Source organism: Ixodes scapularis, unplaced genomic scaffold (assembly GCF_016920785.2).
Source record: "Ixodes scapularis isolate PalLabHiFi unplaced genomic scaffold, ASM1692078v2 PGA_scaffold1__304_contigs__length_218370807, whole genome shotgun sequence".
Lineage (NCBI taxonomy): Eukaryota > Metazoa > Arthropoda > Arachnida > Ixodida > Ixodidae > Ixodes > Ixodes scapularis.
In genome coordinates this window covers 215,229,458-215,296,902 of record NW_024609846.1, presented here as the reverse complement: position 1 = coordinate 215,296,902, position 67,445 = coordinate 215,229,458, and the positions used below count along the sequence as shown (strand labels likewise).

Below are 67,445 nucleotides of genomic sequence, written 5' to 3'. Positions count from 1 at the left end.
ACGGCGGACTTGTTCAGCGACTATTAGCCCCGAGAGCGAACACAAGCGTCGCTGCGGTCGCCGCGCCCTGATTGGGTGAGGTGTACCGTGACGTCGGGGGGAGGACTCCGCTCCGCGATCTCGCATCGGCTCGCTTCCCAGCACCGGTTTCCTGGTTTGGCGTTGTGTGCCGCAAGCTCTTCGAGGAGCTGGACTTTGTTTACCCGGTGTACAAGACGTTGAGTTAGGCCAATATTGACGTGCTTCCGTACATTTTATAAGCCTGCTTCGTCCCTTTTACCTTTAAAATTGGGTTACAAATCCCGAAAGCTATCGGCGGTGGCGATTCCGCCGATGAGCCTCCCCGTCCGTTCACACGACACAAGGCAATCTTGCGAAGGGTCGGTGAAGCGGTGGCGCAAGTGTTTCAGACGCTGGAATTCTGTTCTTTGCATGTTCATGATTTAGGATGATATGACAACCCGCTTTCAAGGCATTTGAAGTGGCTTTTATATCATGGGCCTTTGGGTGGTCGGCAAATTAGCTCGCGACCCCGACTTTGCGCTGCCACTCTGCATGCGCTGGTTCGCAGATGTTTTAATGGCCCTGCGTCTGATGATCTTTGAAGTGCTCGTGGAACAGGGTTGTTTTACATATATGTAGCTTCTTCGTAAATTAATTATAAGGTTTTTACACGTATTCACGTATATTTCTTAGAAAATGCACAATTACTGGAAATTAGTTTGTATGGTAGCAGCAAAAACGGCCGAATTGCCCCCAGTTGGCTGTATGATATGCATTGAACTGCCCAAAATGTGCACAGCAAATAGTGCTGTAATTCGGAATGTCTATAATTTTTTAATGAGATTCCTTATTCCAGACTTGCGTATTCGGAAGATGCACCGTTTAGTCTGAATTGTCATTTCCAATTAAAAGAGACACTGCTGCAGGTCCCCAAAAGCTTCCTCAGCCTTCAAACTCCCTACAGCAGGACTTTCTGACAACAGAGGAAAACAGGAGTAAAAGCAAGCATTCGAACGTCTGTCCAGTGGTAGATGCAGCACTAGTAGCAGAAAATGTGAAACCTGTGAAGGGCGACAGTCTGCGTGAGAAAAGCTTCTGGTATTTTAGCTTCAGGACAATTTGATTTTAGTAAAATCTAAATTTTAGGGCTTGAGGAACTAATAACGAGCTAGACACCTTCGCTTACGTTTGTTATACATTACTTGAGGGTTTATATAAACAAGTCCACAGATACCACCCGTGTAGTCCATTGAAATATTATCCGAATCTAAAAAAAGTCAAATGCAACCAATGTATACATAATAAATGTTCCTCGTTTTTCTTACTTTTCCCCTGCACTTGAGTTGTCTTACATGTGATTCTCTCCCCATGGCCCAGACTTTATTTAGCATGTTGCTCAAGCAGCATGCAGCTTTTCTGCTTCGGCTATCTTGTTTAAAAACAGAGATACAAAAGAAATAGTATACATAACCTGCCAATTCATTCAGACCATCAGCAGCATTTATTGCGCGAGACGTAAATCTATAGTGATGCTCCTGCAATTCTGGCCATATTTTTTTTATTTTCATATTCCAGCTGTGATTCATGCGTTGCCTGCCCTGTCGACCATGCTTAAAATGTTGGTTGAAGTTTCGCCTGTAGCTACAGGTCATACTTTAATAAAGGCACGTATAAAAATTTACACTTCCTACGAAAAACACGCCGAAAAAAATTAAATAGAAACGAGCGCGCCGACATCTAGCGTCGCCACAGCCTCCACAGGGCAAGTGGGGCGAGTCGGGGAAATATTTTCTCCTCGCCGTGACGTCACGCCGGTTCGCCGTAAGGGGGCGTTACGCGAACTTCTCGGGGCTAATACCAAATGTCGTTTGCGAGCGCCTCTGACCCTGGCGAGTTTGTTGGTCTCGTTTTTTACTGGAAAAAAGCACCACTTTGAAATTTCACAAGGTCAAATTCACCACTAAAATACATGTTTAATAAATATCTAAGATTAATACGTGCAGCCACCTATTTCTGAGCGAGCCTCGTCATTGATGTCACCCCACTTCAGGCTACAGCTGTGTATGACTAGGTCCTGAAGAAAAAACACAAAATTGGCCACACCTGTTTTCGTTTTTTTTTTTATTTCTTTTTAGTTTAGCGCCTGCAGACAATGTTCCAAACTTATTTTTTGTTTACTCGATACATACACGAGGACAGCACATCAAGATGATTGTTTCCTCTTTCTTAATATACCACAAGACCAGCAGATGCGGTCGTGGTAGCGATAGATCTGCTCCCATTTCACTTTGTGGGTGTGCACGTAGCAACAAACTGTGCAGCTTAGCCACTTTACGTTAATGATCTATATATATTTGAAAACTGTGGGTTATTTCAATGTTTACAACAGCCAAAAAGCAGACAGGCACTTTGCGTAACAACGCGAGACCGTCATAAAAGTAAACAAAAAAGTCTGCCAGTGAATCGCACTATCCCAGAAACGCCAACTCCGAGGCGCTCGCTCTGCGTGGCACATAAGCGACGCGACAGCATACCTAAGCAATCTGCTGACTTTTATTCACACACCAATAAAAAATGAAGGAACAAAAACATGAACCTTCCTTGAAATGGCAACGGCAAACGCGGGAGTGCTTTGAAGGCTGCCTTTACGAGCCCTCCGCATTGTATCGCTGGATCGCCGGAATCCAGAGCTGCCGCTTCGTCGAGTGCAGGCTAGTAGAAGAAAACCCAAAGAATCTTAAACCCCGAAAACCGTTGCAGTCGTTGCTGCAGCCAACAACGAAACAGCGCTAGGGCCAGTCGGAAAGCTTCGAAACGCGCGACCACCGCTGCCTCCTGTAGCCCCGAACCGGACGTTCCACGCCACCAAAAATGGCGGACTCCTGTCTGCTGCTGCCCCGCATGCGCCGTGGAAACCCCGGAAAAGGCCCATTACCGGACGGAGGAGAGATACCAGACTCAAAGAACACAAGCGTGACGTCACGTACGCATCCCACGCGACGCGACTGAAGACTGAACTGGTGGACCATGCGTGGACAATGGGGCATTCTTTCGACTTTCCGGCCGCGACGACCTTGGCGAGGGAGGACAGATGGGGGCCTAGAAAGCTCCTAGAATCGTGGTTTGTTAGCAGGGACACATCCGTGCGCAACAAAAACCACGGCCCTCTCCACGAAGCTTACACGGACATTCGTGATAAATAGCGTTGAGTTGAGGTTGAACCTTGCATTTACTGATGATGAGGCATCATCAGCAATGCAAGGTACATCAGTAAAAAACAATTTCATTAGACGTTTCGCCTCCCATGCGGGAGGCCCGCATGGGAGGCGAAACGTCTAATGAAATTGTTTTTTTCTGTTATGTCAAGTCGGTGTTCTTATTTTAATTATATAATTATTTACATATATAAAAGCTCCTGCTTTTATATATGCCAAGCAGTGACGTGACCGGACTCGAGCGGGAGAAGGCCAATTGTTCTCGAATGTATCTCCAGTATCACACGTTTGGACGTCTTTCCTCATCAAAATGCAGATTGGTGTGAGGGGGCGTATATGCATTTCCATACAATGGAGCGATTTTACAAGCAGTTACAAACTTCTCTTTTTGCGCACGGATGCCAAAAATGCATGAAATCCTTGCCATATACAGCTTCGCTGTAAAAGATTAAACCGTCATTACCAGGTCTGGTGTATACTGATGATATAGTGCTAATGGCCGATAGCAACATAGAGCTTCAATCCCTAATGAATGGACACAAACAGGGCTTATATTTCATTAGTCACAAGTCAGTGGTCATGGTGGTCAAAGACTACAAAATTTCAGATATAAAGATACAAGGATTAGAGGTCGAGCGAGTAGATAAATACAAGTATCCAGGAGTATGGATTAACGAAGGTGCAGAATTGTTCAATGAACATGCAAAATGTGTAACTGGTAAGGGCAACAGAAATGCAGCTGTAATAAAAATAGAGTTTCTTTTTCTTCTTGTCATGAGGGCCAGAGAAGGAAGCGGAAAGCCAGGAGAGATGTTGGCCTCCTGTACGGGGAGAGTCGCTACCCGGCTTGGGGAAGCGGGAGGAGCCGTAAGTGGCTAAAAGAGATAGTGTGGAAATCTGGAAACCAGTCGAATAATGTGATGGGGCTTTGGCACAAGTGTAGGTTTCAATTTAACAACCTTGCTGTTTGCGGTTAAAAAATTAAAAAAAAATAAAGCATTGAGCAACTATAACAGGCATGAGGTGGTGAGGGAGATTTGGAAAGGAGTTATGTTTCCGAGCCTTCTGCAAATGTGCATAAAACTGGACGCCTAGACAAGGCTAGAAATAAAGCAACGTGGAGAAGGTAGATTGGTTCTGGGAGCACATGGTAAACCACCAAACCAAGGTGTACATGGCGATAAGGGATGATCCTCATTTGAGGGCAGGGGAGCTAGCAGTAAGACGGAATTTCAGGACAGGAGAAGAAAAATAGATGCAGAACGATCGGCACGAAGAGTTCTTAGCTATTTACACACAAGAAGCGTCGATACAAAATGAAAAAAGCGGATTAGAAAACTTAGACATAAATATATGGGCAATAGTAGGGAGGCGGAGGAGAAATTAAAAGTTAAGAAGAGTGATAAAGAAACTTAGATGGACATATGGGAAGCAGGCATGCAGACTAAATCGGACTTCGAAATTTACAGATCGTTTAAGAACGACAATACTAAGGAGCCCATCTTGGACAATTTTAAGGGGAGCTCCTTGTTGTTTGAGGCAAGGACGGGAGCGTTGTGAACTGATTAGATACGGTGTGTGTAACTTGTAGAGAGGAGGAGGACACGGCTGAGCCTTCGATACTTTACTGCAAAGCCGGGGTCAGACTGTTCATACATATCATACAGAAGACAGTCCGCCAAAACAAGTCACCGCAATATCCACGGACCGAATGACGGGTGCCACGTTTCCTCCCTGAACTAATTGCCATGCGGCATTTAAAGTGTTGCCCTTGCTTATTTTTATCTGTATTTGTTGTTGGGGAAAAATGGTTGTTGAGGAAAAAGGGTAGAAAGAGGGCAGATGAAAATTATATACAAAAAAGAGGGGTTAAAATGTCCATTTTTAGCTACTAACCTAGTGATAAATTTCGGCCCAGTTAGTTATCAACAAAGTTCAGAGCCTTTGGTTAGGGAGCGAAGTGGAAGCAAATCACAGTCTATCCGCCAGCCTAGTGTCACGGAGAAAAAGCAGAAGGGCGCGGAAGGCTTTCTCCGCTCCTCCTCTGGTCCCTCTGGGGTTCAAAAGTTCTGTAATGATTCGTTATGGCAGTCCATATAGTGTGTAGTGATGGAAAATAGTTATTCTAGCCTCTTGATGTGTGGAACAAACGAGAAGGGCATTTTCTGAGTCCTCTGGGTCGCCGCAGGTGGGGCAGTTGGAATCCGCTTTGCGACGCATCATCTGGAGCAGCATGATAGTGTATGGGCAACCAGCCCGAAGCCTGTAGAGAAGGCTTGTCTCGGGGATCCACGGGGGGTGGCCTTCCCATTGCGATCCCAGGATGTGGATGCCGTTCTGTGAGGATCTCACGGATGAATCGATGAGCCTCGTTGAAGCGATCCAGTAAGAAGGTTGGGACAGGATCGTCATGCGCCTTTTGCAGCCAGCTGGTCAGCCCGTTCGTTGCCAGGAATCTCGACATGAGACGGGATCAATTGCAAAGCAAGGCACCATCCCATGTCTTCAACTGCGCTGCCTCAGACGCGACTCTCGCCAGCAGTGGGGTTGCATTATGAAGTCTCTAAGCTGCTGAAGAGCACCCTTTGAGTCTGTGAGTACGACAGATTTTGTTGGTGACGAGGTGTTCTTAATAGACTCAAGAGTAGACCAGACGGCAACGAGTTCTGCCGTGGTTGGCGACGATACAAAATGTAGCCTGCCCGATATATCATAGCCCATTTCTGGAATGGTAATTCCTACCGTGGCAGTCCACTTGGTAAGGTTCATTGAGGCGTCTGAATAAACATGAATCCAACCTTTGTACACTTCTTCCATGCGTTTGAGAGCGATTGAGCGAGCGACACACGCTGGGACGTTCGCCTTGCTCTGTGGGATTGGGAGCGTCTCATGTATCTTCAGAGGAGGGCGCGTGGAATGTGGTGGTTGAGGAAGGATAAATTCTCTAGGAGCTCCAACCTCGAAGTTGAATTGTCTTGCTTGGCGCCCTAGGTGAGAGATCGGCCGGGCAAAGAGATGTTTACGGATTGTGTCTGCATGGGAAGACTTCTCATACGAGCGATGCTGCGCAGCGCCCTCTCTTCAAGTCTCAAAGACAGCGGCCACTCTTCCGCTGCAACAATTGTCGCCACGTTCTCTGCTGAAGGAAGGAGTCAAAAGCAGCTTCGTAGTGCGGACCGGTGAAAAGTATCAATGTCTCGGATTTGTGCCCTTGCAACAGCCAGTTGTGACAGTGAGCAGAGCAGCCTGGACATGATGAGCCCTTTGCACATTTGAAGTAGTGCACGTTGGGATGCACCCCAGGAGGAGCCTCCGAGCTGTTTAACGACACGTAGCAGTTGACGGAAATGTTCAAGTCTTTTGCGTACTTCAGGTCTCCATGTCACCCGATCGTCGATAATAACGCCGAGATACGTGTGGATTTTCACCCTTTTAACTGGCGTTCCAGCAAGTTTTAGCCGTAGCGCATTCTGTGGTGCTCGGCCTGTGGGTCGGTAGAAGAGTGAGGCAGTTTTTTCCGCAGATAGAGTAAGGCCTAGTTGGGCTATGGCTAGTGCAGTAGAGTCCAGTGCCACCTGGAGTCGATTACGGATCCCTATACCGTTCCTTGAGGGCCCGATGCAACACAACGCAACATCATCCGCGTGAATTGCCATGCCTATCCGAAGAGCTCGGTTCTTTGCTGGAAGACATCGAGGGAGGACGCTTATGGCAAGATTGAAAAGAAGAGGGCTCAATACACTTCCTTGGGGTATCCCCTGAGCAATATGTTTAGATGTGCTAGTAGCATCTGGCAATTTCACGCTCACGGACCGTCCAGAAAGAAAAGCCTCAATAAAAGATAAGTGTCTGCCACAAATCCCAAAATGCTTTCGTCGGTGGATGATGGTTGGATATGCGCAATGTATCAAATGCACGACTGATGTCGAGGAACACGCAGTGTACCGTTTGCCATTCGCCTAACTCGAACAATTGGCGTAGCAGCTGCCAGAGAGCGCGCACTTTCGCAAGGGTATATGGAGTGGAAACAAGAAACGGATAAATTTACCACACGCTTTAAATAAACTTTTCACTTCAGTCATTGTTCCCTCTCCGTGTCCTTACTTCGGTCTTCGTTCGCCGTCTCGAATGTCTGACATTCAGCAACAATTTAACGGGCGTGCTACCGAGGTCCAACGGCTACTGGTAAGCGACAAACTAAAATATCAGATATGTATACGACGTATCTCTTCTTTCTGACAAGTTAGGCGCGGCCCCTGAAGTCACATTGGCTTGGGTTACATTAATCTCGTGAAATTTTACACATTTGAATCTATGCGTAATACCTCGCAGGTCCGTCGCGATGTCCGGACAACACGAGGATGCTCATCGGGGTCTGGTGGCTTGGCGTCCTCTTCACGACCACCATGTTCACGAGTTACATGCAGGCCAGCATGACCATCAAGACGGAAGCGCCGCGCATCGAGAGCATAAAGGACATCGTGAAGAGGCCCGACATCTTGCCCATCATCATCGACGGCATGTCCTTCGACGTCATTCTCAGCGTATGTCCTAGTAGATGCTGCACACAGTACTCTGTGGACTGCGGTGAAGGCACTCTTAACTGGCAATCACATGGCATAGATACATCAGAAGGTGCAGGGAGTTTTTCAAGAACTGGCGAAGTTCAAACAGAAGTGGCTGCGTGCGGAATGAAGCTTTTGTTTAGATTTGTTTTTCTTCATTCGTTTATTTTGCAACTGACTGTAATCTTTAAAATGTAGCTGGGTCACTGGGTTGCAGGCATTCATTTATCGTAAGTTCATTTTTAATGGTATTTTTCTGCGATTTCCAAGATAAAACATTAATATCGCTGTGGTAACTCCTCAGTTTTCTTACATATGAGCCTGTTGTTATGATTTGATAGTAGAAACTTCGAACATGTGTATTTCAAATGCGTTGGAATTTTTACTGACAATTTTTTGTTGTTGTCACATGCAAATATGGCAGGCATTGAACGAAGTTACAAAAAAGACTCAATGTTCTCGGTGTGACAAACTTCCGACTTGCTGAGTATATTTGTGTGTACGCGCCCACAGCATAAAGATTCAAAAACCAAAAATTAAAGATATCATATAATAGGGTAAGAAAAGAACCTGTACTGTCATTCACGCCAAAGAACGTCGTCTGTCTAAATTCTCGCTGAACAATCAGACAGCCAATCACCGTATTTTACGGGGCATGCCAGCGAATTGCGAGGTCAAACACAAGTGTTTGACCAAAAACGAAGTCTGCGCTGAGACCTTAAGCAATGCAAGCGTGAAATTTTGCTTTGGTTAACGTCCACATCGCGCACCTCGTTTTTGGGTATAGACATGTACTCGGCCTCGTAATTCCCTGAGTTGCCCTGTCGATTGCGATGATAGGCTCTCGAAAAGCCTTGCAAAAAAAATTGGTAATTTTTTTTGTTGTTTTTTGTAGCAGTCTAATATAAAACGGGACATGGGCTATCACAAAACGCAACCTGTACTGTTTTCAGGCACATCGGAATATTGCCGTGAGCGCAGCTGACTAAGTAGGCAGCGCGCTCGTGGCCCAACGGTTATCGCGCGTGCCAGGGTTCGACTCCAGGCCGCGGGTACGCATCTTCGTTGACTCTAATGTAATGTTCTGGTAAATTCGAGAATCGTGTTGGCTGATTCGAGGTTAGAATGTTCTACTCGCCGAATCTTCTACGCCAATTGTTCTAGAATCCCACGCGTATACAAAAGGGGCTCCGCGTGGCCAGCCGGAGTCAATCTCGCCCCAGCGCTCGATCCTGCGGTTTCGGCGACATCGACGCCCGCGACGCTCTGCTGTTTTCTTCTTTTCTCTTTTTGTTTTGTTTGCTTTGGGCACAAGTTAGCTCCATTAAACGTTTAGTTTTTTTCAGTTATCATCGCGTCATCAATTGTCATTCGTGACATTTTGGTGGAGGTGCGGGGTAACGCATGTCCTTGCAGTGTACCCCTATGAGGGCCCGCAGCGCAAGTCCGATTTCAAGCCTGTCGAGAAGACCGCTCTACGAGGAACGTGAAACTCGGGCCAGCCGCCGCATCCAGGGACAGGCTGCTGAATTAGGTTTGCTGCCGGACAAGCCCAAGCCAAAGAAGATGACGATGGCCAACCAGCCGCAGACCCCGGCCGCTTCTGCCGTCGTTTCCCTGCCCGTCGTACCGCGGACGGCTGCTCCGTTCCACGGCGAGCAATACGACGACGTCGAAGACTGGATTGACCAGTATAAACGCGTTGCCCGCCACAATAGCTGGACCGACGAGCAGCGCCTGCACAACAACGTCTATTTTTCGCTTGAGAGGACCGCCAAGCACTGGTACAAGAACCATGAGTCCTCTTTGACGTCGTGGGACATTTTCAAGACCAATCTGAAGGCTACATTCATCAACCACCACCGCCGCTCTCTCGGCCGAGGACCTACTGCGAACCAGAACCTAGGGCCCTAACGAGAGCGTCACCGGCTTCGAGGAAGACATTCTGCGCCTGACCGCCCGCGCCGACCCCCGGGCTACAAAAGAGAAGCAGCTACGAATCCTCATGCGCGGGGTGAGAGACGACATCTTCCGAGGCCTCGTCCGCAATCCGCCGACAACCGTCGACGCCTTCGTAACCGAGGCAACACACATCGAGAGCGCCCTCCAGGCGCACACTTCCCACTACCAGCGGCATCCAAGCGTCACAGCAACCGCTCTGCTCAGCGGTGAAAACGCTCCTCGTACGGACATCCGAGAAATTATCCGGACGGTCGTCCGGGAGGAAATCCGCCAGTTGCTGCCGGCCGCTAGCCGTCCAGCGACACTCTCCATCACCGAGGCTGTGCGCGAGGAAGTACAACGGGCGGTCCACCCTGAAGTTCCCATCAACACGGCGACACCAGACGAACCGACGTCAAGCTACGCCGCAATGGTCCGACGAACCCCACCAGTTCCGCGTCCGTACATGGCGTCACCCCCCCCCCCCCCCCCCCCGACGTGTGCCTTCAGAGCCGCAGCATTCCCGATGCCAGGAAGATCGGGCGCACGTTGGTCCAGAACAAGTTGCGCCAAGAAAGACCGACGTCTGGAGGACGGCCGACCGACGCCCGCTGTTTTACCACTGCAGTGAAGCGGACCACATACGACGATCCCCCTAACGCCAGCTGGGCCTACAGGGTTTTGCACCCAACGACCCTCGACCACGTCTCGGAGAGCGACTTCGGAACATCGAGGACTACCTCCGCCGCTCTTCATCTTCTGGGTCAACTCCCCGCCGAGGATTCCGTTCACCCGACGCTCGCCATCACCCTTCCGCCGGTCTCCCCGAGACAGCCTGTCACCTATCGCTTCCCGTCGGGAAAACTAGGCGCGGCAATGCCGGGAGGTGGTGTTGCCGAAGACGAACAATGCCAAGATCCTCCAAGGTCGTCGGAGCGCTCCCACTCTAACGCCGCAACGCCCCGAAACGAAGTTTCTGCAAGAGTGTCGAATAACCTCAACATTATCATCGACGGCCACGAAGCGACGGCACGCGTCAACACCGGGGCAAACTACTCCGTTTTGATGGGAGGCTCTCTCGCCGCCTTCGAAAAGTTACGACGCCGTGGGACGGACCGCAGATACGAACCGCCGGCGAACATCTCATCACACCTGTTGGCAGGTGCACCACTCGCGTTGAGATCCACGGTGAAACCTGCCCTGTGAAGTTTGTCGTTCTGCAAGACTGTTCGAGAGACGTCATTCTCGGAATAGACTTCTTGTGTGAATATGGCGCCATCATCGACCTTGCGGAGAACAAGTTGACGCTTCGGAAACCTGTCCCATCGGCGGAACCTTCCAAAGCGACGTTAGCTACAGTGCGAGTCCTTACCAGCCACGTAAACCTGCCGCCGCTGTCGAGTGTCTTTCTGCCCGTCGGGACGGAAGAAGTCACCTGCGGTGTAGCACTGTTGGTAGGAAGGGTCCAACTTCTCCTTGGACGAGGGACTGGCATCGCAAGAGGCGCAACCGAGCTCCAGGACGGGCGTACCGCAGCCCTTGTCACCAACTTCCGGCAAGAATCGCAGCACCTTACAAAGGGTACAACTGCGGGATTCGTCCAGGAAATTCAGGACTCAGCTCCGATCGCCGCGATCTCAGAAGACGCCTCTCCAACGCAGCACAAGAGAACCACGCCATCAGAGCTCAGCATCGACCCGTCCCTCCCAGCCCCACAACGACGACAACTCAGTGACCTTCTCGCCGAGTTCAGTGAGTGCTTCATCGGCCACCGTACCGAGTCTCCGTGAAAGAAAGGGAAGTTATCCAGAAGCAAGTTCAGGAAATGCTTGATGACGACATCGTCCAGCCCTCAAACAATCCGGGGGCTTCCCCAGTAGTCCTGGTGAAGAAAAAAGACGGAACCCTGAGGTTCTGCGAGGACTACCGCCGGCTAAATGCAGTAACAAAAAAGGACATCTACCGCTGCCCCGCATCGACGACACCCTGGACCGGCTGCGCCACGCCCGATACTTTTCGTCGATGGACTTGAAGAGCGGGTACATGCAGATTGAGGTCGACGAACGAGATCGTGAGAAGACGGCCTTCGTCACACCCGACGGACTGTATGAATTTAAAGTAATGCCGTTCGGGCTGTGCACAGCGCCGACAACCTTCCAGCGTGTTATGGACACCGTCCTTTCCGGCGGTAAATGGCAGAGCTGTCTTGTCTACCTCGATGACGTTGTTGTGTTCACAAGTGAGTTCGACGAGCACCTCAGACGACTGCGAGCCGTGCTACGGACCTTCAAGGCTGCTGGGCTGACACTCAAGCCTTCGAAGTGTCGGTTCGCCTATGGTGAGCTGAAATTCTTGGGCAACGTCATGAGTGCTCGGGGTGTAAGCCCTGACCCTGCAAAAACGTCCGCTGTCGCCAAATTCCCGAAGCCATCGGATAAGAAGGCCGTCCAGAGATTCCTTGGGCTGTGCGCCTACTACAGACGTTTCGTTCGTGACTTCGCACAGATCTCTGCACCGCTGACGCATCTGACAAAGGACGACGTGCAGTTCTAGTGAGAGAGGATCACGAACAAGCGTTTGACGAACTCAAGCGAAGGCTCCAGTCACCCCCTATCCTCGGTTATTTTGATCAGTCGGCGGAGACAGAAATACACACGGACGCCAGCAATACCGGTCTCGGTGCGGTACACGTTCAGCGACAAGAAGGGGCAGAGAGAGTAATCGCTTACGCAAGCCGGGCGCTGTCCAAGGCGGAACAAAAGTATTCAACGACCGACAAAGAATGCCTTGCTGTCGTCTGGGCGATAACCAAGATCCGTCTGTACTTGTACGGGATCCCGTTCCGCGTGGTTACCGACCACCACGCCCTCTGCTGGCTCGCAAACCTCAACGACCCGTCAGGACGCCTCGCTCGCTGTAGTCTTCGACCGCAAGAATTCGACGTAACCATTGTGCCAAGTCTGGCCGCAAGCATAATGACGCCGACTGCTTGTCTAGGGCCCCAGTCGAATCTCCCCCCGACAGCACCGACGACAACGATGACGCCCGCTTCCTCGGAGCAGTTACAGATACCAACATGGGAGCACCTCAACAAGACGACCCGGAACTTCGCGCCGTGATCAAGGATGTTTCGTTCCGCGAGTCTTGGCCCGGGACTTGTCAAGCTTCGTTCTGCGCCGAGGCGTGCTCTTCAAGAAGAACTTCGGAACCAGCAACCCTGCCTGGCTGCTGGTTGTGCCTGCCAGCCTGCGAGAGGAAACCTTTCAAGCATGCCATGACGACCCGACGGCTGAACACCTTGGCTACAGCAGGACGCTCTCCCGGATTCATCACAAGTACTACTGGCCGAGACTCCCGAGAACCGTCCATCTTTACACACGGTCGTGCCATGAGTGCCAACTACGTAAGAAGCCTCCGACAAAGCCAGCAGGACTCCTGCATCCAATATCTGCCCCGACTACGCCCTTCCAGCAGGTCAGAATAGATTTGCTTGGGCCGTTTTCAACATCGATGCAAGGAAACCGGTGGATTATTGCCGCGACCGATTATCTTACACGATATGCCGAGACGAAAGCCCTTCCATCGGGAACAGCGGTGGAAGTCGCCAAGTTTTTCGTCGAGTCCATTCTCCTTCGACGCGGCGCACCTGAAGTGCTGATCACAGATTGAGGGTCATCTTTTCTAGCACAGCTGACTCAAGAGGTACTTCGGCACAGTCACACCAGCCATCGACGAACCACCGCTTATCACCCGCAAACCAACGGGCTAACAGAGCGGCTGAACTAGACCATCGCCGACATGGTCTCCATGTACTTCGACGTAGAGCAGAAGACGTGGGACGAGGTGTTGCCGTACGTTAATTTGCGTACAACGCAGCGGTACACGAAACCGCAGGAATGACGCCGTTCCAACTGATACATGGCCGGACGGTTACCGCGATGCTGGACGCCATGCTGCCTCACGTGCCTACCGACGATGGCAACGACGACACTCAACTGATCTCTCAACGCGCGGAGGAAGCTCGCCAACTGGCAAGAATCAAGATTCAAGAGCAACAGCAAGTCGACGCACGCCGGTATAACCTTCGTCGCAGTGACGTCCACTTCCAACCCGGAGACCGGGTATGGGTGTGGACACCGATACGGCGCCGCGGTCTCAGCGAGAAGATTCTCAAAAGCTATTTCGGGCCCTAGAAAATCATCCGACGCCTCAGCGATCTGAACTACGAAGTTCTACCCGACGGAACGCGCCCATCTGCAAGACGACTACCACGACCCGAGGTGGTGCAAGTCGTCAGGCTCAAGCCGTATTACGCACGATAAAACTTTGGAGTCTCGTCAAAGAGTGAACTGTAAACTGTGAACTGTGGCTCGCGACTCTGCAATCCTTTTGTTGTGTACTTGTGTTTTCGCTTTGTGCTGCATCGGGACGATGCACTTTCTTGAAGGGGGGAATAATGCCGCGAGCGTAGCTGACTAAGTAGGCAGCGCGCTCATGGCCTAACGGTTATTGCGCGTGCCTTTCACGCAGAAGGCCAGGGTTCGACTCCAGGCCGCGGGTACGCATTTTTGTTGACTCTAATGTAATGTTCTGGTAAATTCGAGAACCGTGTTGGCTGATTCGAGGTTAGAATGCTCTACACGCCGAACCTTCTACGCCGATTGCTCTAGAAGCCCACGCGTGTACAAAAGGGGCTCCGCGTGGCCTGCCGGAGTCAGTCTCGCCCCAGCGCTCGATCCTGCGGTTCCGCCGACATCGACACCGTGACGCTCTGCTGTTTTCTTCGTTTCCCTTTTTGTTTTGTTTTTGGGCACAAGTTCGCCCCATTAAACGTTTAGTTTCTTCAGTTATCATCGCCTCATCAATTGTCATTCGTGACAATATGTGCTCTCCAATGTTGAAACGGAACAAGTTCCGCCATGGTTTGCCACAGAACATGTAACACTTTCTGTTATGATGGTACACTTCCCGTAGCTGTAGTAAATAGCACCTGCACCATCATGACGGTATACAGAACTCGCGGTGTCAACCTTTGAAGGTGCAACATTTCCCATATTAAGAATTGGCGACGAGCGCGACCGAAAGCGTCGCTGTGGTCGGCCTTCCACGATTGGCCGAACGCTGACTTATGACGTCGGAAAGGGTATATCATCGACGGAAATAAGAGGAATGAAAGACTTTTAATTTTGACGGTGTTGGCAGTGTTCCTTTGAGAGCGCAATGATTTCAAGCTTCCACCATGCTATTTACAAACACCATCGAACTTGTTGTTTGCAAGGTAACGACGTCACAAGGGGGAACCGTAGGAGGGCGCCACCTTAACTTCTCGCCGCTAATATACGGATCATATTTTGTATTAGAGCATACAGAACATGTCACGCCCTCTGTTATAATGGTACAGTTCCCGTAGCTGTAGCAAATAGCACTTGCACCATTATGATTGTATACGGAACTCACGGTGTCAACACTCGAGACAGCAACGTGTCTCATATCAGGTAGCTTTGAAACCTGCTTTATAGCAGAGCATACAGAACATGTTGTGGGATAAAGTTTTTATATGTGTCCTGTACTTTGACGGAATGTTTCATAACAGTGCAGCGATATCGATGGCACCTTGCAGATAGAACACTAAACTGCCCAGTCTCCTCGAGCGAATCAGACAGTCGCAGCGCCTGGCGCTCTAAAGACGAAGCCGTGAAAGTAGGTTAACAAACACGCGATGAGAGATAGAGAGATAGAGAAAGAAAATAAATTAAGGTTAGGGAGAGAATGGCAACCTTAGATGAGCACGGGATGAATGAAAATTGTCAATACTATCACACGAAAAACACTGCTTTAGGCCCATGGTCCTATCGTTTTTTTTTTTTTTTTTTTTTGATACATGGTAAAAACAACTGAAAATTTGGTTCCTTCAAGGCAACACGTTCGGTCGTCAGCTAGAGCATTATCATGGAGTAAGTTGTGTAAATGGCAGCTATCCCACTTGTCGTGCCAGTAAGATATATCAGACTCATTATACCCACCGAGACCCGTATTATTTCTCCCCTACGTCGACTATAATGCTGACTGAAATCACATATTACAAAAGTCAGCACTCTAAAAAAACTGTGTCGTCTTACACCCTTGTCCCATTAAATGCACCCCAAAGCTTTAGTTCGACGTACAGCGCACTAACGTCGAACAGACGGCCCAGACTTCTAGGAGGGGCTTTAAAACGGTGGAGATATACCTCATTAAACAACTAAAGTATGTACCAAAGTCTACAGAAGAAAAAAAAAATAATACACTGAGGTTTTGCAGTAAAGCCAATAAAACCCCGATTACGTTTTTCTAAGTCAGTAGCACGTACATTAGCTATTTTAATAAGTTGTGCCACTCGGCTATCAAGCCGCTGATGAAAGCTGGTACCGTCGGTTCGACGTCAGCGCGCTGACCGTCGAACTGCATCTGTATCCTTCGACTTCAGCGCGCTGACCGACGAACTGAAGTTTTGGTGTATCTTAAATGGGACAAGGGGAGTAAGAATATACCCTTTTTCTGAGAGTCAGGGTCGTGAATCGTTGTAATATCTTCAGAGGTACAACCATGCGCAATGTCTCGCAACAACAACGAAAGGCACAAACAGCTTCAAAGGCAGTTAGTTATTCGTTCGTTTAAAATGGGTAGCTCTTGGACAGCTAACTACAGTGCCATATGGGCGACGAGATTTCTTGCTGTATGAAATTTCGCTGCCCGGCGAAGCAGTCGCATAAGCCCTTCAGGCACACCACAAAGAAATCTTGCAACGGCTTGTGCGCAGACCTCAACCTTCCCCGAAGACAACCAGGTGTGGAGGCGAATCCAGAAGCACCAGAGCCAGTGGTCCTTCAAGCGCGTCTTCTCGCGAGACACCTACGAAGACGTTTTGGACGGCAAGAAGGTCGTCTTCATGGAGCAGTCCCTGTACCACTACAGCGTCCAGCTGCTGTACCCCGATGAACCGCCCAAGGGACTGTTCTACTTAGGCAAGGACAAAGCCGTCACGCTCCCTTGTTCCATGTACGTCAGCTATGACGCGCCCCAACGTGTCAAGAAATCCTTGCACCGAATGTACGTAACCGTTCTTTTTCAATCTTCAACCAATCTTTTTTCATCTTCAGTAAACATCAAAACCATTGCATATTGCATACGAATCCTTAGTTACAGGGGCTAGCTCTTTATCCATTCCTGGATGCAAAAATAAGGCGTGGGGTTTTACTTTTCGCGCATGTTAGTGCGGAAGAAATAATAAAATTCAAATAACATAAGTCAGGGTTCACAACGTTTCTAGTTCCAACTACAATACTTAGCATATTTTACTTGGTGGTTTTCCCCAGCACGTTGCGGGATTTATGGTAGTCAATGAATTAACTACGCGACCTTATAAACTCTTTTTACTCCATCTGCCATACGCAGGTATACGCGGGTGGCAAGCTCATACAGCGGACTTCTCCTAGTCGATGTCAGGTTAGGAGTTCAGGGGAAGCTTGTCCCAGAGCGAACGCTGGGGAGAAGGTGGCCTCCCCTCCAGCGCTCGCTTTGCTAAAGTGAACAGAATTAGGAGGAGCTTCCCTGAACTCTCAACTTGTCACCGACTATAGCACCATCGGGGCGTAAGGTCTTTGCACAGTTGCGACTCCACGGCACCAAACGTCACTCCAGTTGTCTGGACACCACTGGCTATTGGCCGCACCAACAAGATCAGGCCAATACAATAACACACGTGAGAAAGGAACCTAATCAACATCATCGCTGCCCGTTATCGGACCATTGGTGGCACGTAATAGCGGAGAGTAAACAGGTCCCTCTATTTAAGGCCACCGAGGTGCTGGGTAGCGGGACCTGATTATTGGCCAATCAGATTGTTCTCCAGCCTAAAGATCAGTCTGCTCGGAAAGTACTTTCGTGCACCGGCCGGAGTCCTTCACACCCACTCTCCCCAAACTATGCGTGCTAGGTAATACCAATATAATCAGAATAAACGCTAACGAAAAGTGCATTTCTTGTCCTCTTTGGCTACCAATTGTTTCTGTCCAAACGCGTTAGGCGCAAATGTATCGCTTTCTGTTGGAGAACATTAAAATCCTCAAACCTGAAAGGCCGATTTACAGCAGGGAAGAAAACAGGCTCCCAGTTTCCCGTCCTCCATTCCGTCTCGCATTCTTCTCCTCTCCCAACATCAGCGGGTCCTTGAGCTCCTCTCCGCTGAAGGACGGACGGTCCAACTATTTCTCGAATAAGGAGGAATTGAGGGAGAGTTCCACGGGGGGGGGGGGGGGGGGGGGGCGTTTCCGGCTGCTCGTCGGTCTTTAAATGTCACGCTGCTCATACATGATGCAAAAGACATGACGACAGAATTATCTGTGGATACGCCTCAGGCATGTTCGAATCATGTTTCCTTTATACACCAACACAGGGCTCTGACGTCACGCCTCCGCAGTGACGCTGCTGTCGCCACGGCGCATGCGCAGAACCTTCACCTCAGGCTAATCTGGTTTCTGCGCTCACGCAGTGCCCACACTTGGTGTGGCCAAACGCGGGCTTGTTTGGAAACAGTGTGTCGGTCTATACATACATGTGCATGCTTGGAACATGTTGGAGGGAACCGTTCTTGTATGATCAATGTGACAGGTTTATTCTACAACCAAGAAACATGCCCCAGACAGTGTCTGCAGACTGTCTTTTGTATGACGCATGAGTTGTGTGGCCGCGGCGTTAAACATGGAACACAGTTGGCAACCGTAAGAAGAGCCAGACTTCTTGCATGGCCACCCATAGTATACACTGATCGTTGCGCAGGTCGCGCTGGATCTGCGAGTCCGGCTTGATGGGCATGCACCTGAACAACGTGCTGCTCAAGACCTGGAAGATGCAAGGCCTTCAGCAGATCCGAGCCAACGCCCTGAGCGTGGACGACGTGTTTGGGGTGTTTGCGCTCTGGCCCATCGGCATGGCTCTGGCTGCGACGGCCCTTCTGGTCGAGTACGCGCATGTTGCCGTCCGCAAGCATGGAAAGCCCAAGAGAACGACCCGCATTGCGATCTTGTACTTGCGCTGACGAAGAGCCCCGACATTGTTAAGGGAGCATATTTAGAGAGGGAGAGAACCTGGTGAAAAATCGTATTTGTATAAGAAATTTCTTGGTCCAATAAACGCATATGATCAACTAAGATCGTAAAGAACATATCGGGTGATACAAGGAGACGGCAGGTTCTTTAAATCGACCGGAAAATTCGGTTTCTTAACCTATCGCGCTACGACTTTGTGCAGCGTTGCCCACAGATGGTGCTTTTTTTTTTTTAAATTTGCAAAGAGCGAACTTACCTGGGGAAAAAGTAAAGAAAGAAAAAGGCTTAGCTCCTATGGAAACGCAACGACGCCACCGGTCTGCAAACAACACGGCGCCGTTTCGCACGGGAGACAAGAGATGGCGCAAGCGGTCGCGACGCCAACTGCCGCCAACGAACGAGCAGACGACGCCGAGAGCCGGCGTATTTAGCAGACAAGGAGCTGCAGTTCCTTGCTGTTACCGCGCCTATTTTTGTTTCTGCGACTGTCGCCGCCCGCAGAACGCGCCGTTTTTGAGTCGAAAAGATTGTCCGCTAAAGACGCTGGCTCTCGCCGCCGTATGCTCGTTCGTTGGCGGCGTTCACTGCGCCATCTCTTGTGTCCCTTTTTCTGTTTCTCCACGATTGGTATCCTAAGAAGGTCAGAATGCGTCCTTGGTCAAAGTCCGGCCGACCTGCGATGACCTCTTGCTTGGCCCTATTCGTCACACACTTCAATATACAGTGTACACAATGTACACAAAATGTATAATGCTCTTTTCATTGCGAAGATGAACTACGCCTCCTCGGACGCTCACTTTCCGCCAAAATGTAGCGCTTGCGGTTCGAACCGTGCAGATGCCAAAGTCTCAGAACTACGTCTTCTTATCTAAAAGTTACGAGTGATTACATGGAAATTTCAAAGCGAAAATGGGGCCCGTTAGTGGTACCTGAAGCCATCTATTCCCATCTATTCGACGACCCCATCGGCCGACGGGCCGAGTTCTCGACCGCCGACTTGTCGGCATGCATTCCGAAGAAACAAAATTGCGGTGGCTTAGCTCGGCTAGGGTCCCTATCATTTCGTCGAAACTCGTTTCGTGGAATTACGTTTCGTGGACAACTTTTCGTGGACACACGTTTCATGGACACACGTTTCGTGGACAGTGTGACGTTTCGTCGTCAATCGTTTCGTCGACAGCACCACCGAACAACGTTTCGTCGACAATTTTTTTTTTTTTTTTTTTTTTTTGCGGTTCCGAAAGGAATGCCGGAAACTTAAGGTACATGCGTCTGTAACAGATGAAAAAGACGATGCCTAGCGCAGTTGCTCTCCAAGGTGAGCAACTGCGCTATCCACTCGCTCTCATCCGTGTCAGATGGAAAAGCAAGAGCGCGCAGGACTTCGCGAGCGGCCTATTCGGATATTTGCAAGTTCCGATGCCCGTTTATAGAACCGAAAGTTACTGGAAGAAGAAAAGCGGTGGAGAAAAATATGCGTAGGCACAAAGCAAAACTTCGATCCAATGGTGGGTTGCGGAAAAGGGCGTAAACACTGTTTTTTTTTCTTCTTCATATTGGTTATTTTTAAACAAATATACACCTTGCAGCCTTTTATTTGCAACATTACAACCTTAATATTTCAATTGAAATTAAGCATGCTCATCACCCTTAATTATTCAAAAGGAAAAGTGATGCATTGTTTTACTGGCTACTGGGACTTATACGCGAAAAAACAGTTTAGTCACACTCGTTTCATCGTCATTTATCCTTAATGCCGATTAAAAAGGACATTACACAATAAGGGGGCTGTAAACAATGTCAAATAAAAATAAATAACAAAAGCACGAAAACCAATAACACTCGCACTACCGGGAGCACGCTGCCCGCAAGTAAACCTAAAAAAAAAAAATCTACATTTCAATGCAAAAAATAAACAAATAAACAAGCACGACGATTGGTAACAAATAAATAAAACAGGTCCATATTATATGAGCGAATGACATTTTAGCGAACAGCGACATATGAGCGAATGGACGTTTTAGCTAATAACGGGGGCGCGCGTTAACCCAACCGCCGCGTTGCGCTTTTCGCCGCTTCGCGGCGACAGTCTGCGGCGGCTTATTACAAAAATGTGAACCCAATTGGCCCACCCGAAAACGCCGCTTCGCGGCGTCCGACTATTCGCTAAAGTGTCATTCGGTGAAACGTGGGCGTTCGCTAAAACGTCATTCGATCAAGTGAGTGCCTCCCAAATAAAACAGTACACCAAGTTTAGTCATATTACACAAAGTAAACCATAGTTGATATCGAGTGTGCATCTTAATGCATTATATAGCTTCTCTCGAGCAGCCGCCACGTGCAAGGCCTTGGAGGCGGTAGTACCACTAGACGAAATCTGTCGGCAGCAGCCGACTGGTCCTCACAAGCGACATTAAATTGTTCTTTTATCGATGCCAGCAGACAGATACCTGGGGCAAGTTCGTAGCTCTTTTTTATAAAAGAGCGGCTTCCAAATATAATGTTCTTTGATCACATATTGGTTTATCTGCACGCAAAATTTCAGTACAGGCATAACATATGCAGAATTATTGTGTTATTCATTATCCAGAAGCTAAATATGCTAAAGACTAAAAATTGTATGCGGTCTGGTAAGTACAGTACGTTGAATACCCAGTGTTTGAAGGAGAAAACAACCGTGTTTTATCACCGTAAAACTAAACCACGCGTAAGAAAATTTTCAGTCTCCTTCAAAGTTTATTGCTAGCGGCTAAGACCAGATGCCATTTAGCTTGAAAACCAATTTTATGCCATTTTAAACGGTAGGAAGGCTGTGTGCACCGCAAACAGGCCTCGTTTATTTTTTCAAATTGTCTTTAAGAGCTTCAGTGTTTTGACGTGTGGACTATCGATTGAAGATTCTGCCAAAAGACGCGACGCGCGGAAAGGTACACTTGCTCTGGAAACGATCCTGCCACTTTTTCAAAACAGTCGGAGTGCCGGCGGCTAGCCCGCGAAGGGTTGCATTCGATGACGTACAGACACCTCGTTCACGTATGCTGCCGAAAGCGTAGCCCACAAGAGCAGCGCATATTGTTGAATGTTTTAAAAATCTAATTTGAGAAAGGACACTGGGGGGGGGGGGGGGGGGGGGGGGGTCGATAACAAAACTTCCGGGCTTTGACAACGCTTCCCCAAAGGTTCGGGCAAAGACACGAGCGAAACCATTCAAATCGTAAGTTCCGAAATCAGTGCAATCGGCAAGCCCCCCCCCCCCTCTCAAATAAAAAAAAATAAAAAAAACAAGCAAAAAAAAATTGCGATAGCTTAAGTTGGTGAGGCAAGATGGCTGCGCACTTCCGAAATCAGTGCAATCGGCAAGCCCCCCCCCCCCCCCTCTCAAATATAAAAAAATAAAAAAAGAAGCAAAAAAAATTGCGATAGCTTAAGTTGGTGAGGCAAGATGGCTGCGCACTTCCGAAATCAGTGCAATCGGCAAACCCCCCCCCCCCCTCTCAAATGAAAAAAAAATAAAAAAATAAGCAAAAAAATTGCGATAGCTTAAGTTGGTGAGGCAAGATGGCTGCGCACTTCCGAAATCAGTGCAATCGGCAAGCCCCCCCCCCCCCCCCCCTCTCAAATAAAAAAAAAATAAAAAATAAGCAAAAAAAAATTGCGATAGCTTAAGTTGGTGAGGCAAGATGGCTGCGCACTGGTTCGCCATACTTGGCCCAGTCGGCCATCCTTCATCTATCCATTCATCCAACACAAGGCCGCGCGCCGCGCAGGCGCAGAGGTCGCGAGGAGGCGCAGCTGGCGGAGCCGGGAGCTGGCAGAGCGAGCTGCCGACGAAACGTCGCCACATCTGTCGATGAAACGAGCGGGTGCTCGTTTCCACAAAACGATCTGTCGATGAAACATCGCAGTGTCGACGAAACGATTTGTCCATGAAACGTCGTTCGATGAACTGATTGCCACCGGCTCGGCTATGCCAGGATACACGTAGCGTGAACATTTCAAGTCCTTTAAACAAGACGCCGATTTGTCCCGAAACTTCGGCATGTGGTTCGATCCGCTAGCACTGCATTGGGGGAGAGAATAAGCCTTCGGTGATGCGTAGTTATTTTTGCGATAAAAAAAGACCCTGCACATATTTTTGGAGGGACACCCTGTGCAATGTTCGCCGCATGAAGATGAGGCCGTTGACCTCGAGTGCAACGTTCTGCTGTGTGCATACGCGTTTTGGCTTACCTAGTTACAAACGATCTGGTCGTCTACGACAGAACTCGTTAAGTACGTAAAGGAACGTATGTGGGCCGCATTAACCGATGCTTACTCAGCTTTGTTTTCTCTTGAAGTTTTTTCGGCGGCATCTATACTGGAGCTGTGTTGATCGCCGAGGGGCCGAGTTCTCGACCGCCGGCTTGTCGGCATTCCGAAGAAAAAAAATTGCGCTGGTTTAGCTCGGCTATGCCAGGATACACGTAGCGCGAGCTTATGCGCACAAAATGAGAGGCGCTATCAAGCAGCTCCGGTGCAGCGTCATACTTGGCTACTGCGCAACAGAGGCACACAGCTGGGCACGCGGCGGCGCCAGTGAGTCTCCCGCGGCTATGACGTCACTACTCTGGAATACGAAGACCGGCGAGGCGCTCGCGGTGGCGGAGGAGCCCGCGGGGGCTCCGGCACGCCAGTTGTGCGCCGTGTGACGTCACTGCTCCTCGCGCTTGCGCAGACTGGCGAGGCGCGCACGGCGACGGCGGAGCTCGCGGCGAGGGGGCCTCCGCCCAACACCTCCTAGAAGACAAGGCCATAGCGCTCCGAGTGGGCACGTCACAATGGCGGAGGAAGGAAGGCAAGGACGTTTAAACAGACGGGACCCGGCATGACGTCAGCCTGAGTGAAGCCGGAAGAGGCGTTTAATCCCAGACTGCCTTGCGCACCCGTTCCGAGGCCGTGGGGTAGCGCACCGGCGGTTCGTCTGCTTTCTAATTTGCTCCGGCGTGTGCTTCACGAGGCTAGCTTTCGATGCGGTCGGCGTCCGCCGTGGGCGTCCACGATGCAAATGCTTTGCAGCGTGAGTGTTCATACTTAGTTCCACATTATGTGCGAGCGAAGTCAGAACCGGAAGCGCGAGCCCGTTTTTCTGTGCGCTCCTGGCTTGCATGCGCGCTCGTGCGATCTGCTGCTGCTGTTTATTAAAAAATGCGTTGCGCACCGCCAAGTCCTTCACGGTGCGTCGTCTAGAGCGTCTCAATTCTAGTCACTTTCTGCTAGGGAACCAGGCGGTTTAAAAGTCTCCCGATAAGCGCTGTTTCAAATAACAGTGGGTGCCGCCATTACTTTCGGTGCACACAATCGCGTTGCCACGGAAATGTCATGGCAACGCGGTTGTTTGCACCGAAATTAATGGCGGCATCCACTCACTAGGCTTCCCATTGGTCAAGAAATGCTCGTTGCGGCTCGTGGCCACGCCTACTTCCGTTACACTTCGCTCCATGCATTGGGGATAGGGACGCCACCTCCTGCCCATTATAACCTCCTTGAAGGAAGGCCATGGCGCAACTACGTGAGAAAATGCGCTGTCGACGCGTATCGGCGCATTAATGTTCGTGCGCGTTTATCCGACATTAATACACGTTTTAAAAGCGCAGTCTTGCACAATTTATTATATATATAATATAAACGTAATATACAACGCGTTACCAAGTTTAAAAGTACCAAATTTATATTTTTGATTATCCCCGTAACCGCGGGACTAAGCGTAGTCCCGCAGCTCCCCACTTTTCGAATGAACCGACTCCGAATTTCCGATGCGACATCTTCCCTCGTACGGGCTCTGATTCTGGTAAATTTGCGTTGCGTGTGAGCCGCTGACTGCATGCCAAGGTACGCTGAGACATTTCAGAAGGGAAAGGAACCGAAGAAAAATACATTCATCGCCGCTGGGAGGGAGCGCACGCGAGGAAGGGATGGGTCGACAATGTTAAAGGGATACTACAACGAAATTTTGGCGCCTATTTTATGGTCTATATGTGTTCAAAGGAGCAGTATCACATCGAACACACCAATATCTTGTTAAAAAAGTCACGAAAACGAATTTTAGAACGAATTAAACGATTCCCAAACAGCACCTGGTGTTTGTCGCGAACGCCTCGTTTGGAATGTCCGTCTAGGTACATTGCCGGGAAGTGACCTAGGTCGTCTCACGGGTTGTCTCCTGGAAGAACGGAGCAGCGCCGCTCTGCGGAAGTACGGCTCACTACGTCTCTTCTCTAGTTCTGAACGCAATTATCAAGCCTTCGCTGCCTGCTCTGCCTTCACCCCTTCGCCATTTTCCCGACGATGGCGACGGTGGACTCGTTGCATTGAGTTGTGGTGGCCCGATCGCTTGCGTACCTCGGTCTCTAGAACGCTTAGATCATCCTGTCGCGTTCTAATGCCGAGATGGTGCGGCACTGTGCGGTAGAGGACTGCGGCAACCTCCTGATTCGGTGCGGAAAACCTATTCACCAGTTCCCAAAGGACGAACAACTTCGTGCGCTTTGGATCCGGCTCGCACGACCGTCCTCCCCGGCGTGGCTTCCAACTACGAGTGATCGCTTGTGTTCCTATCACTTTCGTGATGAGGACTACGTGCGAAGCCCCAGGGTGATGGAGTCCTTGGGCTTCCCGGTGAGGAACGTACAACTCAAACCAGGAGTTTTGCCCCGTTTATTTTCAAAGAAGCGGAGATCTGGCGAGCGCAGCGAACCCCTTGACAAGCGACGCAGAGTGGTAAGGGAGCATGTTGTCTGTCGAGTATTTCCGAGTTCTGCAATGAAAGCCGAACCGCATGTAAGCGATTTAGCGAGTGACGAGACGAGCGACGGCGTCGAGAGTCTGCGACGAGCGACGGAGTCGAGAGTCTGCGACGAGCGACGGAGATTTCTCACTGTCGCCAGTCGCCAGTCGCATCGCCCGGTTCTTAGATTACTGGAAAGAGTAAAGCTATACGCACTACGTCGTGCACCTTGACTGGAAATGGCCCTACGCACTACGCGAAGCTCGTATCAGCGGCGAGTTTCCAAAGAGGTGGCGTAGCATGATAGTAAGGTGTCTGCTTTATACGCAGCGGTCCGCGGTTCGATCCCCAATGAGGGCGACGTTTCCTTAGTTTTTTTTTTTTTTTTTTTTATCACTATTTTTTTTTGTAGGGCATTTACGATGTTTAAGACATTTCTTTACTACAAATAACACTGAAAAAAAAAAAGATAAGGATTGATATTTACGAAATTTTGCAGAACTGAATGGTATGGGACTCGCTTTCCGGAGGTGCAGGAGGGGACAGCGGGGCTTGGGTTGCCGGCTGGACGCCGCGAAGCGGCGTGTACAGGTTAAGTTTTGCAATTAGCAGCCGCACAGTGTCGCCGCGAAGCGGCTTGAACGCAGGCAAGGGGGGTAAGGTTCGGTTAAACACACGCCGTCCGAAAAGGGTGACCCAAATTGCATGATGGCATCAGCTCTCTGCGTAGTGTTTATAGCCATTTCCGATCGAGGTGCACGACATAGTGCGTATAGCTTTACTCTTCTAGAAAACGTCGCTCACCGTCCTGGCCACTTGCCCCCGTCGCTTTCATGCGGTTTGCCTCCTCGCGCGACCGACCGAGCAACAGCGAAGCGGGTCGCCGTTGCTTGTCTCGTCACTTGCCAAGTCGCTTTCATGCGGTTTATGCTTGTCTGTTTCATCCAGCATGTGAGCGATTTTCCAGGAGACCTGTTGCTCAGTTCGTCACTCGCCGAGGCAAATCGCACACAGTGACCTCCAGGCGATGACCAAAGTGTTCAGGGAATTTAGAACCGAACACTGCGACAGGCGACAGCGACCAGCGATAGCCTAGCTCATCGCTCGCCAAATCGCTTTCATGCGGTTCAGCAGTGGCCGATCGTGCTTTCTTTTTCAAGCCGTTCCGCTCATCATCGAAGAGCTTTGGCAAGGTGGGTTAGAGCGCCGGATCGAACGCACGCACTGCAGCAATTCAAGGATCTAGGGTTCGACCCCTACCTTACCAGTCTTAACTTGGATAAACATTGTGCTGGCATGCGGTAGTATATCAGTAGTATGTGACGTCCCTTCAAAACCCCGGGGTAGCGGTAGTACTGCACTGGCTGGATTTCCTACCTACAGTGTAGAGCGTATCTGCAACGACAACCATCCACCTCTCTAAATTTCCATGCACTTTATTTTTCTTAATGGCCAGTAAATCATATGCTATTTTCCCCTGAGCATCAGGCACCTCTGCGTGATTCCACCAACTTCCTGGTCGGAGGTGCAGACACATGTTGGGAGCCTACAAACGAGCTAGAAGAAACAGCCGTTAGAACAGGTAAGGTTATTGACGTAACTTGAATGTTTTTTAACGTAACAATGTGTGGGCTGTGAGTGCTGCACCAGTGGGCCCATACTCCTGGGCCAAAAGCAATAACACCCCCTTAACATTCTTCCGTCTTCTCTCTTGCATCTCTCCAGTGACTCCAAGTGTGTTGGCATGTCGGCTGGTTGCACCTGCGGCCTCCCCCACTGCAATAACGCGGACAGACAGTGCCAGCACCTTTACAGGTATGCAGGCACTCCAATGGGACCTATACTGCGTGGTGTCACCTGCTTCAAGCGGAACTGCCAGACGCATCCACACAGTGCTAATGTTGCTCTAAGGCTTTTTTTGTCTCGATCATGCACTTCTATGCTGATTCATGTCTGTTCATAGGCGCCCCTGGAGCGTTGGGTTGCCCACCTGCGGCCTCGCCGACCGCTCCGACACGAACAGATGGAGCCCGCACCCCGACAGGTATGAAGGCACTCCGATGGGACCTATACTGCGTGGTGTCACCTGCTTCAAGCGGAACTGCCAGACGCATCCACACAGTGCTAATGTTGCTCTGAGGTTTTTTGTGTCTCGATCATGCACTTCTATGCTGATTCATGTCTGTTCATAGGCGCCCCTGGAGCGTTGGGTTGCCCACCTGCGGCCTCGCCGACCGCTCCGACACGAACAGATGGAGCCCGCACCCCGACAGGTACGAAGTCACTCCGATGGGACCTATACTGCGTGGTGTCACCTGCTTCAAGCGGAACTGCCAGACGCATCCACACAGTGCTAATGTTGCTCTAAGGTTTTTTGTGTCTCGATCATGCACTTCTATGCTGATTCATGTCTGTTCATAGGCACCCCTGGAGCGTTGGGTTGCCCACCTGCGGCCTCGCCGACCGCTCCGACACGAACAGATGGAGCCCGCACCCCAACAGGTATGAAGGCACTCCGACGGGACCTATACTGCGTGGTGTCACCTGCTTCAAGCGGAACTGCCAGACGCATCCACACAGTGCTAATGTTGCTCTAAGGTTTTTGTGTCTCGATCATGCACTTCTATGCTGATTCATGTCTGTTCATAGGCGCCCCTGGAGCGTTGGGTTGCCCACCTGCGGCCTCGCCGACTGCTCCGACACGAACAGATGGAGCCCGCACCCCGACAGGTATGCAGGCACTCCGATGGGACCTATACTGCGTGGTGTCACCTGCTTCAAGCGGAACTGCCAGACGCATCCACACAGTGCTAATGTTGCTCTAAGGTTTTTTGTGTCTCGATCATGCACTTCTATGCTGATTCATGTCTGTTCATAGGCACCCCTGGAGCGTTGGGTTGCCCACCTGCGGCCTCGCCGACCGCTCCGACACGAACAGATGGAGCCCGCACCCCAACAGGTATGAAGGCACTCCGACGGGACCTATACTGCGTGGTGTCACCTGCTTCAAGCGGAACTGCCAGACGCATCCACACAGTGCTAATGTTGCTCTAAGGTTTTTGTGTCTCGATCATGCACTTCTATGCTGATTCATGTCTGTTCATAGGCACCCCTGGAGCGTTGGGTTGCCCACCTGCGGCCTCGCCGACCGCTCCGACACGAACAGATGGAGCCCGCACCCCAACAGGTATGAAGGCACTCCGACGGGACCTATACTGCGTGGTGTCACCTGCTTCAAGCGGAACTGCCAGACGCATCCACACAGTGCTAATGTTGCTCTGAGGTTTTTTGTGTCTCGATCATGCACTTCTATGCTGATTCATGTCTGTTCATAGGCACCCCTGGAGCGTTGGGTTGCCCACCTGCGGCCTCGCCGACCGCTCCGACACGAACAGATGGAGCCCGCACCCCGACAGGTATGCAGGCACTCCGACGGGACCTATACTGCGTGGTGTCACCTGCTTCAAGCGGAACTGCCAGACGCATCCACACAGTGCTAATGTTGCTCTAAGGTTTTTGTGTCTCGATCATGCACTTCTATGCTGATTCATGTCTGTTCATAGGCACCCCTGGAGCGTTGGGTTGCCCACCTGCGGCCTCGCCGACCGCTCCGACACGAACAGATGGAGCCCGCACCCCAACAGGTATGAAGGCACTCCGACGGGACCTATACTGCGTGGTGTCACCTGCTTCAAGCGGAACTGCCAGACGCATCCACACAGTGCTAATGTTGCTCTAAGGTTTTTGTGTCTCGATCATGCACTTCTATGCTGATTCATGTCTGTTCATAGGCACCCCTGGAGCGTTGGGTTGCCCACCTGCGGCCTCGCCGACCGCTCCGACACGAACAGATGGAGCCCGCACCCCAACAGGTATGAAGGCACTCCGACGGGACCTATACTGCGTGGTGTCACCTGCTTCAAGCGGAACTGCCAGACGCATCCACACAGTGCTAATGTTGCTCTGAGGTTTTTTGTGTCTCGATCATGCACTTCTATGCTGATTCATGTCTGTTCATAGGCACCCCTGGAGCGTTGGGTTGCCCACCTGCGGCCTCGCCGACCGCTCCGACACGAACAGATGGAGCCCGCACCCCGACAGGTATGCAGGCACTCCGACGGGACCTATACTGCGTGGTGTCACCTGCTTCAAGCGGAACTGCCAGACGCATCCACACAGTGCTAATGTTGCTCTAAGGTTTTTGTGTCTCGATCATGCACTTCTATGCTGATTCATGTCTGTTCATAGGCGCCCCTGGAGCGTTGGGTTGCCCACCTGCGGCCTCGCCGACTGCTCCGACACGAACAGATGGAGCCCGCACCCCGACAGGTATGCAGGCACTCCGATGGGACCTATACTGCGTGGTGTCACCTGCTTCAAGCGGAACTGCCAGACGCATCCACACAGTGCTAATGTTGCTCTAAGGTTTTTGTGTCTCGATCATGCACTTCTATGCTGATTCATATCTGTTCATAGGCGCCCCTGGAGCGTTGGGTTGCCCACCTGCGGCCTCGCCGACTGCTCCGACACGAACAGATGGAGCCCGCACCCCAACAGGTATGAAGGCACTCCGACGGGACCTATACTGCGTGGTGTCACCTGCTTCAAGCGGAACTGCCAGACGCATCCACACAGTGCTAATGTTGCTCTAAGGTTTTTGTGTCTCGATCATGCACTTCTATGCTGATTCATGTCTGTTCATAGGCGCCCCTGGAGCGTTGGGTTGCCCACCTGCGGCCTCGCCGACTGCTCCGACACGAACAGATGGAGCCCGCACCCCGACAGGTATGAAGGCACTCCGATGGGACCTATACTGCGTGGTGTCACCTGCTTCAAGCGGAACTGCCAGACGCATCCACACAGTGCTAATGTTGCTCTAAGGTTTTTTGTGTCTCGATCATGCACTTCTATGCTGATTCATGTCTGTTCATAGGCACCCCTGGAGCGTTGGGTTGCCCACCTGCGGCCTCGCCGACCGCTCCGACACGAACAGATGGAGCCCGCACCCCGACAGGTATGCAGGCACTCCGATGGGACCTATACTGCGTGGTGTCACCTGCTTCAAGCGGAACTGCCAGACGCATCCACACAGTGCTAATGTTGCTCTAAGGTTTTTTGTGTCTCGATCATGCACTTCTATGCTGATTCATATCTGTTCATAGGCGCCCCTGGAGCGTTGGGTTGCCCACCTGCGGCCTCGCCGACTGCTCCGACACGAACAGATGGAGCCCGCACCCCGACAGGTATGCAGGCACTCCGATGGGACCTATACTGCGTGGTGTCACCTGCTTCAAGCGGAACTGCCAGACGCATCCACACAGTGCTAATGTTGCTCTAAGGTTTTTTGTGTCTCGATCATGCACTTCTATGCTGATTCATATCTGTTCATAGGCGCCCCTGGAGCGTTGGGTTGCCCACCTGCGGCCTCGCCGACCGCTCCGACACGAACAGATGGAGCCCGCACCCCGACAGGTATGCAGGCACTCCGATGGGACCTATACTGCGTGGTGTCACCTGCTTCAAGCGGAACTGCCAGACGCATCCACACAGTGCTAATGTTGCTCTAAGGTTTTTTGTGTCTCGATCATGCACTTCTATGCTGATTCATGTCTGTTCATAGGCACCCCTGGAGCGTTGGGTTGCCCACCTGCGGCCTCGCCGACTGCTCCGACACGAACAGATGGAGCCCGCACCCCGACAGGTATGCAGGCACTCCGATGGGACCTATACTGCGTGGTGTCACCTGCTTCAAGCGGAACTGCCAGACGCATCCACACAGTGCTAATGTTGCTCTAAGGTTTTTTGTGTCTCGATCATGCACTTCTATGCTGATTCATGTCTGTTCATAGGCACCCCTGGAGCGTTGGGTTGCCCACCTGCGGCCTCGCCGACCGCTCCGACACGAACAGATGGAGCCCGCACCCCGACAGGTATGAAGGCACTCCGATGGGACCTATACTGCGTGGTGTCACCTGCTTCAAGCGGAACTGCCAGACGCATCCACACAGTGCTAATGTTGCTCTAAGGTTTTTTGTGTCTCGATCATGCACTTCTATGCTGATTCATGTCTGTTCATAGGCACCCCTGGAGCGTTGGGTTGCCCACCTGCGGCCTCGCCGACTGCTCCGACACGAACAGATGGAGCCCGCACCCCGACAGGTATGCAGGCACTCCGATGGGACCTATACTGCGTGGTGTCACCTGCTTCAAGCGGAACTGCCAGACGCATCCACACAGTGCTAATGTTGCTCTAAGGTTTTTTGTGTCTCGATCATGCACTTCTATGCTGATTCATGTCTGTTCATAGGCACCCCTGGAGCGTTGGGTTGCCCACCTGCGGCCTCGCCGACCGCTCCGACACGAACAGATGGAGCCCGCACCCCGACAGGTATGCAGGCACTCCGATGGGACCTATACTGCGTGGTGTCACCTGCTTCAAGCGGAACTGCCAGACGCATCCACACAGTGCTAATGTTGCTCTAAGGTTTTTTGTGTCTCGATCATGCACTTCTATGCTGATTCATGTCTGTTCATAGGCACCCCTGGAGCGTTGGGTTGCCCACCTGCGGCCTCGCCGACCGCTCCGACACGAACAGATGGAGCCCGCACCCCAACAGGTATGAAGGCACTCCGATGGGACCTATACTGCGTGGTGTCACCTGCTTCAAGCGGAACTGCCAGACGCATCCACACAGTGCTAATGTTGCTCTAAGGTTTTTTGTGTCTCGATCATGCACTTCTATGCTGATTCATGTCTGTTCATAGGCGCCCCTGGAGCGTTGGGTTGCCCACCTGCGGCCTCGCCGACTGCTCCGACACGAACAGATGGAGCCCGCACCCCGACAGGTATGCAGGCACTCCGATGGGACCTATACTGCGTGGTGTCACCTGCTTCAAGCGGAACTGCCAGACGCATCCACACAGTGCTAATGTTGCTCTAAGGTTTTTGTGTCTCGATCATGCACTTCTATGCTGATTCATGTCTGTTCATAGGCGCCCCTGGAGCGTTGGGTTGCCCACCTGCGGCCTCGCCGACTGCTCCGACACGAACAGATGGAGCCCGCACCCCGACAGGTATGCAGGCACTCCGATGGGACCTATACTGCGTGGTGTCACCTGCTTCAAGCGGAACTGCCAGACGCATCCACACAGTGCTAATGTTGCTCTAAGGTTTTTGTGTCTCGATCATGCACTTCTATGCTGATTCATGTCTGTTCATAGGCGCCCCTGGAGCGTTGGGTTGCCCACCTGCGGCCTCGCCGACTGCTCCGACACGAACAGATGGAGCCCGCACCCCGACAGGTATGCAGGCACTCCGATGGGACCTATACTGCGTGGTGTCACCTGCTTCAAGCGGAACTGCCAGACGCATCCACACAGTGCTAATGTTGCTCTAAGGTTTTTTGTGTCTCGATCATGCACTTCTATGCTGATTCATGTCTGTTCATAGGCGCCCCTGGAGCGTTGGGTTGCCCACCTGCGGCCTCGCCGACTGCTCCGACACGAACAGATGGAGCCCGCACCCCGACAGGTATGAAGGCACTCCGATGGGACCTATACTGCGTGGTGTCACCTGCTTCAAGCGGAACTGCCAGACGCATCCACACAGTGCTAATGTTGCTCTAAGGTTTTTTGTGTCTCGATCATGCACTTCTATGCTGATTCATGTCTGTTCATAGGCACCCCTGGAGCGTTGGGTTGCCCACCTGCGGCCTCGCCGACCGCTCCGACACGAACAGATGGAGCCCGCACCCCAACAGGTATGAAGGCACTCCGACGGGACCTATACTGCGTGGTGTCACCTGCTTCAAGCGGAACTGCCAGACGCATCCACACAGTGCTAATGTTGCTCTAAGGTTTTTGTGTCTCGATCATGCACTTCTATGCTGATTCATGTCTGTTCATAGGCACCCCTGGAGCGTTGGGTTGCCCACCTGCGGCCTCGCCGACCGCTCCGACACGAACAGATGGAGCCCGCACCCCAACAGGTATGAAGGCACTCCGACGGGACCTATACTGCGTGGTGTCACCTGCTTCAAGCGGAACTGCCAGACGCATCCACACAGTGCTAATGTTGCTCTAAGGTTTTTTGTGTCTCGATCATGCACTTCTATGCTGATTCATGTCTGTTCATAGGCGCCCCTGGAGCGTTGGGTTGCCCACCTGCGGCCTCGCCGACCGCTCCGACACGAACAGATGGAGCCCGCACCCCGACAGGTATGAAGGCACTCCGATGGGACCTATACTGCGTGGTGTCACCTGCTTCAAGCGGAACTGCCAGACGCATCCACACAGTGCTAATGTTGCTCTAAGGTTTTTTGTGTCTCGATCATGCACTTCTATGCTGATTCATGTCTGTTCATAGGCACCCCTGGAGCGTTGGGTTGCCCACCTGCGGCCTCGCCGACCGCTCCGACACGAACAGATGGAGCCCGCACCCCAACAGGTATGAAGGCACTCCGACGGGACCTATACTGCGTGGTGTCACCTGCTTCAAGCGGAACTGCCAGACGCATCCACACAGTGCTAATGTTGCTCTAAGGTTTTTGTGTCTCGATCATGCACTTCTATGCTGATTCATGTCTGTTCATAGGCACCCCTGGAGCGTTGGGTTGCCCACCTGCGGCCTCGCCGACCGCTCCGACACGAACAGATGGAGCCCGCACCCCAACAGGTATGAAGGCACTCCGACGGGACCTATACTGCGTGGTGTCACCTGCTTCAAGCGGAACTGCCAGACGCATCCACACAGTGCTAATGTTGCTCTAAGGTTTTTTGTGTCTCGATCATGCACTTCTATGCTGATTCATGTCTGTTCATAGGCGCCCCTGGAGCGTTGGGTTCCAGGCTGCCTCTACCAGCGGCCTCACCCACTGCTTTGACGCGGACGAATGGAGCCTGCACCCCGACAGGTATGCAGGCACTCCGATGGGACCTATACTGCGTGGTGTCACCTGCTTCAAGCGGAACTGCCAGACGCATCTACACAGTGCTAATGTTGCTCTAAGGTTTTTGTGTCTCGATCATGCACTTCTATGCTGATTCATGTCTGTTCATAGGCGCCCCTGGAGCGTTGGGTTGCCCACCTGCGGCCTCGCCGACTGCTCCGACACGAACAGATGGAGCCCGCACCCCGACAGGTATGCAGGCACTCCGATGGGACCTATACTGCGTGGTGTCACCTGCTTCAAGCGGAACTGCCAGACGCATCTACACAGTGCTAATGTTGCTCTAAGGTTTTTTGTGTCTCGATCATGCACTTCTATGCTGATTCATGTCTGTTCATAGGCGCCCCTCGAGCGTTGGGTTCCAGGCTGCCTCTACCAGCGGCCTCACCCACTGCTTTGACGCGGACGAATGGAGCCTGCACCCCGACAGGTATGAAGGCACTCCGATGGGACCTATACTGCGTGGTGTCACCTGCTTCAAGCGGAACTGCCAGACGCATCCACACAGTGCTAATGTTGCTCTAAGGTTTTTTGTGTCTCGATCAGGCACTTCTATGCTGATTCATGTCTGTTCATAGGCGCCCCTGGAGCGTTGGGTTGCCCACCTGCGGCCTCGCCGACCGCTCCGACACGAACAGATGGAGCCCGCACCCCAACAGGTATGAAGGCACTCCGACGGGACCTATACTGCGTGGTGTCACCTGCTTCAAGCGGAACTGCCAGACGCATCCACACAGTGCTAATGTTGCTCTAAGGTTTTTTGTGTCTCGATCAGGCACTTCTATGCTGATTCATGTCTGTTCATAGGCGCCCCTGGAGCGTTGGGTTGCCCACCTGCGGCCTCGCCGACCGCTCCGACACGAACAGATGGAGCCCGCACCCCAACAGGTATGAAGGCACTCCGATGGGACCTATACTGCGTGGTGTCACCTGCTTCAAGCGGAACTGCCAGACGCATCCACACAGTGCTAATGTTGCTCTAAGGTTTTTTGTGTCTCGATCAGGCACTTCTATGCTGATTCATGTCTGTTCATAGGCGCCCCTGGAGCGTTGGGTTGCCCACCTGCGGCCTCGCCGACCGCTCCGACACGAACAGATGGAGCCCGCACCCCGACAGGTATGAAGGCACTCCGATGGGACCTATACTGCGTGGTGTCACCTGCTTCAAGCGGAACTGCCAGACGCATCCACACAGTGCTAATGTTGCTCTAAGGTTTTTTGTGTCTCGATCATGCACTTCTATGCTGATTCATGTCTGTTCATAGGCGCCCCTCGAGCGTTGGGTTCCAGGCTGCCTCTACCAGCGGCCTCACCCACTGCTTTGACGCGGACGAATGGAGCCTGCACCCCGACAGGTATGCAGGCACTCCGATGGGACCTATACTGCGTGGTGTCACCTGCTTCAAGCGGAACTGCCAGACGCATCTACACAGTGCTAATGTTGCTCTAAGGTTTTTTGTGTCTCGATCATGCACTTCTATGCTGATTCATGTCTGTTCATAGGCGCCCCTGGAGCGTTGGGTTTCAGGCTGCCTCTACCAGCGGCCTCACCCACTGCTTTGACGCGGACGAATGGAGCCTGCACCCCGACAGGTATGAAGGCACTCCGATGGGACCTATACTGCGTGGTGTCACCTGCTTCAAGCGGAACTGCCAGACGCATCCACACAGTGCTAATGTTGCTCTAAGGTTTTTTGTGTCTCGATCATGCACTTCTATGCTGATTCATGTCTGTTCATAGGCGCCCCTGGAGCGTTGGGTTGCCCACCTGCGGCCTCGCCGACCGCTCCGACACGAACAGATGGAGCCCGCACCCCGACAGGTATGAAGGCACTCCGATGGGACCTATACTGCGTGGTGTCACCTGCTTCAAGCGGAACTGCCAGACGCATCCACACAGTGCTAATGTTGCTCTAAGGTTTTTTGTGTCTCGATCATGCACTTCTATGCTGATTCATGTCTGTTCATAGGCGCCCCTCGAGCGTTGGGTTCCAGGCTGGCTCTACCAGCGGCCTCACCCACTGCTTTGACGCTGACGAATGGAGCCTGCACCCCGACAGGTATGCAGGTACTTCAAAAAAAAAATTGGGTTGTGTGTATGTTTATAAAGTCTAGAACTTGGTCTACCTCAACGGGCGACTTGTCTCCCAGCTGTAGATGAGAAATTTACCCAGTGCAGTACAGCCACTAACCTGGGGTCCTTAACGAACATCACGCAGTAGTGATGCACGACCGCACGCTGGTACGATGCTCATTCAGATCAAAACAGGCAGGGGTGGGGATAAAACCCAGCATCTTGGGTTCTGCAGCGCGAGCTTTCGCTCCACGTGCTCTGAGCTGGTGTGCGCTAGCCCACTCGGCCACCGATCCCCCCTCAGGTGCTCCAAGCGGGACCTATACTTCGTAGTGTCACCTGCTTCAAGCAGAACCACCAGACGCATGTACACAGTGCTTGTGTTGCTTCTAAAGTTTTCTTGTCGCTCAATCATGCACCTTTACGCTGATTGATATATGTCCATAGGTACGTTTGGTGCGTTGGTTTACATTCTGCGTCCACCTGTGGCCTCCCCCACCTCTCTGATATGGACTGACGACGCCCGCACCCAGACAGGTATGCAAGCACATCGAAGGGGGACTATACTCTTTTGCGTCACCTGTATCGAGCAAAACCGTCAAAGGCCTCTTCATATTGGCAAAGTGATTGTCACGTTTGACATCTACACAGCGCTTTTGTTGCTACAAAGGTTCCTTTGTTTCTCAATCATTGACTATTTCTGCTTTTCGTTTACTTTACAGCAGCCTTGAGAGGAATGACTGCTGCTAGACATCCTGTGTTTTCAGCATCGTCACGTTACGAGACACGGTCCGTGATGACGCAGACAACAGGCTTCGGCAGAAACGCAGGTACGGTCATTCATGTAAACTAAATATACTGACACGAGAATCATTTTAATTCTGTTCGAATTCTACTTGAGCGAGTTAAACTGAGAAGGAGGTGGTGTCAGATATATCTCGATGTTTGAGCTGTGCAGATGTTTGGTATTTGTTAAAGAGAGCTTGGTGTAGTTAGCACACAGAGTTTAAGTCAAAAACCCATTCATTATATTTAAATGGAGCACATTTCTAATGCCTTAGATTTTTTTGCTAGGTACACAAGCATGTATACCATCGAGGAACAAGAAAGTGCAGACGGAGCTTTCTGGAATTATGCCGCAGACCTCTTCCTCGTCAAACTGTGGTGATCCAGAACAGAGGTATGCAAAGGTCTTGGGCCTACAATGCCTAGAGCATCTGAATGCCATCTGGCAACAACCTCTCCACCTATTTCTGTGTTAGTTTTAGGAGTTCCCTGAGGCCCTGCAACTCCCAGACATCACTTTGTGACCCCCCTTTTGTGCAGTTCTGATTCAGAAGACCTGGGTGTATCAGGGAAGCAGCCACTGGAAAGAGATGACCCCACGTATTGTCCACCAGAGGACAGCTCTGTTAGGTCCGTATGCAGTCGTGTAAGAATTTATGAGATCATCTATCATGCTTAGACAGTTTGTTGAGATGATGTTGGTTTTTGTGTCGCAGGCTTGAGAGGGAAACACCATCTTTGGTAAAGGAGAGGAAATTCATCGTATTCGAGTCTTGCCTTGACCTTCTCCTGGGGAAGTGCCAAGTATGTGCTGCTCCCCTGATCCACGTGGACAAGAGTGTCGTTGGCTGCAGCCTGCAAGTCTACTCAATTTGTCGGAGTGGACACGTGAATGACTGGTGCAGCCAGCCCATCATCAAGCGGAAGCCGGTGGGGAGTATCCTAATGGCTGCGACAATCCTGTTCAGTGGCAGCTGCGTAAAGAAGACACTCAGAACACTCACCAGCATGGGGATTGTCTGTTTCTCCTATGGCACCTTTTTCAACATCCAGAAGGCCTTTCTCCTGCCCTCAATCGAAAAGGTACTCTGAAGTTAAAAACTGACAGAAACCCCCCCCCCCCCCCCCATGTTTTCCCTGTGCTCTTTGCTCCTCGTGACCACAATGAAGTGGGCCTAGAAACTGTTTACTACAGAAACCAGTGGTTTCGTTCCTGGTTTGGAAAGGAGTAACCCATGGCTGAAATTCCTTCTTTCTGCTCGTGTGTTGGTCTTGTAGGCCAAATTTGGTCCTCGAACCATTAAAACACATTCATTAAGACATAATAGTAGATTGTGTAAAGAAAATGTGACCTAATTTAAACTCGGTCTCTGTTTCAAGCCCAGTTGCCTATCCTGTATTTTTCGTAACCAGGTCTGGAACAAGCATCAGAACGAGTTGTTCGCAGCTGCTGCAGGCAGGCACCTCACCATCGCCGCTGACGGGAGAGCAGACTCACCTGGCCACTCGGACAAGTATGGCTCCTACACGATGCTTGATGCCGATGACAACAAGGTCATTCACGTTGAAACCGTCCAGGTATGTACACAAATTCTATAGGTGCTCCAGATTCTATGCTGCCATAAGCATATAATGTTATACTTGCAACTAGGTAAATATCTGCTGAGCATTTTTTCGGCCATGTAGCTTGTAATTATTTTAATAATTTGTTATCATCATTACAAAGTGTGGAAATGTGAATTACAAAATCGAGAGATGTGAGTTACACCCATTTCCCTTTACTGTGACTTGGACACAGCAATGGAAAGACACGCACCTCAATGTTCAGACATTGAGGTGTACAAACTGGCATATTTTGTTTCGTTTGTGCTGCTTCATGTTGTCCTTGTTTGTTTCTTTTAGTCCAATGAAACTGGGGGCAGCTATCATATGGAGCTGGAAGGCCTCAAGAGGTCCCTCAGCATTTTTGAGGCCCACTCGTTGATTGTGGCCATCCTGGTAACCGACCGGCATCCCCAGCTCAATGCTTGGCTGGGACGAGAACACCCAGATATCTGCCACCTTTTTGATTGCTGGCATGTGGGGAAGGGTAAGATTTAAAAAGGTTCCATCTATCCCAATGAGACTATCACCAGCTTGGGCAGTGGTCCTGAAGGCAGCCTTTGGGAAAATGTAAACTTCCCCAGCCGTGGGAAGTGTTAAGAGTTGCAAAAGATATAAAATTGAGCTATCTAACTAACTAAAATGGGCTATTTAAATTTCTAATTAGCAATTTTTAGGGCCATGTTGCAATTAGGGTTTTGAAGGCTGCCACCATGGTCATCTAAAGCAATTTACAAAAAGTAAAAAGAAGCAACTGGCTTAGAGATATTCACCGACAGACTTTGCGCTGTAATGGGTATGATTTTCGAAATTTGATATCACTATACGCACCTGTCCTGCCATACCCATTACGGCGCAAAGTTTGTTGGTGACTATCTTGAAGCTGGTTGCTTCTTTTTACTTTTTACTTTACTTACTACCATGGTGGTAGCCTTCAAAATTCTTTGTTTTTGTTTTGCCTCTTTGCTTTTCAGATAACCTATTTTCAGTAATTTTTAAAAGCTTTCACTGAAAGACCTGGTATATCTAGACATAAAAATATGAACGGCGTTGTGGCAGCTTCCAGAAAAAGAAGGTCTGCCAGCTTTGGCCACGCTTTGTTGCTGCTGCTAGTAAAAAAGAGATTGAAGTATGCGTGACAGGTTCCAGCTGGCATTGGAGTTTCAAAAGAGCCTGTTGGCTTTCCAAAGGTGCCCTGCATGCATCATGTTTACCTTGTTTACAACATTTCACTTCAGGCATCAAGAAAAAGCTGGCTGCAGCTGCCAAGTCACGGCATTTAGAGGAGCTCGGGTCTTGGACAAGGGCAGTGGTGAACCATCTGTACTGGTGTGCTGGGTCAAGTGTCGACAACCAGGACCTCATCCTGCCAAAATGGAAGTCTCTGGTGGCACACGTAGTGGGTGTGCATACCCACGCTGACCCTCTCTTCCCAGAGTGTGAGCATGAGGAGCTAGAGAAAAAGTGGCTAGCAGAAGGTAAGGACAGATTTTTATTTTTGTGAGGCTTGAAATACGCTTTCTGCATTGCACTCTGTCCCACGTTCTTGTTGTAGGGTCCCCTGCGCACCAGAAGCTGGAGGAGATCGTGCTCTCCACTCACCTGCTTCGCGACATTCCTCGACTGTCCACATCGGCGCAGACATTTGCAACAGAGTGCTTTCATAGTACTCTGTTGCAGTTTGCGCCGAAGCAGGTCCACTTCAGCTTCCGAAGCATGAAGGCCAGGTGTGTAAGAAATTTGGTTATTTCCTGTTTAGGTGTTTTTTTGTCATGCATATCTTGTACAGGACCTACCTCGCTGCCCTCCATTACAACGAAAATGCGGGAAGGCCCCAAGCAGTGACCAAGAAAGGAGAGAAGATGTGGGTCATCAAGTATCCAAAAGCAAAGAAAGGACCCACTGTTGCTAAGCGCAAGACTGACTGCACCTATGGTATATGCCCGTGCTCATATTTGTACGTGGCTGGTGCAGATTTTTTAATTGCTTTGAATGTCTCATTACAGAGTATGTGGGGGAGCTCATGGCAGTTGTGCTGCACCTCTGCTCAACGCTGCCATCCTACAAGGCTGCAGCTGCCCTCTGCAACCAGGATGCACCTCCATTTCTTTCTAGTGCGTATCAGCATGGAGATAAACAGGCATTGGTGCAACAGCACTGCTCTAGGTTTACTCGGTAGTCTGATGTAGGCCAAGGCTCCACTTGCTTGATGCAGCTTCTTGCGCTACGCTCCAGCTTTTTCACTTCACCGTGTTTGACCGTTCGGAAAACCTCAGCAAGAATGGGATCCACTGCTGTGTTGTCGGCCAGTTCCTTTTCAGTCATGGGAGGTTTCGTCGGGGCTTCTAACATCAGTACGTTGCCTGAAGGATGTTGCTCATTGTCAGTCTCGGGCAATGGTAGTCTGCCTAAAGCATCAGCGTTTTAATTTCGCTTTCCTGGTCTAGAGATTAGGTTATAATCATAGGCTCCCAGCTTAACACACCAGCATGTCCTACTTGGTGAAAGCACAGTTGGTACTGGGGACTCCTGTCCTATGATGCCCAACAGTGGTTGGTGGTCAGTCGTTATGGTCACGTGATGCGCCGCAACGTAGCGATGAAAACGGTCCATGGCAAATATAATAGCCAGCCTTTTACGATCCAATTGGGAGTAATTCTTTTCACGCGACGCCTTGCGACGTAGTGATGAAAACGGTGTATGGCAAAGATAGTAGCCAGCCCCTCACAATCCAGTTAGAAGAAATCCTTTTCGACCTTAATGAGCATTCTTGATGTAAAGACGATCGGTGTTTTGTTTCTATCTGAATCTAGCTGAGCTAATACTGCGACGATGCCGTAGAGGGTTGCGTCACATGACACGCTCAAGCTTTTGTTTTTATCGTAGTGTGCGAGAACTGCACGCTGTGCAATAACATACTTTAACTGTCTAAAGGCTCGCCAATTTGTTTCCTGCCATTCACCGGGGACGTCTTTCTCTAGAAATATGTAGAGGTCTTTCGTGATTGTTGCCCTGTTTGCCAAAAACCGATCGAAAAACGCTAGAAGACGAAGAAACGACTGCAGCATTCTTTGGCATGTTGGTTCGGGCATCTCTTTGGTCGCTTTCAGTTTCTCCTCTGTCGGGTGTATCCCGGCAGTATCGATGATGTATCCGAGGTATACAACTTGTTCCACTGCAAAACGTAACTTGCACCTCTTGAGTTGAAGTCCAGCCTGAGCAAGTCGCATCAAAACTGTATCCAGTTGAGTCATGTTCTGCTGCGGTCGTACCGCTGATAGCGTCATCGAGGTATACCCCGATCCGCGGGATTTTAGCTAGTACTGCTTTCATGAATCGATAGAAAATCGCTGGTGTTGGCGGCGATCCCAAATGGCATCCTTTTTACCCTGTAGAGGCCTTTTGCAGTGTTAATGGTTAACACGTCGGCTGTTTCTGTTGTTAACTGTAGTTGTTGATACGCTTGAGCAAGGTCCAGTGTAGAAAATACCAACCTGTTTTGCAGATTGGTTAGGATTTCTGGAATCGTCAGCATAGGGTGCACTGCGGCTTTCGCCTCCTTGTTTACCGTACTTCGGTAGTCTTCACATAGCCAAATGGTCCCGCCTTTCTTTCGGACAACTACCACCGGTATAGCCCACTCTAAGTGCTTTGTCGGTTCGAAAATACCTTGGTTCTCGAGAGTTTTCAATTCAACCTCTACTGCGGTACGCAGTGCGAACGGCACGGGCTGTGATTGGAGGGAATTGGCAGTAGCGTCCCCTTTTAAATCAAAGTTTACAGGCGGACCCTTGTGCCCCGTGATCTTCGCATCAGAAACATCCTCATGTACCTTCAAAATGTTCACAATGTTGTTTCTGGTGCCGAGGAGGTGAATTCCACAGACCCTAATCTTCAGCTCTTTGAACCAGTCTCTTCCTGAAGACTGGAACTGGTTCCACGTGTCACTACCAACGACAAGATGTATTGTTTCAATCAATGCCTGACGCAAACATTCGCCTTTCCAAGTACTTGTAAAATTTCTCCTGACCAGGTATGAAGGATTATTCCCTCCTGGTTCAGTGATTGGGGCTTCGTGGGCTACAGAGGACAATACGTGGCTTCATTGATGATTGAGCAAGCATCTGTCGAATTGATCTCAAATTCCAGCTCTCGGTTTTCAATCTCCAGGATGACCTTAGGCAGCATTCAGCTCATGCAGGCTCCATGACTTGTCCGAAAGATCATCATCAGAATCAAGGGTCTCATTGTCCTGTTCCACGTTGTGTGTCATCCACGCTTGGTGCTGCGCCCTTAACTTCTTGAAACAAGCCTTTTCGACATGCCCCTTCTTGGGGCAGAGGTTACATCGTGTATTTTGGAACTTGCACGAGAACGCCGAATGCTGTTCTTGGCATCGGTAGCACGTCTGGGATTCTGACAGTTTGTTTTGTCTTTCCGTTTCCACAATTTCAGCAGTAATACTGCTTTTTTGACAGCTTAAACCTAAGATTTTTGGGTTTTCAAATCTCGTTGATGTTGTGCAGCACTTTCTGTCCGCACGGCCATGTCGTATGCTTTATGAAACGTTAAGTTGGTCCCTGCAAACAGACTCTGTTGTAGATGCTCGTCTCTTATGCCACGAACAAAACAATCTCAGCCTGACGTCGAGAGGTAGCATGGTTGGGTTGAAAACTGGTTGACTCACCGGAACTGAAGTTCCAGTTGCTCCCAAGTTGACGGAACCAGCTGTCGTTCCAGTTGTAGCCAAACCCATGCCTGCGGTACTGGAAGTTGTTGCAGCCGCCTGTGTCACTAGAATCCCAAAGTTACAATCAGCAGCTAGCTTCTTTAGGGCTGTCGTGTAGCTGGAAATTGACTCCCAGGCTGCTGGTCTCTTCGCTGGAACTTCGTTGTGCCGAAGAGCTCCGACGGCTGCGGGTCAAAGCAGCATCACCATGAGTTCACCGAAATTGACACCTCTGGGTGTTCTCGGTGCAGCCAGTGCTCGCACGACTTTGTACGTCTGTGCTCCACAACGTGTAAGCAGTAGGGCCCTTTTCTTTTAAGGATCTGTTATTCTGTTCGCCTTGCAGTAGAAGCTGTCTGGTCGAATTCTTCCAGCTTGCCTTGGGTGGTCATCCCGCTGTAGTTCTTGGACGTTGACCGACCTCGTCGCTAAAATGTAATGTATCCTGGGTAAAGCCCAAGCACAACACCAAGGAGCGTCCAAACGTTGCTTTTTAATGGTGCCTCAAATCCCAATGCCCGTGCACACGTACCGTGCCCCAGGCCCGTGCTTTTGAAGAGCGCTGGTAAGTGCATTTGCCTGGCAACGCTATCTCTTGGCCACCAGCCGATACATGACAGAAGCCAGTTCTTGGCCGACTTGCATCCGAAGATTTTGTTTAAAGGCTCAAAGTTTCAATCTTTGCATGAGGAAAAAGTTGATCGCCACATGCAGTAGTAGAGTAAAAATGTTTCAGGAGCCAAAAGACAAGAAAGGGGGTTATCGGAGGCTGCTGATATTAGCGAGGACAGGGCAGATGGTATAGAAAGGAGGTTGGGTTAAAAAAAAATCCCAACTTGCCTCATGAATATGATCAAGAATGGAACGCAGGAAGTGTTGTTGCTTGTAAGGAGGCCCTCTAGAGGTGGCTCTTTACAGTGCTTGGCTGGTAGTTTGAAGACCATGGCATTCTCAAAGGAGGCATCCGAGACCAATTGGACTACTGGAATTTTTACGGAATTTGCAGACTGGTAGTTGTCCTTCTCAGCTCTACTTTGCTCTTCTCTCGGGTGTGCACGCCATATCCTCTGCGATTCTTCTCAGTAGTACCCTTGCTTGTCTCCCAAGCCACCTGGGAACGGGCCCATTCATTGGGAATGAGACCATTGGAGACGGAGTTTGCTCTCCGCTTGGTCATTACGATTTTCATCCTCATCTGCTGCTTGGTCATCTGGTGGTGAGCAGTCATAATCCTGCAGATGGTGAAAGCCGTGGTGTATCCTATGACGATGATACAAAAACTAACTAATTTGCAAAGTGGGTTGGTATTTTTTACACTGGACCTTACTCAAGCATATGAACTACAGTTGCCAGCTGCATTTTTGTGCCTTGCTTGAAGACTTGATCACGACAAGTGTTACAAATCTGGTTTAGACAGTGATTTCCAAGGTGACTACGTATCAGCTGTTTAATAACAAATGTAAATTTTCTTACATTCATTGGCAAAGAACCACCGCCTTTTCCCACCTCTTTGTTTTGTCCTTCCAGCGAGCAACACTTGCAACTTCATTTTGGTCAATCAACCGTTTGAACCCAATGACTGCCTCGGAATTCTCGAGTTTCAGGTGCTACTGTGACACTTTGTTTTATGTTAGTCTGCCTTTTCTGTGGACAAATGCAGCTTTGCTTTGAATGGAAGCTCATATGCAGGATATATGCGCCAATTTTGCTGGAGGCTCAAGTTCTTGCTACAAAGATATACGAGAATTTGGAATTACCATACATGTATTTGTCTAGACCTTCGACTTGGTTGCCGGTGTTGCACCATGCACACGGTGCAGTGCGGTTAATGCGAATAAGCTATCGCTAGTTTTTAACTTCTACTTTTGCAAATCAAATGTTTATCACTAAAACCACTTATGCAGTAAATAGGAGCGACTTACCATAATATACCAAGAGACAGTCCACGTAAAACTGAGAGCATATTAGGCGAAAATACAGGGTGGACTAACTTTCAGCGTGCAAAATTGAGTTCAACTAAAGCCATTAGGATAATACAAGTTATGCTGAAAATCAGGGTGGGCTATCTTTTGGGGATGGGTCTTCTCTTGAGATATTATGGTAGATGATAAAACTTAGCTTCTCCCTCTTCACTGCCTGAACAGTCTGAAAAAGCACAGGTGAAGTTCCGCTCTGTTGAATGAAAAATGCATTATAATCAGGAAAACTTAACTGTTCACGTTATCGTACCTACTAGTCATTAACGACCTCGCAAGCCATTCTTAGGTTCATAGGTTGCAACCTATTGCTAAACTTACGAGCCTAGAGCTTGGTGACATTTTCTGTCTTTTATTGATGAAGGTGTCTTTGAAGGGCTGGACAAAACATGCCGTAAACGAGTCCTTCAGGTGGCCAATACTTTTTTTATTTTTTGAACCCCCTGTATGTCCCATCTGTGGATGGGAATTCTTGCCGAATCCGACAGACGACGCAGCTGGGCAGCACCACTCGGTTTCCCCGCCCCAGCCTCTTGTGCACCCACCAGGTGAACTGGTGGTATGCCGTGTAGCCGTACTTCCTGTAATGAGATGAGATGGCAGAAACCAGCGTTGAACTCTGAGCAAAGAGGGAAAAGCTAATCACTATTTGCTTCTGACCTTTTCTACTATGCGTTTGTATAGTGTCAACAATCTCCAATGACATTTCGCAGTTTACATCATTACTGTCCTGTAGCATGGGGAACTTCTAACAACATTTTGTATGCAGAAGGATTTTAATTATATTTAATACTGCTTGAACAAGTGTATCTTCACTGTTTGTTGGCATTTAGTTTTTCGGGCTTTTCATTGCAGTATCGATATTTATGTTGTGGTCAATAGACAATTGTGCGGTTTCACGGTAACGAGATTGTCATTGTAGGAAAGAGCAATAAACTTTTTTTGGTGGAATTCTGAAAGCATGGGTACTCTCTCTAATTATTCTGAAATGATGTCTGACCCTGTTTATTTACATGCACAGTGTGGCAGTTAACAGATAAATGATGTCTGACCCTGTTTATTTACATGCACAGTGTGGTAGTTAACAGATAAATGATGTCTGATTCTGTTTATTTACATGCACAGTGTTGCAGTTACCAGATAAGCACACTGCTGTTATTCTTTTTTTTTTCTTGAAAGGTGTGCGAGTACCTAATCGTAGTAGCTAAATCGAATTAAGAACCGATCATCGAATAGAAGACCATGTGTATGTAACAAGCTCAAATACAAGTTCCTGTGCAGTACCAGCTGCTGAACATTATTGGTGGTCAGTCATGCTAATTGGGCCATAACAATGTGGCCACTGAAATAAAATTGCCTATCACATTTTTTTTCTTGTAACACATTGTGCTTTCCAACTATGTTTTGATTTTAAACGCTCCAGTGCCCCCTAAAATTGGTATCCGTTAGTGGCACAAAAGCTTGCTTTTAATTTATCTTTACCCTGTCGCACTACACCAGGGTGGACCGGTAAAATTAAAATGTATTTTGCATATTTGGAAGTTCAATACAACAGCCTGCTAGAATGGAGGGAAGGAAAAAGTATTTCGCTTGTGCTGCACCAACCACATCTTTCGCAATACCTAATATGAGAAATCAGATTTGCAAATAGAATTATTTGAGAGCTTCATGTTCGATTCATATTCAAATATTTGCACACCGTATAAATTTCTTGTTCTTAGGAGAATAATGACATTTATCAATATTACTAGTGTGGTGAAATGACCACATATCAAGATTTTGATTTTAGAGACAGGATTTTTCATAATGCCTGAAAAAAGCATGACACCAACGCTGTGTTTGTAGCTGTAAACACGAATATTTGGAGTGGAAGCCAGCCGTAACAACTAGAATGACTGCAATAAGCTGCAGGGGCGTAATCAACAAGGGTCTACAGCCCCCCCCCCCCAAATATTTAGCTGACACTATAATATACACATGCATTTTGAACCCCCTCCCCCTCTCCCCACCCCAAGTCGTGGACATCCCGGCCACCTTGGCCCCGACCCCGAAAAAATATTCCTGGCTACACCACTGATCAGTTGAATATACATACTCCTCTTGGGTCCGGTTCCCCGCATCCAAAGGGCAGAAGTATTGAATTGTGACATACGCCAGGTCCAGCACTGGCCTGTTTAGGCAGTAGAGCTCGAACCAGGGGTGCTTGGTGATACAGGACACCCCCTGGTCCTGCAGAGCTCTCTTGCACGGTCAACCTCTCGGCAGCACAGGGACTCGTAGTCCGTCAGCATCGCTCTGCAGCCGTTGCAAGAGCACCTGTTGGGACAAATTTTGCTCAATGAATGAATGCCGGAAATACAAGGGCACTACGAAACTTTACTCGATGTTTTCTAAGGTGTTTGCAACATCTACCTCATCCATAAAACTTTGATAATGGCGGTTTTCGGTGCCGAAAACTGCCATTATTATCGCTCGCGCGTTGGAGCCTGTCGGGCTGAGGCGACCGCACGCCGGCAATCGCCACAGCGTATCTATGTTTTGCAACTGCTAATTCGTAAAGGTAGAGTGCGCATGCATAGCCTTGATCGGCACCAAGAAGATGGAGGCATATCCTGATATCATAGCAACATCCCGCCGTTTCAATACATGCCGCGCCTGCCGATCGCGAAAATATGTACGAAATAAAATTGAAATATTTCTTGATCGCGAATGAAATAGAAAACTTACCAATTCGCGGAGCCCACACGACGGGCTGGTGGTGGCGTGTCCGGCCCGTCCCCGTCGCCTTCAGATGAAGACGACGCAGATGGGTCGTAAATGTACGGCTGTAAGCCGAATCGGCGATCTTTCACCATTGCAGAAGGGATGTCTTCGTCCTCGCTGGTGTCGCAAACTTTTCTGTTTCCGCGACACGCCATCGCGACACAAAGCACGAACCGACTACCGTGTTTGGCACGGGATTAGTGGGTTCACGGACACTGGGATCACAGGGTGGCCGTGTTTGCCGGGTAGTGACTTGTGAGGCCGTTCAGACCGCAGGCAGGTCAAACGTATAGGTTGTAACATAACTTTACTCGTGAACGCCACCAAGTGACGAAATTCATAACCACGTCAGCCTCGCCGCAGCTTTCCTCCAATCGTTGATTGAGACGCCCTACGTCATGACTGCGCCGGATGTGACGTGGCCTCCGCTGGCTGTTCTCCGACTGCTTGCCGGAGTGGGCCGTTTAGAACGAAAAATACAGCCATCTGCTCAAAATACGGACGTGCGGTTGTCATTTTCGAGTATTGTGGATCATAGTCGACCTATTTCTGTACACGGCGGGTAAAATTCAAATTTCGTTGAAGTATCCCTTTAACCCTCTCGTCCCACACTGCTGGTACTGCTCTCGCGTGTGTGTGTGTGGTACAATACAATACAATACAATTTATTTTTCTTTTTTGAATACATTTCGCTCTGTGCCCACGTAAGCCAAGAAGGCTTGTGTGTGGGACGCGGGATTGTCCTACCCATCGTTTTTTTTTTTTTTTTTTTGTCGTCACCGAAGTCTTGGGTAGATTTTTTGTTTTGTGTGTTCGCTTGATACTACGGCATTTACGTGGATTCGCGAAGCAAGTCCTGCTACGGTTTAACTGACGTGTGTGGCAACTAGTCAACGATAACACTGGCCGATGACCTCTCTCAACAGAGAGAGACTTCTTGAAGTTCGTGTTAAAATTGTTTCGTGATGGATCGTGTGGGACGTATGGATACGATGGACAGGTGAGGAACAACTTATTTACGGGCTTTCTTGGTCATGTAAGACGCAAGTAAAATGCTGCAGTCGATTTTTTTTTTTTTAATATCGTGATAGAATGGAGTTTTGTTCTTCGTCATTATCCGTTTGCTATTGCGTCGATATTTATAATTATGCGTGGTAATACTCTAGTTTTTTCCTGGAAGGTAAAGAACAAGTTTGTGTGATTTTTGAAAGTGCGTTGTTTGTGCTTATGTGTTTATTTATACTAATGTTATTTTGTTGCCTTTACCGCGTTTATACTAGAATCTTAACTTATTAAGGTAATAGTGTTATTGTATACAGAATAGGTTATATTTTGTTCTTAGGCACCTCTAGGTGCCTAAGAACAAAATATAGCATGTTCAGAGTACCAAAGTAGTATAGGGATAATTAAATTAGTTGACTGCAAATAGGAAGTTTAGTACCCCTGCCACACGAAAAATTTAATATATTTTAATTAAATACTACGGGATTTAATCAGCTCGCTGTTTTCAGTAATTATATGAGCGTCGCAAACTGATTTGTCGGCCCCATATTTTCAATCGATCGAAATTACATTACTTTTGCCATGTGGCCGGGGGATGATGCAAGAATTCAGTGACTGCACGCGATAACATCGTTTACATGATCGTAAGTGACTTTCCTCTAGCCGTGTCCGCGTTGACTACGTCTACCTGATTGTTCAATGTGACCTGTTTTGCTGTGTCCAGTCACTGCGTGTCTTGCCATTTTGTCGAGGTATTTCTGTGTAAAATATGCATTCCTGCAGCAATAATTGCGTGAACCAATGTTTTCTCTTATACGCCTTCCTCGTACCATTTCATACCGATCACTTGGCGGTGTAATATTTTGCCCGTGTAATGAAATATTTTCGAGACCCGTTGCTATGTGCAGCTTTGAATTTAGCCAATAAGACTCGCTTATGTGACTAAAAGCACGTTACGACGATCGATCCACGCGCGTTGCCTTCGCTTCACCGCGCGCCCCCGATGGCCTTCCCTCGCGACGTCACGAGTAGAGCGCTACGGCCTTGTCTTCTAGGAGGTGTTGCTCCGCCCCGCCAGCTGTGCGCCGTGTGACGTCACTGCTCCTCGCGCTTGCGCAGCACGAAGCACGGCTCATTAGGCGAGCCACGCGATATTGCTCAACCTCGGTCACTGTAGCTCACGGTACAAAACCGATACGTATAAAAATGGAGCACCAGACGGGCGACCACTCCGGTAGGCAGGGCCGTTCGCAAAGCGAGAGGAATTTAGCGAGCTGGGCAACCCTGCGTCCGCATTTAGGAGGACATGGAAAAGAAAATTGGTCTGTGTATACACCAACTCACCTTTACAAACAAACCGGACCGCCCGGAGCGCCCCTAACGGACACCACCGGCGCCGCGCATGCGCGATGGGGGTGTGGGCAAGAAGCTCGCCGTCGCCCATAAACAACCATTGAAATGCGATGTTGTCGGCGTCGGTGTGAGTCCCCGGGCCCTTTTCGCGTTGGAATTGTTGATTCTACGTCCTCCTAACGATGTCTGACTACTTGAGCGGCGTCAGCAAAATTAACGAGGCTCGTTACACCGCAAAACTTCGCGTCATTAATCTGACATGCCGCGATTCATTCCGCGTGGACGCCACAGAATGTACGCTAAAGCCTGATTCACGTGATGAGATTTCGCTCGGAATTTTCAGTCCGGACGTCGGTCGGGCTGCAAAAGCGTGAACCGTAGCTGAGATGGTCGACTTCGATGCTGAAAATATCAAGCAGAATTGGACCAAGTGAATCAGGCATAACAAGTCGGTGATGGCCACTGGTAACAATTATCAATGCATCCTTGTATCTACTGTTTACGTCGATCCCGCTTACCAACCTTCAAACTTAAGTCTTTTGAGGCCTGCACTTAAATTCTGATCGCAAGTACCGGGCCCACGTTTGGTCTACGGGCCGGTGTCCTCTAAAAGAGCAGACGACAAGCAGAAACATTTGAAAGAGCAGACGACAGCTCGAACGATCAGACGACCGTTTGAACTTGAAGACGCACTGAACTAGTGCATGAAAATATCCGTCAAACCGGTTATCCGGTTAAACCGGAGGAGAGCGAATCCGGTTACCAAAGCCGGTTATTCGGTTAACCGGATTTTCGAATTCGAATATCCGACTTGGCAAACCGGTTGTTCGGTTAATCGGTTATTCGATTTTATTTCATGTATCCTGATGACCAGTACATGAAACAGCATTTCGTGCCCTGTATTTTTGGTAAATGAAAACTCAGCAGATCGATTTTTTTAATGCGATAACATTTTTCAGCTCCCCCCCCCCCCCCCCCCCCCCCCGGATATCGTGAACCTTTCTGGCCGACCTTTCCGGCCTCCTAATTCGCAGTTTCCCCGTTAAATTTAGGGGGAAAATTGTAGTCACACGCACCAATTCAGTTTCCCCGCTAGAATTAGCGGAAAATTTGAAGCCGCGTGATTTATATATTAATCCAGTTTCCCCACCAAATTTAGCGGCAAATTTTATTTCACGTGACCTGACGTCGGAGGAGCAACGAACCGATTCAATTTCCCTGCTAAATTTAGTGGAAAAATTTACGTTACATGACCTAAGTACTAATTCAGTATCCCTGCTAAATTTAGCGGGAAATTTGATGCAACGGGACCTGACGCCATGGGACCTACACACCAATTCAGTTTCCCCGCTAAATCTAGCGGAAAAATTGACGTCACATGACCTAAGTACTAATTCAGTTTCCCCGCTAAATTTAGCGGCACATTTGATGCAACGTGACCTGACGTCACGGGACGTACACACCAATTCAGTTTCCCCGCTAAATCTAGCGGAAAAATTGACGTCACGTGACCTAAGTACTAATTCAGTTTCAATGCTAAATTTAGCGGGAAATTTGATGCAACGGGACCTGACGCCACGGGACCTACACACCAATTCAGTTTCCCCGCTAAATCTAGCGGAAAAAGTGACGTCGCATGACCTAAGTACTAATTCAGTTTCCCCGCTAAATTTAGCGGGAAATTTGATGCAACGGGACCTGACGCCACGGGACCTACACACCAATTCAGCTTCCCCGCTAAATCTAGCGGAAAAATTGACGTCACATGACCTAAGTACTAATTCAGTTTCCCCGCTAAATTTAGCGGGAAATTTGATACAACGTGACCTGACGTCACGGGACCTACACACCAATTCAGTTTCCCCGCTAAATCTAGCGGAAAAATTGACGTTACATGACCTAAGTACTAATTCAGTTTCCCCGCTAAATTTAGCGGGAAATTTGATGCAAGGGGACCTGACGCCACGGGGCCTACACACCAATTCAGTTTCCCCGCTAAATCTAGCCGAACAATTGACGTCACATGACCTAAGTACTAATTCAGTTTCCCTGTTAAATTTAGCGGGAAATGTGATGCAACGGGACCTGACGCCATGGGACCTACACACCAATTCAGTTTCCCCGCTAAATCTAGCGGAAAAATTGACGTCACATGACCTAAGTACTAATTCAGTTTCCCCGCTAAATTTAGCGGCACATTTGATGCAACGTGACCTGACGTCACGGGACCTACACACCAATTCAGTTTCCCCGCTAAATCTAGCGGAAAAATTGACGTTACATGACCTAAGTACTAATTCAGTTTCCCCGCTAAATTTAGCGGGAAATTTGATTCAACGTGACCTGACGCCACGGGACCTACACACCAATTCAGTTTCCCCGCTAAATCTAGCGGAAAAACTGACGTTACATGACCTAAGTACTAATTCAGTTTCCCCGCTAAATTTAGCGGGAAATTTGATGCAAGGGGACCTGACGCCACGGGACCTACACACCAATTCAGTTTCCCCGCTAAATCTAGCGGAACAATTGACGTCACATGAACTAATTCAGTTTCCCTGCTAAATTTAGCGGGAAATTTGATGCAACGGGACCTGACGCCACGGGACCTACACACCAATTCAGTTTCCCCGATAAATCTAGCGGAAATATTGACGTCACCTGACCTAAGTACTAATTCAGTTTCCCCGCTAAATTTAGGGGGAAATTTGATGCAACGTGACCTGACGTCACAGGACCTACACACCAATTCAGTTTCCCCGTTAAATCTTGCAGAAAAATTGACGTCACATGACCTAATTACTAATTCAGTTTCCCCGCTAAATTTAGCGGGAAATTTGATGCAATGTGACCTGACGTCACGGGACCTACACACCCCAATTCAGTTTCCCCGCTAAATCTAGCGGAAAAATTGACGTCACATCACCTAAGTACTAATTCAGTTTCCCCGCTAAATTTAGCGGGAAATTTGATGCAACTTGACCTGACGTCACGGGACCTACACACCCCAATTCAGTTTCCCCGCTAAATCTAGCGGAAAAATTGACGTCACATGACCTAATTACTAATTCAGTTTCCCCGCTAAATTTAGCGGGAAATTTGATGCAACGTGACCTGACGTCACTGGACCTACACACCAATTCAGTTTCCCCGCTAAATCTAGCGGAAGAATTGACGTCACAAGACCTCAGTACTAATTCAGTTTCCCCGCTAAATTTAGCGGGAAATTTGATGCAACGTGACCTGACGTCACGGGACCTACACACCAATTCAGTTTTCCCGCTAAATCTAGCGGAAAAATTGACGTCACATGACCTAATTACTAATTCAGTTTCCCCGCTAATTTTAGCGGGAAATTTGATGCAACGTGACCTGACGTCACGGGACCTACACACCCCAATTCAGTTTCCCCGCTAAATCTAGCGGAAAAATTGACGTCACATCACCTAAGTACTAATTCAGTTTCCCCGCTAAATTTAGCGGGAAATTTGATGCAACGGGACCTGACGCCACGGGACCTACACACCCAATTCAGTTTCCCCGCTAAATCTAGCGGAAAAATTGACGTTACATGACCTAAGTACTAATTCAGTTTCCTCGCTAAATTTAGCGGGAAATTTGATGCAAGGGGACCTCACGCCACGGGACCTACACACCAAATCAGTTTCCCCGCTAAATCTAGCGGAAAAGTTGACGTCACATGACCTAAGTACTAATTCAGTTTCCCTTCTAAATTTAGCGGGAAATTTGATGCAAAGGGACCTGACGCCACGGGACCTACACACCAATTCAGTTTCCCCGCTAAATCTAGCGGAAAAATTGACGTCACATGACCTAAGTACTAATTCAGTTTCCCCGCTAAATTTAGCGGCACATTTGATGCAACGTGACCTGACGTCACGGGACGTACACACCAATTCAGTTTCCCCGCTAAATCTAGCGGAAAAATTGACGTCACGTGACCTAATTACTAATTCAGTTTCCCCGCTAAATTTAGCGGGAAATTTGATGTAACGGGACCTGACGCCACGGGACCTACACACCAATTCAATTTCCCCGCTAAATCTAGCGGAAAAATTGACGTCACATGACCTAAGTACTAATTCAGTTTCCCCGCTAAATTTAGCGGGAAATTTTATGCAACGGGACCTGACGCCACGGGACCTACACACCAATTCAGTTTCCCCGCTAAATCTAGCGGAAAAATTGACGTTACATGACCTAAGTACTAATTCACTTTCCCCGCTAAATTTAGCGGGAAATTTGATGCAACGGGACCTGACGCGACGGGACCTACACACCAACTCAGTTTCCCCGCTAAATCTAGCGGAAAAACTGACGTCACAGGATCTAAGTACTAATTCAGTTTCCCCGCTAAATTTAGCGGGAAATTTGATACAACGTGACCTGACGTCACGGGACCTACACACCAATTCAGTTTCCCCGCTAAATCTAGCGGAAAAACTGACCTCACATGACCCAAGCACTAATTCAGTTTCCCCGCTAAATTTGGTGGGAAATTTGATGCAACATGACCTGACGTCACGGGACCTACATACCAATTCAGTTTCCCCGATTAATTTAGTAGAAAAATTGACATCACGTGATCCCACATCAACCTCTATGGTTCAAGTCCCTGAAGGTTGTCCTAGAAATCGCCCTTAAGTTCGTCCGTTCATTGAAAAAACTTAGAGGTTGCATAACTCTTTTGGGGATTACAAAATGGCCTTTCAGAGATTAGTTGCGAAGGCGTGGCTATTATACAGGTAGCGGGCCGTAGAGCTAACCGCCAGTTTTGTTCCATGACGTTCAAAATTGCACAAGAAAAAACAAGTAAGAGCTATATTTTGTTCGTATAATGTTCCGGTTTATCCTGTGCCGTTCAATAAAAAAAATATAGGGTGATTTCAGATAAGATCGACCAAAGGGTGGCTGGTCGACATTTTTAAATCAACTGATGTTTTTATATGACATTGTCTAGTGTCTGGTATAAACGAATCCACACTTAGTTTTGACCAGAAAAAAAATTTCGAGACAAGAAAAATCGTAAGGCAGGGAGAGGTGGACAGTTGCAATAACGCGCACTGATGGAGGGGGCAAGTTTGAAAGTGAATAATTAAAACAATAAAATTAGGAGAATTTTAAAACTTTTACAAACAAACTATGGGTACAACTTGCTTGTAATATAAAGTAATCATATTTATTTAAAATTTATTTATTTTTCTAAAAATTGACAAACATGCCTGCTCGAACGACAAATGGCAAACTTTGGAGGTCTGTATCTCATGAAATAATTTAATCATTATGATATAATTTGCAGATATTATTCTACTAACATATAGCTAATATTTAAAAAATAACTAAGGTATCTGTGTGATACAATAGTTAGGATATATTTAGTCAAACATGGAAAAAAATTCAAACAAAGAAAAATTCCGATGCGAATAAAAAAAAACACCACCCTCGATTTTTTTAAAATTTAGGTAACCTGTTATACTCTATTTCGGCATTCATTTCCATTAAAAACATGTTGCATCATTTTATTGAGAAAGAAGATACAACTCCCCAAAGTAGGGTCCTTTTTCAAAGCCTACACTTAGCAGTGTTTTATACAAGAACTGACTCTGAGTTCCAGTTTCATGAAACCAACACATATCTTTTACATATTTTTATTCAGATGAGGCCAATGATAACTAAATAAATCGTTCACACACTTAAATTAAGGAGAAACTACTGTGTACAAAGAGGTATCATATTACGGACTAGAGATCCGAGAAAAGATCATGCAGCCATCGGCCACTAGGAACTTTGTTTACTTTATTCTCCTGCGACACTATATGCTATTCCCTCTTCCGCTCTACCTTCATCTCTCTCTCTCTCTCTCTCATATATATCCCTGATATATATCCAGAACAAAAACATGTTCAAGCATTCCCTTTCTGCGTGGTAGTTTCTGTGGCTAGCAAAAATCATTTCCTCGCTAAGCTCACGATTATGGCAAAATAGTTGCCGGAAACCGCAGACGACACTCGTCGCTAGTTCTGGCAAAACGGCCGATGCAATCTTTTTTTCGCATTTCCCCGCTCGCTGTCAAGGACAAGGGGGTTCGCTTCAACCAGCAAAACATGGCCGCCGACGCCTGTTTACTGAGCAGTCATGCCTGTCGCCATCTCACTCGCTGGCGTCACGGGCGATAATATCAGGCACAAAGGGGCACACCAACCGGCAGCATTATCCCCAAATACTCGAGCCTCGCGTAAATACACAGAGTGTAAACGCTGTCGCCATGTTATCGTAGTAAGACCGCCCCCCCCCCCTCCCCCAACGGGGGACTGCAGTACGCGACGGCGTACTAACACAACGGCGACGATATCGACATCGCGGGCTCCGAATTTTCCCATAGTTCTACTCCACGGGCATTTCTCGAAACGCTTGATATTGTGTACGCCCGCCTGGAAGGATTTCAGGCGCGTAGTTAAGATAAGGCGGTTCTCCGCGGCAAAAGAAAGCAATTTCACAAAAGCTTAAAAGCGGCGGCGACACGTGTGCGGTGAACGCTTGTAGTTTTGGTGTAGACAGGGTGTGTGTGTTCTCGTTGTTGACACCAGCCGGCGATAAGGCACTGCAGGCGGTAGCTCAGTACAGCAAGGGCTAATCCGAGTGACCATCAACGTAACCCCACCGCTAACCCCTCGCGAACCGGTCGCCGACATGGCTCAGGCTGTGTCATGAACCACGTGGTAGAAGCTCGGGTGCTTTCATATCAGCGCGTGGAGGGACGACAGTGCGATTCCGGAAAGTCTTTTTCGAAGGCGGCTGACCACAATTTTTTGTCTGGAGACTTTCCCTCTTTTTTTCTTTGACGTGGATCAAGCTTTGCCGACAGCCTCAGTTGTGACCTCTCTTTTCAAATGTACGTTTGCAGTGAGTGAGCTCCTCAGCCTCGGACTTGTCACTTGTGCACCCAGTAGTTCTTTCACTTGGCAATTATATGCCATCAGTTGGGGTTTAATTTCTATTATTTATGTATACATTATGAAGACGTCCTGGAGCTCCGAACGAGTGTTTTGTGCAGATTACTTTTGCAAACACAAAAAGACTATACCAAAGGAGCGGAATTTTCGAAGTGTTGGCGAGTTGGACCTAAACTCGTTGAAGCAAATTCTTCCGCCTGACTGTTCCACCAAAGTGAGTGCGACGGACTACCTGTGCTACCATTGCTTCATGCACATCACTAAGGAGATCTCGATGCGAAGCTCAGAGCAGTGCCCTGACATATTTGTGCCAGCTGAAGAAGCAATTGAAGATCTAAATCGCAGCATACTACCTACAGATGTGTCGCCGCTGAGACAACCAAGCGTCGTAAGAAGTCGGGACAGGCCTGCCTATGTCAAGAGAAAGCAGACAGAACTGAAGCAGGTTGCTGTCAAGAATATACGCTCAAGGCTACGTATTGCGTACTACAGGGACGCACCATTGGGGTCGTCCGAACCAACATGCTCCACATGCACTGAGTGGGTGGACAACTTTCGGCAGGCCTTTGAAACCGCCACCTCTCTCCGGGAACGTTGTCAACTGCTTACACTCCTGCCGTCAACACTGACGAAGAATGAGGTTCGAAAGATGATTCCACAGGCCTCAATGTACCCCATCAGTAAATCCCGAAAACTCAAGGAAAAGCATGGCGTGCGGTATGAGCCGGATCCTTACACGAGGTGCAAGGTGAGCCCTGAGAACCTGTCTGCTGCCCTAGAGTACTTCACGAAAGACGAGCTACAATGTTCGCGCCAAAGTCCCAACCAGAAGGACGTCATCTCTGTCATGCTCAACGGAGAGAAAACGTTCGTGCCAAAGCGCTTCATGACACGCTCAATACGAGAGGCCTTCCGTATATACAAAGACAAGCATCCCGATTCCGGCGTTGGGCTAACGAAATTTTATTCGTTGCGCCCTAGATGGGTCCAATGTATTCCACACCAGGAAGTGTGCGTTTGTGTGCGCTGCGCCAATTATTATCTTTGTATTGCCGCTCTAGAGAACGTTACAGGCTCAACATTCAACACTGGTGAAATGAACTCGGCATTGCTGTGCGACCCAGCAACAGAACTGTGCCTTCAAGGAGACTGTGATCACTGCCCAAAAGGCCAGTTTCTTACACTCCAGGAACTTGATATGCCGGAGGATGAAGAGATTGTGCTTGCAACATGGGAGTCCGGCGACCTTGTGAAAAAAACTTTGGAACCTGAGACTTTCCTAAAAGTCATCCAAGTGACGGTTGGAAGTTGGGTACTTCACAACCATATCCGGCAAACGCAAGGTAAAGCGATCTACGATGAAAAACAGTGCATGCAACGCGGGAGCATTGTCTTTCATTTTGACTTTGCTGAAAACTGGACCATCGTGCTTCCTGACGAAGTGCAAGCATATCACTGGAAAAAAAAAAAACAAGTTTCGATATTTACATGTGTAGTGACGACAAGAAAATCTACAAACAGCTTTGCCATCATCAGTGAGGACCAGTGTCACGACGCCGCTCACGCTTGCTTGGCTCTAAAAAAAGTGAAGGAGTGGGTTGAAGACAACGTTGCGGTATACTCGTACGTGACGTACGCAAGTGACGGCGCCGCCAGTCATTTCAAGAATCGCTACCAGCTTCACCAATTTGCAAAGGACGATTGCCCACAAGCCCAGTGGTTATTTTCTGCATCTGGACATGGGAAAAATGCATGTGACGGAGTTGGCGGACTCGTGAAGCACCAGGCCACGCTGAACAACCTGAGAGAACGTTCAGCAAGCGCAATTCAGACGGCCAGGACAATGGTGAGCGTTCTATCAAAGAAACTGAAAGGCGTGCATCTTGTATATCTGGACGAAAATGAGGTTGTTCGGTATCGTGAACAAAAAAAAGAAGAGTGGCTGACGGTGCGCGCCTTCCCTGGCATTCAGTCTTGGCACGCGTGGCGGCTCAGGAAGTCATCAACAGAAGGGACCTGTGACGTATATGTAGCACGGACAGTCGGATCTGCTTGGAAGCAACTTTATTAAATGGGTACAGCGAGGAAAACTTTAGCGTAAAGTGCCGAATTTGATTTCCCAAGGACTGCTCATTTTGAATGCAGGGACATCTTATTTATCACATTTTTCTTCACGGGGTATTTAACCTACTGTTTTTGTTGGTGGTTACTAATAATTTTTATCTGATCACTATAAAAAAAATCCCAAAATGTTATCCTCAAGCAGGATAAAATATATCGGCTTGCCACGATTCATTCATACACCGAGAGCATCGAAGCTGCTCCAGTTAGGCACTATGGCATCCGTCACCTGAAATTGTTTGTAATCGTAAATACACAGCCAACCTAAATATCTTACTATTATATCTTTGTTTTTGTGTGTGGAAGTAAAGTCATTTATTTTACTCTAGATGTAAAATATACCGGAAGGTACAACTTCACACTGCATCATCTTTTCTCAAATCATTAGTCTCTAATATGATACCACTTTGTACGCTTATGTAAAATGCTGTATATAGTTTCTCCTCCCTTTTACTGTGTGACCGATCGCTCTTTTTATCAATGACCTCATCTGAATAAATGTATATAAAAGATTTGTGCAAGTTTCATGAAACTGGAACTCAGAGTCACTTCTTGTATAGGACACTGCTAAGTGTAGGCTTTGAAAAAGGACCCTACTTTGGGGAGTTGTCTCTTCTTTCACAGTGCAATGATGCAACATGTTTTTAATAGAAATGAATGCCGAAATATAGTATAACAGGGTACCCAAATTTTAAAAAAATCGAAGGTGGTGTTTTTTTTTTATTCGCATTGGAATTTTTCTTTGTTTGATTTTTTTCCCATGTTTGCCTAAATATATTGTAACTATTGTGTCACTCAGATACCTTATTTATTTTTTCAATAATAGCCATATATTAGTAAAATAATGTCTGCAAGTTATGTAATAATGATTAAATTATTTCATGAGATACAGATTTCCAAAGTTTGCCATTTGTCGTTCGAGCAGGCATGTTTGGCAATTTTTAAAAAACTAAATAAATTTTTAATAAATATTATTACTTTATATTCCAAGCAAGTTGTACCCATAATTTGTTTGTAAAAAGTTTTAAAATTCTCCTAATTTTATTGTTTTAATTATTCACTTTCAAACTTGCCCTCTCCATCAGTGCGCGTTATTGCAACTGTCCACCTCTCCCTGCCTTACGATTTTTCTTGTCTCCAAATTTTTTTTTCTGGTCAAAACTAAGTGTGGATTCGTTTATACCAGACACTAGACAATGTCATATAAAAACATCAGTTGATTTAAAAATGTCGTCCAGCCACCCTTTGGTCGATCTTATCTGAAATCACCCTATAAATAAATAAAACGTGCTAACGGTGTTTCAGCCGCGTTTTCTGCACCAGTTCTGAAAAAAATCATGCCAACCTGAAACATAAATATCTCTAATACATCATTCAGGTTCCTGGAGAGAACGGTGATATTCCGATGGAAATTTATTGACACAACTTTTTGGTCAGCTCAAATAGAAAACAAAACATCAATTTTTTATACATTCACCCAGTACGTCATTTCAGTGCTTTCTCAATTTTAAATATCAACCCAATATGGTACACACACACAAAATCAGATATCCAACCTCTTATGATGAACATAAATATACTACGAATATAGCTTGTGTAATTATCGCGTTAATTAGGATATGTACAAAAAAAAACAAGCTTGATGCACAAGTAACAGTTTAAGTTGAATCACGGTTGAAAGATGCGCGAGTTGGTTATAATTTATAAATGACAACAACAAAAAAAAAAAACACAGCTAAAACACGACAATGAACAGAGAAGAGAACACATACTGTGTCACCCTTTTCTGTCCTTTGTGGGTTCCTAGGTTTTTTTTTCCGTAATGCTGAATATTAGTATCCCTTTGATAAAAAAAAAAACGTACATGGGGTAGTTTCTCTCATAGAGCGGCTGGAAGTCACCTGCATCCAGGGCCGTACCCAGAACAAAATTTCGGGGGGGGTTTTCGGGTACAACGGCGGCCATTTTGAAAGTGTCTGTTGTCTTATTTTCGCCTATGAATCATGTGCATCGGTGGCATATAATGGAGAGTTACAGCAAACCGGAGAACCGGTCCCGGTTTGGTACCCGGTAGCCGACCGGCGCCACTGCGCGTGCGCAGAGGTGGAGATCAAAATCGGCTGGCTGCCTGTGCACCGACCAGGGCCGTACCCAGAAAAAAATTTCGGGGGGGGTCAGAACCCCCTATCCCCCCCCCCCCTGGTTACGGCCCTGCCTGCATCTTTGTAGCTAGACTGAATGCGGAATGAACTGTGCCGATTTGTCGTAAGCAAAAGTTTATAGCGCCATCTTTATCTTACTCGTTTAACAAATTATTTCGTTCATGAAATGTCTTGTGCATTTTACAAAACTATAAAAAAGGACGCAAATCTTCTTGCGTGAATATTATGACAAAAATGATTAAAAACGTATTCAAACTGTCATAGCGGTTCTTCATCAATGTTGTAGATTTTTAAGAGCCATACGTCATTTTAGCTGTCAAAGTACGACCTATTTTGATACAGAAACACCAGCGAACTGACGTTTTCTGGCAGAAGGCAGCTTCTCTTAGCCGTAACTACATTTCCGGCTGTAGAAAATACGCGCTCGGAGCTCGCGGACGAGGCAGGGATGCACATGTACTTCATCGCAAGTTACGCGACTGCTGGGAACTTGGACTCGTGGTCTCTCCACCATTTGAGAGCGTCTAAGTTGTGCCCCAGCTGTGGCTCGGACAGGTAAGCTTCGAACTGGGCCGAAAGGTCGCTGGAAGACGGCTGGGTGTTAAAGAGTCTGTCGAGCGCAGTTGCTTGCGGTTGGCTCGTGCTCGCCCCGTCTTCGCCGACCGAAGGTGTCGTGTCTCTCAACAAGTTCATAATGTTAGTACGGATTTCTTGCCTGGCACTGGGCTCCTCACACTGCAGGTCTTTATACCTGGGGTCTAAAAACGAAGCCCTCTGACGTGCGCACACTGCGCTTTCCCGTGGGTCCCACTCCATGGAAAATCGGCGAATGATCTCTAACCAAACAACTTCCTTGAACCTTCCTAGCAGGGGGTCATCTGTAAATTGGGGCTCGAGCTTCACCATGAGCGCCCTCATCACAGGGCGAACCACGGACACTGGGGATGCGGTGTCGCTGCACAGTACTGTAGTAGCTAAGTAAAATGGCTCGAGAACGTCACACAGTTCGCGGATGGTGTCCCACTCCTGCTCACATATTTCAAGATTCTGTGCTACTTTCGCTGTTACGACTGTGCGATCAACAAGCACGCTCTGAATTGCTGGTTTATTTTTGATCAGTTTTGTGAGCATTTGGTACGTCGAGTTCCATCTCGTAGGGAAGCTTTGTGTTAAGCGCTCTGGGAGTAATCCAAGCTGCTCCTGCCTTCTACTGAGCCCGTCACTGGCTATTGTTGAGTGCTTGAAGTGAGCCACCGATTTCCCAGCCTTTCTGCAGAGGGATTCAATTTCGTGGGTATTCATGCCCTTGTTCACGCTTAGATGAAGACTCTGTGCTGAACAAGTCAAATCCCTCGACTCTAAAAGGCTCGGAAGGCCTTCTAACGCGTTCGTTCCATTGACTGCGTTATCTGTGACTACAGCTGTAACCTTGCAGTCCAGGTTCCAATGCGAGATTACTTGTTGCATGCGCATCATAGGGTTTTCTGCTGTGTGTCGCTGATCCATCTCCTCTGTTGCCAATGCAAAGGATTGCGTTTTCCAGTTATAGTTCAAGGTGTGCGCAGTCACTGTAATGTAGGCGTCCTGCGCCCTAGACGTCCAACAGTCAGAGGTGAGTGCTACGGCAGATGCAGAGTTGAGTTGAAACGTCACCTTCTCTTTTAGTTGCTCATGCAGCAGGCTCATACGGCTTTTTAACGTAGTTATCGAAGGTGCTTTATAACTTGGCTCGACCACCTCCAGAAAGTTCCTGAATCCAGAACTTGTTGTGAATGACAGAGGCAACAGGTTGACAGCTATCATTTTTGCTAGCGCCTGGTCAATCTTCTCCTGCCTCTCTGTGCATCTTGTTCGCTTTCTTCTTGGTTTATGCATGATTCATGACTGAGACGTTGCAGGTCTGGTGTCCTCGGTGCTGCCAGGAGGGTCATCAGTAGTAGACTCGTCGGTGTCTCTCTCATCCAGGGTAGGCTGGCTATAAGAAACAAAGTCAGCATGTCAAGTCGTGCCTGTGTACACAGTTTTGCAAGATCTTTATTTACACAGTGGCATTTTATACTTAATAGAGACAGGTGGGTATTTTAAGCACATTCACTTGAACCTGAATCAGGAATTGACAATTACCTTCTTCTTGGCAATTATGAAGTGAGATCGCATGTCTACTGCCATGTACAGCACTTTTCGAGCAGTTCATTTTTTTAATGCTCAATAACCGAAAATTACTTCGCTTATGGTAATAATAAAAGCAAATTAAAAAAAGAATATTCGGCTCAAAATTACAGTACTCGCATGAACACGTCACGTCTAACTTTTTTAAAGTTGTCACCGAGTTGCTTTGGAGTGAACCAAGCGCCGATAGAACCACAGAACCGAAGCTTGACTAAAAAGTCAAGCTTCGAGATGCTCGTAGCTGTCATAAACGCCTCATCGAGAAGTAATTTTGTTTTATGCAAATCTTGTTTTATGACTATCTTGTTTGAATGGTTGTCTCAGTTGATAAACTACCAAAAATCTACAAGAAGTGGTGGACACCTATTAATAGTAAACTTAATGCTATCAAAAGTAAGGCCCATATTTAACTACCGATGACGAACAAAACATAGTTAATCAAGAGCCTACTTCAGAAATAACTCAGGTTGCGGGTAATGAAAGTTAGTTACACGGCGAAAGTAAAGCAGAGTAGCAAAGAAGGTACTGTTAGAGTTAGTAATCACGTGCGCGACGAAGCTCCGGCCTACCAGCTGATTTTCGGCCTCCAGAGGACATTTACCACGCGGTGGGTTCAGCGTTGTACAGCGCGTCTGGCCGTTAATTGTTAGCCAACGCAAGCAGCGTACTCTCCGCGGCATTTCTTCTTCCTTTTCTTGAAGACTAGGTCTTCGTCCGTTAAGAGCCGGCGATCTCGGAAAGCCAAAAATAATGAAGGCAACCATTGTTAAGACTAGCAGATGAAGCTGGCATTCGGCGCCCAAACGCCTGACCCTGACACCACTCTGCACGAGAAGCGGACGATACTAGAAAGCCCGCCATCCTTCGTGTCCACACTCATTACTTTTTAATGAGAGCTCAGCTCTCTGACATCACCGCATCCTGCGTTCAAGAAGTAGACAGATTTTCTCCCCTCTTTTTATTAGCCCGCCGCGTAGTTTTGTTTATAAAGTATTGCAGCTACTGAGTCTGATCGAGAAATCGATACATTGTTTTTTGACCCGCAATAATAAGCTGTGCCTCGCATAAAGATCGAACTTGCTCCCAATGTGATTCCAGCGCTGGTTAGAAATATTGAAAGTTTGAGGTCATGGCGTTGTCTGAAGCAGAAATTACGTTAAACATTTCTTTATGGGCAGTCGCCCACCTATTATTATTCTTCAAACAAAGAAAGGATGGTCTTCACTAACACTTTAAAAAAAAATAATGTTAGCAAGAAAGTAAATACTGTTTTCTTTCTTTCTCAGACCTTCTCTCACTGAAATAAATGTTGCCAGCGCCAAGAATGTCATTTTATGGTTTAAGCAATACTGGGTGTAGCTGGGCTCGGCCATAAATAAAATTTGATGATCAGTATCATCCTTTCATCTAGATAATGTGATGAGCTGAAATTTTAAAACTTTTGCATTTTATCACCACCAGTTGGTCACTCTCGCGGACCTTCGGCTTTATGCGGTGCGTATGTTAATACTGCGCGCCCGAAACCGGTTAGTCATTTATTAGCAGTTTCTTTTTAACGCTACTGATTCGACGTGTCGCATTTCATGAGAACCTCAAAGATGCACCTCGAAACAATATACAATTGTGGTCACAAGTAATGTTTTGTTACTTACCATTGACGTTTTGTTGTTGTTTTTTGAAGTCCATGCTCCTTTGACAGGTGCGTTGCGACGGACGACGTAGACATGTTAGTTTGAAAAATCTCGTCACTAATATTGAACTGCGCCGTTGTGCCGTCCAAAGATCTTGTCGCGTGTTGCCATATCCAGCTTCGCAATTTGCCCATCACTACCAGGGACCGAGCTTGGTTTTTGGTCAGAGCGAAAATTCAAACTCGATGTCTCAAAACGAGCTGGAATGCCAATGGCAGGTGATGTCTGTCTGACAACGCCACCGAAGAACCGGCGTTCGTCTGCTAACAGGACTGAAGAGCGGGGGTTCGTCTGGTAGTACGAGCAAAAAAATTGGGCTTTGTCTGCTAAAGCGGGCAAAAAAACGGAGGTTTGTCTGATAACGCGAATAAAATGCGGGGGTTTGTCTGCTAACGCGAGCGAAAAACGGGAGTTCGTCCGCTAACAATAGCGAATAACGTGCATTCATCTGCTCGAGCGAAGAGCAACACTTCGTCTGGTAATGCGGAGGAAAAAAAAAAAAAACGGAGTTTTTGTTTTGTTAAAGCGACAAAAAAAATAACTGGGGTTCGTTTGCTAACGCAAAAAAATGGAGGTTTGTTTGCGAACGCGAGCAAAGAAACGGAAGTTCGTCTGCTAACGCGGCAGACCGGACGCTCGTCAACTAACACTGCTAAGAACTGGCGGGGATTCGTCTGCATCAATGCATATTTCGCAAACGAAAACAAAATAAAAATAAGTGAGAAGCTCTTACACGTAATGGGCTAAGTGAATTGGAGAAATATAGTCTTTTATAAATTTAATTTTGCAGGTGATCCGATCGAACAAAAGCACGACCTCTGAACATAGGCGATTTTGCTGGCAAGCGGTCGACAATCAATACTCCCCTTGGAAATGTATAGTCATTTTGCGGCCGTAAATAATCTAGTCGCCACCGCAGAAAAAAACGAATTGAAACAAGCACGTCTGCTGCCATGTCAAGTGTTGGTTTACTACGGTTAAAAAAATGCCATTTCGTCGAAGCACGTTTTAGAGAACGGGCACGTTTTAACGAAGCACAGTTTAGAGAAAGCAGAGCCTCAGTTTAGACAAATGCCGTTTATCGAAAAGGGGACGCTATTTGAAAAAGGGTTTTCTACTTCGCGCGTGTATCACTGGTGCGCGTGTTAACCCAAGCCCCCCGCTGCGCGCTCCCGCCGCTTCGCGGCGGCAGTCTGCGGCGGCTCATTACAAAATTGTTAACTCAGCTGACTTATCCGCACACGCCACTTCGCGACGGCCGAATCCGCTAAAAGGGGGCTCATCGACATTTTCTCTAAACTGGGTTTCCCTATAAACAAATGTGATAAACTGGGGTCGGTAAAAGGGCATTCACTAAAACGAGCTTCTCTAAACCGAACAATCAATCGCAAACAATCAATCGCCGGATTTTCTTTTTTTCTTCTTTTTATTAAGGCTTTTATTAAATTCACTTGTGTGGTGAAAAGAAATGACTTCGCGATTTAATCAAAACCAAAATATTTAGTGTCATCCAAAATCGTTT

The 67,445-nt window shown here is 48.5% G+C and overlaps 2 protein-coding genes and 2 long non-coding RNA genes across 4 annotated transcripts; all 4 read left to right on the top strand.

Annotated features, from left to right (window-relative positions):
- The first annotated feature begins 7,561 nt into the window (after nt 1-7,561).
- On the top strand, nt 7,562-18,903 carry LOC121045686. The gene is made up of 3 exons (XM_040498795.2): nt 7,562-7,762; nt 16,524-16,813; nt 18,542-18,903. Exons 1-3 carry the CDS (start codon nt 7,580-7,582, stop codon nt 18,798-18,800), a joined length of 732 nt encoding a protein of 243 aa, XP_040354729.2. The 5' UTR covers nt 7,562-7,579; the 3' UTR covers nt 18,801-18,903.
- A 7,815-nt stretch (nt 18,904-26,718) lies between these two features.
- LOC121836206 lies at nt 26,719-27,570 on the top strand. The gene is made up of 3 exons (XR_006077840.1): nt 26,719-27,155; nt 27,299-27,388; nt 27,537-27,570. It is a non-coding gene; the product is annotated as an uncharacterized LOC121836206 (long non-coding RNA).
- A 9,767-nt stretch (nt 27,571-37,337) lies between these two features.
- Nucleotides 37,338-37,978, top strand: LOC120850698. Its single transcript, XR_005718202.3, has 3 exons — nt 37,338-37,425; nt 37,670-37,775; nt 37,922-37,978. It is a non-coding gene; the product is annotated as an uncharacterized LOC120850698 (long non-coding RNA).
- Nucleotides 37,979-38,901: 923 nt separating this feature from the next.
- LOC115315204 lies at nt 38,902-41,490 on the top strand. Its single transcript, XM_029974437.4, has 6 exons — nt 38,902-38,959; nt 39,284-39,470; nt 40,222-40,461; nt 40,539-40,710; nt 40,773-40,918; nt 40,990-41,490. The coding sequence occupies exons 1-6, from the start codon at nt 38,912-38,914 to the stop codon at nt 41,160-41,162; spliced, it is 966 nt and encodes a 321-aa protein (XP_029830297.1). The 5' UTR covers nt 38,902-38,911; the 3' UTR covers nt 41,163-41,490.
- The last annotated feature ends 25,955 nt before the right edge of the window (nt 41,491-67,445 follow it).

Excerpts from the sequence above, each read along its gene's own strand:
- LOC115315204 (XM_029974437.4), top strand. The coding sequence starts at position 38,912 with ATGCTTGATGCCGATGACAACAAGGTCATTCACGTTGAAACCGTCCAG. Across the intron at positions 39,471-40,221 it reads TTGCTGGCATGTGGGGAAGG|GCATCAAGAAAAAGCTGGCT; the intron begins GTAAGATTTAAA and ends ATTTCACTTCAG. Across the intron at positions 40,462-40,538 it reads GAAAAAGTGGCTAGCAGAAG|GGTCCCCTGCGCACCAGAAG; the intron begins GTAAGGACAGAT and ends TTCTTGTTGTAG.
- LOC121045686 (XM_040498795.2), top strand. The coding sequence starts at position 7,580 with ATGCTCATCGGGGTCTGGTGGCTTGGCGTCCTCTTCACGACCACCATG. Across the intron at positions 7,763-16,523 it reads CCTTCGACGTCATTCTCAGC|ACCTCAACCTTCCCCGAAGA; the intron begins GTATGTCCTAGT and ends GCTTGTGCGCAG. Across the intron at positions 16,814-18,541 it reads AAGAAATCCTTGCACCGAAT|GTCGCGCTGGATCTGCGAGT; the intron begins GTACGTAACCGT and ends ATCGTTGCGCAG.